We start from the raw sequence: 72,089 nt of genomic DNA, 5'->3' as shown, positions 1-72,089 counted from the left end.
TAGTCAGTAGGTTAAAGCCGTTTGAGTTATGACCAGTAGAACAATGTACCACCCGGAAGGGAGATGTTCTCTTCGACGAATTCACCCAAATGGGCGTCGCCGGATGCCTGCTCATGTTGGAGCAGGCGGTTTAAAATATGTTCGGCCATTGGCCTTGGCCTTGTGAATAATTAAGTTCGATACTCAGCCTTCTACTCAAATTAGAGCAGACGGTTGCCCAATTGTGCATTGCACAGATGGGACGTGATACAAAAGATAATGGAACTAAAGTACTTTTCATTAATATACTCTATTTTCAAAAAGTTTACAAGTCCTTAGAAGTAGTACTTTTTCAAGTTATCTACATACCAGGTTCTGGCTAGCTGCCTGCCGTCTGGAGTTTCCAGGCAGTAGGTGCCGCCTCTAACTTCTTCAAAAATTCGGTAAGGGCCCTCCTAATTAGGGGTTAGCTTCCCTTGCTCATTTGCCCTACCGGTTGCCTCCATTTTCCGTAACACAAAGTACCCTACCTTGAGGGGCCGTTTGTGTACTATTTTGTTGTAGGCCCTCATCATTCTCAGACGGTATATCTCATGACGCAAAGCGGCATTGCCCCTGCGCTCCAGGAGTGAATCCAATACTAGACGCATTTGCCTCTTCATCATAGAGCATGATTCGGAGTGTTGGCTCATAAAGTTCAACTGGCAGGACCGCTTCAGTGCCGTATGTCATGAGAAACGAGGTTTCACCGGTTGCCCCTTTTTCAGCTGTTCTGATGGCTCATAGGACATGAGGCAACTCATCCGCCCATAGACCGCCAGCCCTTTCAATTTTCTTTTTTATGCCGTCTGAGATGAGCTTGTTGAAGGCTTCAACTTGGCTAATTGCCTGGGGGCGGCCGGCTGACGCAAAGCAATGTGAGATCCCTTGATCTCCCAACCAACTCTTGAGGGTAGGCGTTTCAAACTGAGGGTCATTGTCAAAGACCATAGACATGGGAACCCCAAACTGGGTGATGATGTTTCTCCAGATGAAAGTGATGTCATCCTTTGTCTTAATGCCCTTGACCGCCTCTGCCTCAACCCATTTGGTGAAGTAATCTACAACCACCAGGATGTACCTCCGTCCGCATGTAGCAGGTGTACATGGACCCAAGATGTCCATGCCCCATTTTGCAAATGGAACCGGGCTGTAGATAGCCGTCAAGTCAGTGGCCGGACGATGTATGAGCCGGCCAAATCTTTGGCACTTGTCACACTTCTACACCATTTCCATGGCGTCTGCCTCAAGAGTGGGCCAAAAGTATCCTTGCCGTCTAGCCCTTTTTGCTAGAGTTATGCTGCCTATATGTGATGCACAAAAGCCCAAGTGCAGATCCTCTAGCACTTCTTTCCCCCAATCTGGGGTAACACACTTCTGCAATGGCTGGAGGTAACCCTTTCTGAAGAGCTCCCCCTTACAGATTTCAAAACTTGAGGCTCGCTTTTTTAACGCAGCCGCTTCTGAAGAGGCATCCGGCAAAGTGCCCTTTGCCAAATAATCCCGGATGGCAACCATCCAGGAAGAGCTTTGGTCAAGAATTCCAATGAGATCATGTTCAATGCTTCTTTTTCCATGACTTCCCAGAACACTGACCTAGGCGCATCACAAGTGGCGGATGATGCCAAGCTAACTTAGACAATGCATCCGCCTGATTGTTTTCTGACCTGGGCACCTAACTTAGATGAAATTCGTCAAGTGTCCCGACCTCATCTTTGACCGCCTGCGGATACTTGATCATAGCCAGATGGGTGGCTTCGTAGTTACCATGGTATTGACTGACGATCAACTGAGAATACAAGCAGGCGTCAACTTTCCTTGCCCTTGCCGCCTTACACATGCGTATACCGGCTAGCAGGTCCTCATACTTCGCCTCATTATTTGAGGCTTGAAACTTGAACCGTAGTGCATATTCATATTTGTCCCCTTTCGAAGACTTGCAAATTACATTTGCACCACAACCGTTCATATTAGAGCTCCCGTCTACATAAACCTTCCAAACCTGATCAACATTGTCCGGCTGGGCCGGCCTTGTCATTTCAACAATGAAGTCGACGAACGCCTGACCCTTCACTGCCTTTCTTGGTTCGAAGGTGATTTCTAGAATTTGCATTTCAATATCCCACTTGAGCATTCTGTCAGATGACTCCAAGGTTGTCATTTGCCACTTGAGGGGTTGGTCTGTGTAGACCACCACCGGATGCCAAGAAGTATGGTTTCAACTTCTTGATTGCCATGAACCAGGCGAGGCCAAAATTTTCAACCAAGGGGTACCGCAGCTCAGCATTTCGAAGAACATGGCTAATGAAATAGACCGGGAGCTGAATGTCATCTCTCTCAGCTAGGAGAACGACACTGAGGGCATAATCTGAGACGGACAAATACATATAGAGAACCTCCCCTGCTAGAGGGCTGACCAGCCGTGGCAATGAGTGGAGGTGCTCCTTCAATTTCTGGAATGCCGCCTCAGCATTTCCCCCCCCCCATTCGAATCTAGTCTTCTTCTTGATTGCCTGGAAGAAGTAGAGACACTTATCACCTGACCGGCTGAGGAATCTCCCCAATGCCGCCAGAAAACCGGTAAAATTTTGGACTTCTTTGACAGTGCCGGGTGACTTCATGTCAATTACTGCCTATACCTTTTACGGATTGGCCTCTATTCCCCTTTAATCAATCAAGAATCCGAGAAACTTCCCAGACTCAACACCAAAGACGCACTTTTTGGGATTAAGCATGACCTTATGCCACCTGAGGGTTGTTTAGGGTGAAAATACCCTAAGACACGTGGCCCAATAAAGGCTTGACACGTGTCAATCTTTCAGCGGTCTGCAAAGGCCCAATTCCTTTGCAGACACGTGTCCCTTATACCCTAATTGAGGTACAGTTCTCCCTTACTATAAATAGTAAGGGTAGACCTCATTTATGATATACATTAATTGCAACCACAAAAAAGCCCAAACCTACTGAAACGCTCTCGAACCGAGAAGCTTTTACTGTTCTTATTCCACTTCGAAAAGATACTAACTTAATCTTCGGAGGCGGAACTCCCACCCCCCATCCGGAGTCTCCGTTACTTGTGCAGGTACAGGCGTAAGAAGGAAGTCTGCTAGGTGCAGGTATAGGCGTAAGAAGGAAGTCTGCTAGGAAATTGTAACTCTCCCGAAGGACACATAGAAAACCCCCAAACATCTGGCGCCGTCTGTGGGGAGAGTACTTTCTAGATGACATCTGAGCCTATACTACCTGGTAAAGGCAATCTGCCTACTGGGGAGGTTGAGGTCCATTCGGACCAAGATACAGCCGATAACTATGACTTGGAAGCCTACACTGCTGCGGATGGCTCTTTGAGGACCAAGAACACCCGTTCCAAAGATAAGAGAGAACGGGAAGGGAACCAGGCGGCTCCTAGCAAGCCAACTAGGGGGCCGCTTGGGTTAACCTCTACCGCTGGAGACTCCCCAGTCTCCAGAGATGAGCTCATGAATATGATGATGAGCTTCAAAGGAGAGATCAAAGGCCTTCTGGACTACACAGCCGGCCCCCGTAAGGGTCAGGCGGAAGAAAGGCGTCACGGTAAAAAGACAGCCAAAACAGTAAAGGGTAGAGCATCTACCCCACATCCGAAGTCAGACATGCCAGCTAGGCTCTTTGATTTCTCAAAGATGCACACTCCTATAGATGGAGTCAGAAAGCCCGTCCGGCACATTCAGCCGGATGGAACCAAGAAAGTCTATTCTGATGCCCGGACGCTCATCCAAGATAAAAAGACTCAGCGATCCGAGTCGGCATCAACATCGACCTTTCGAGACAGCTTCAATGCCACCTCAGGAAGGCACTCGAGAACAAACAATGACAGCCGGACGAGCGAGGTTTCCGCTCGATCCGGCCCCCATATGATCCAACCAGCAGTGCATGGAACACCGTATACGCCCTTTGGATCCCCCTATGCACAGGCAGGTATTTTCGGGGGGCAGCATCAGTCGCCCGTCCAGCCTATGGACTGGCAGCTCCGGCTGCTCAACCTTGGGGAACAGCCAACGGCGTTCTCCAGAGAAATCACCGAGATGACCCAGCCGTCTAAAATCAAAAACGTGTTGGTAGGCGCCTACGACGGTACCACCAACCCGGAAGATCACCTTATGGCATACACTAACCTGATGTATTTGCAGGGTTTGGATGATGCCGCATGGTGCCGGTGCTTCCCGGCTACGTTGAAAGGGATTGCTCAACGTTGGTTTGGTAACCTCCCAGCCGGATGCATCAATAATTTCAGGACCTTGGCCTACTGGTTTACGTCCAACTTTTCTATGAACATCCCTGCCAAGAAAACAAGCCTTGATCTAGGGGCAATACAACAGGGAGACAAAGAGGGGCTCCGGTCATATGTCAGGCGGTTTAACCTGATGAGGATCCAAATCCATGGATTGTCTGATGACGTTGCCTATACTGATTTCTTCAAAGGCTTAAAAGATGGATCAACTTTTAAGTTTGACTTGGTTAGGAAGAGGGTCTCCACTCTTCACGAGGCACTCATGAAGGCGGAGGCCTACATTCAGGCAGTGGAATTGTGTGCTGTTAAACTTCCAACGGATTACAAAAGATCCGATAAAAAAGAGAATCGGCCTACCCAGTCGGCCAAAAAGGAAGACAAGAGAAAGGGGGTATGGGCGGCAGACTCATCCGGACAACCTTTCCAGAAAAGGAAGAGGTCGGATCCGTATGTGCCGAAGTACGAGTTCAACAAGGACTGTGCCTCCATTCTCAACGAAGTAAAGGACCGGTTGAATCTTGAAAAACCGTCTCCTATGAAGAGTCCTCTAAGCGCCCGGGATAAGAGCAAATATTGTCTTTTTCACGAGGAAATTGGCCACGACACTGAGGGTTGCTTTAGTCTCAGGCGGCTCTTCGACCAGCTCGCTGATGAGGGGGCTCTCAAATCTTATCTTTCCAAGTCAAGGGGTACTCCTAAACAAGCAAGAGGACCACCCCCAAAGAAGACGACTACTCAATCGGATACGGATGAGGAAACCATCCTGACCATAGCCGGTGGATTTGCGGGAGGTGGGCCTACCATCCGGGGCACAAAAGACAACATTCGGAAACTGGTCAACTCAGTGGATGAGGGCCAGTCGTCTGAATATTCATTTCCGGAAGTTAACATCTCCGAGAGAGATAGGGGTGAGGTCAGGCGGCCTCATGATGACCCCATAGTCATCGAGTGCAAAATCGCCAATCAAAGAGTTGGCCGGATCTTGATTGATACCGGGAGCTCATCCGACCTCATTAGCTACCGGTGCTTGGAGAAACTCAAGTATAAGCCCAGCAGCATGCTTCCGGCCTCATACCCTCTTGTAGGTTTTGGGGGAGGAGTAGTACATCCGGTGGGCATGATTGATCTACCCATCCGGTTCGGAGAGAAGGGTAAGGGCCGGCATATGGTTGTCAAGTTTCTTGTTGTAGAAGAGCTGACTGCCTACAATCTGATTATTGGCCGTCCAACCCTTAACCTCTCAAAGGCAGTCATCATCCCATCTCTAATGTTGATAAAGTTTGAAAGGGATGATGGCACAGTCGGTTCCTTGAGTGGGGACCAAAAGATGGCGAGAGAGTGTTACCTCTCGGACATCAAACCAACGCTTGACACAGGCGGTCAAGAGAAAGAAATTGTTGAACTTGACGACTGTGATCAAAGCTTACCGGCTACAAAGCCAGCCGGTAAAAAGAGGAAGGCGGACCAACTGGCGCCTGTGAAGGAGAAACAATAGCAATCACTGTCCGGGGAGAGGACAAACGTCCTTCGCCCTCAGCCGGCAGGAGAAATAATTGATGTTGTCCTTGAAGACTGTCGGCCAGACAGAACCGTCAAGGTTGGAACGGCTGCGTTTGAAAGTTTGGGATCAGGTTTGCTCCTTTTGCTGAAGGAGTTCAAAGATGTGTTTGCCTTTGAAGTAGAAGAGATGCCGGGTGTAAGTCCGGATCTTGCTGTACATAGACTCGCTGTGGATCCTAAGAAGAAGCCGGTCAGGCAAAAGAAACGGAACCATGGCGAGGAAAGGTCCCAGGCGGCAGCAACCGAGGTCAAGAAACTCTTGGATGCTGGATTCATCCGGCAATGTTACTACCCGGATTGGGTAGCCAATGTCGTCCTTGTGAAAAAGCCGAATGGAACCTGGCGGATGTGTGTAGATTACACGGACCTCAACAGGGCTTGTCCAAAGGATAGCTACCCGCTTCCAAAGATAGATCATTTGGTAGACTCTACAGCCGGCCATGCCCTGATGAGTTTCATGGACGCCTATTCCGGCTTCCATCAGATACCCTTGTGGAAGAAAGACCAAGAGAAGACGGCTTTCGTCACAGATCAAGGGCTATATTGCTACAAGGTGATGCCGTTTGGGTTGAAGAATGCGCCTGCTACTTTCCAGCGAATGATGAACTCGGTCTTTTATGATCAGATTGGAAGGAACGTGGAGGTGTACATTGATGACATGATTGTCAAATCAAAGCTGCAGGCGAATCATCTAGCCGACCTCCGAGAAACTCTCACCACCCTCAGACGGCATAAAGTCATGTTAAATCCAAAAAAATGCGTCTTTGGAGTTGAGTCCGGGAAGTTTCTCGGATTTTTGATTGATCAGAGGGGCATAGAGGCCAATCCGGACAAAGTACAGGCGGTGATTGACATGCAGTCGCCACGTACCGTCAGGGAAGCTCAAAAGCTTACCGGTTGCCTGGCGGCATTGGGGAGATTCCTCAGCCGGTCAGGTGACAAGTGCCTGTATTTCTTTCAAGCAATCAAAAAGAGGTCAAGGTTTGAATGGGGTGAAGAGGCTGAGGCGGCATTTCAACGGCTGAAGCAACACCTGCATTCTTTGCCAAGATTGGTGAGTCCCTTACCCCAGGAGGCTCTCTACATGTACTTGGCCGTCTCGGATCACTCCTTGAGCGCCGTCCTCCTTGCTGAGAGAGACGGTAATCAGCTCCCGGTATACTTTATAAGCCATGTACTCCGGAATGCTGAACTTCGTTATCCCATGATCGAAAAATTCGGTCTGGCTTTGTTCAAAGCAGTCAAGCGGCTGAAACCGTATTTTTTAGCACATCCGGTGACCGTTTACACTGATCAGCCGCTCAAAAGGCCTATGACCACTTTAGAGTCATCCGGAAGAATGATTAAATGGGCTGTGGAAATCCAAAGCTTAGAAATCACTTTCGAACCCAGGCGAGCAGTGAAGGGTCAGGCGTTTGCCGACTTCATTGTTGAAATGACAAGGCCAATACAGCCGGATAAAACTGATGAAGTTTGGAGGGTTTATGTAGACGGGAGCTCTACGCTGAATGGTTGCGGAGCGGGTGTAATTATTCACTCTCCGGAGGGGGACAAATACGAGTACGCTCTACGATTCAAGTTTCAAGCTTCGAATAATGAAGCTGAATACAAAGCCCTGCTAGCCGGTATACGCATGTGTAAGGCAGTCGGGGCAAGGAAAGTTGATGCCTGCTCAGATTCCCAACTCATCGTTAGCCAGTACAACGGTGACTACGAGGCCACCCATTCGGTGATGATTATGTATCTGCAGGCGGTCAAAGAGGAGGCTGGGGCATTTGATGAATTCAACCTAAGTCAAGTACCCAGATCCGAGAATAATCAGGCGGATGCACTATCCAAACTTGCATCCTCCGCCACATGTGATACGCCTAGATCAGTCTTCTGGGAAGTCATGGAAAAGAAAAGCATTGAACATGACCCCATTGGAGTTCTAGATCGAAGCTCCACATGGATGGACCCCATCCGTAATTACTTGGTAGACGGCACTCTACCGGAAACCTCATCCGAAGCAGCTGCTCTTAAAAGACGAGCATTAAGCTTCGCAATGCACAAGGGTGAACTGTTCCGGAAGGGTTACTTGCAGCCGCTATTCAAGTGTGTTACCCCAGAACGGGGCAAGGAACTACTGGAAGATCTCCACGCCGGCTTCTGTGGATCTCACATTGGCGGGAGGACCCTCGCCAAAAGAACCCGGCGGCAAGGATACTTTTGGCCTACACTAGAGGCGGATGCATTAGATCTGGTGAAAAGATGCGACAAGTGCCAGAGGTTCGGCCGGCTGATAAGGCAGCCGGCAACTGATATGACAGCTATTCACAGCCCAATTCCCTTTGCAAAATGGGGCATGGATATTTTGGGGCCATACACTCCTGCCCCAGGCGGCAGAAGATACATTTTGGTGGCTGTTGATTACTTCACCAAGTGGGTTGAGGCCGAGGCGGTAAAGGGCATCAAAACTAAGGATGTCATCTCCTTCATTTGGAGAAATGTCATCACCCGGTTCGGTGTACCAATGTCAATGGTCTTTGACAATGGCCCCCAGTTCGAAACGCCTGTCCTGAAGACTTGGTTGCAAGATCAAGGGATTTCCCACTACTTTGCATCCGTTGGCCGTCCGCAAGCAAACGGTCAAGTTGAAGCTTTCAACAAGCTCATCTCAGGCGGCATAAAGAAAAAGATCGAGAAGGCAGGCGGGCTTTGGGCAGAAGATTTAACTCACGTTCTTTGGTCCATCAGAACTACTGAGAAGGGGTCAACCGGTGAAACTCCATTCCTTATGGCATATGGCATAGAGGCGGTGCTTCCCATTGAATTATATGAGCCAACACTTCGAATCATGTTGTATGATGAAGAGGCAAATTGGGAAGCCATGCGCCTGTCTCTGGATACTCTTCCAGAAAGAAGGGGCAACGCCGCCTTGCGTCATGAAATCTACCGCCTTCGAATGACGAGGGCCTACAACAAAAAGGTGCTTAAACGCCCCCTCAAAGTTGGAGATTTTGTATTACGGAAGCTTGAAGCAACCGGTAGGGCATACGAACAAGGGAAACTGACCCCAAACTGGGAGGGACCCTACCGGATTTTTGAAGAAGTTAGAAACGGCACATACCGCCTGGAAACCCCAGACGGAATGCGGCTGCCTCGTACCTGGAATGTAGATAACTTGAAAAAGTACTACTTCTAAGGATTGAAATGTGAAAGCATATAATTTCCATTCATACAATTGTATTTGCACCTGTCTAGTGCAAGAACACAGACGGAAGAACACTTGTTAAAACCACTGCTCCAAAAAGAGCAGTCATTCGGTGACACCCATCCGGGTGAATCACTGAAGAGAACAGCTCCCTTCTGGGTGGAACATTGTTCTAGCGATCCCATAACTCAAACGGCGTTTGTCTAAAACGATTTGCAGCCGTTAGAAATGATCCTTTGCATCTGGGATTCATCCGGCAAGGACCCAAAAGAGGTCCATCCGGGTGAATCACTGGAGAGAACAACTCCCTTCTGGGTGGAACATTGTTCTAGCGATCCAATAACTCAACGGCATTTGTCAAACAATTTTGCAGCCGTTAGAGATGATCCTTTGCATCTAGCATTCATCCGGCAAGGACCCAAAAGAGGTCCATCCGGAAAAATGAAATTCCTAATGGGCCACTGTAACCACCTAAACGGTTTTACATCCCATCCTATATATAATTGTACCAGACGGGGCAAGGTTAGATCAGTCACTGACCCCCCATCCGGCTTCCATGAAACGACTGCCTGTCTACTGTTGGGGTAAACAGGTAGCCATTTCAGGGGCATATTATGGTATCTCTTCTTCATCCGGCATATATAGAACGGCTGAAATACTTGTAACATCCGGCATATATAGAACGGCTGAAATACTTGTAAAAATGCATATAAAAAAAAAAATTGCAAATAATAGATAGAAAAAACCGACTGTGTCGGTTAATAGATTAATTGAAATGTTAGCCGGACCCCTGTCCGGGAAAGATACATCGAAAATACACGGCACGCAGGCCGGTAAAAAAAGAAAGAAAATATCAATCTTGCTGTTGCTCTTGTTGCTGAGGCTGCTCCAACCCTTGAGCTTGCCCAACCTGAGTCTCAGCCGTCTGCTCCTGCAGCTGCTCCGGCTGGTTTCCCATTGGCACCCCATCCGGCTCTGACCCTAACCCCTTCTCAGCCCACTCGTCGAAAGGAGGAGGGGCAGGAGTGCCGAGTACTCGAGCTTCATAAACTTCAGAAGCATACAAGTAACGGAGGTTGAAATAGTCAAAATCAGAGTCCGGATGGATGAGGCCCCAAGCCAGCTTCATGCGCTCCTCGCAGTCGGCTTCATTCTCTGTAATCAGGCGGCTGAGTTCCTCGTTCAGCTCCTTTTTGTGGGCCGCCTGAATATTAGTGAGTTGGACAGTCAGCTCGCTGTTCTTCTGGCGGAGGTTGGCATTTTCCTTGTCAGCTCCTTCCAGAGCTCTGAGATCAGCCTGGAGGTCCTTGACCTTGAGCTCAAGTTCATCAACTTTCTTCTTGGCCTCATCCCCAGCCAGCACAGCCTCTTTCAGTAATTCCTCCTGTTGCAACTCTCTCTCTTTAGTTGCCAAATCATATTTAATACTGTGAAATTGACTAACGTCAATTAGGTCAAGGGCACGCTTCTGAGCGTCTCTTACCTCCTCTTGCTTTTTACGCAAGGGGACTCGGAGCCCGTCCACTCTCAGCATCACCTATGGTACCAACCGGAAAAGGAGTTAGAACTAATGATGATAATTACTACTCATCCGACAAAAGCAGAGCTTGAGACAAGCATAGGGCATTCGGGTTATTTACCTCAGCAAGAAGAGAGTTGATGCGATCCAGGTTAACCTGGTGTACAGCCGGCACCGCCTCCTTTTCAGAACGGGTCAGAGTCTTGACCATTCTCTTAGCGTATTGGTTGTAGTCGGGCCGGCTGGTAGAGTCATCTGCAAAGGAAGGGTTATCTGTCAGATACTGGGCATAGGCGCCGCCTATATTCATGCGGCTGCCAGAGGAGCCCCCAGACTGGCTTGCTTGAGTTTTGACTCTCATATGCCCAAGCGGCCAGGGGGGGTCAAAGGCAGAGGTTTTACCTTGTTCAGGCTGTGGGGTGCCATCCCCCCCAGCCGCATCTGAGCCAGATCCCATCCGGGTCTGGCCCGCCGAAGCACTCGGCGTTAGCTGCAGGGTCAGACGTCCTCTTTGCAGGACTAGCTGCCAAAGGTGGACCCGGCAGCCTTGGAGCTTTTGAAGCCGGCTGGGGTATCACACCAGCCGGTCTTTTGTGCATGCTTGCTAGTGATTTTGGCATGCCTTGGGTTCCACCCTGAAAATAGTCAAAACAAAGCAGCAATCAGTTAGAAACAAAGGCAGATCATGTCATCCGGTAAGAAATGGAAGAGGTTTTACTCCATTCTTGGCGGCCAGTGCCGCCTTCTTCTCTTCGATTTGCTTCTTTCTCAGCTCAATAGCTGAGAAGGCAGGTGTCTTTTCAGGAGGCACCATTCTTTTAGCTTTACCTGCAAAAAAGGGAAATTCGAGTTAGAGCGTGTACGCATAATCAGGCGTCAGAATACCGGATGGGTTAATGAACCTACTCTTTTTAAACATTGAACTTAGATTGCAAAGGGACAAGAAGGACTCGTCCCTGAACCATTCCGGGAGGGGTACCCAGAACTTTGGGATGATGATTTCACTACCGTCCTCCATCAGATGGGTCGTTTTGAGGAAGAAACCCGTCTCCATTATTTGGTCCCAGGCCTCAGACGGCACTTTCGGGAGCGCGCATTTTTTTGCCCAGCAATGCCGGGTGCTTATTATACCGCCGCAGCCGGTGATTTAGGGAAGTGGAAGGAGAAGAGACGACATAAAATTTGCTCTTCCAGTTGGTCCACTTTGATGGCTTCTCCAAAGTCATCATGTATTCTTGGTTGGTGGTAAGGGTGTACCAGGCATTCCACCCATCCGGAGCCCGGCTGAGGTAATGCATGTGTGCAAAAGCCTCCCAACTGGGGTTCACCTCCTGCAGCTCACATGCGGCAATGTACCCCAAAATATTGACCCAAGAGTTAGGAGTCAATTGCCATACGCCCAAGTCATACCCCAGCAATATGTCCTTGATGCAGGGGTGAAGGGGGAACCGGAGGCCTGCTTTGAATGCCGCCTCATAACAGCCGAAAAAATCATCGGCATGGTCCAAGTCGTCCGTCCATACGACGACTGCATTAACAGGCGGGACTCTTATTTCCCAGTCCTTCCCAACTGGTTTCCTTTTAAAAAGAAAGGCAGGAAGGGTTGCAGTAAGGGTGACCACGTCTCTTGCAGACATGGTCATGTCAGTCGGATCTCCCTTAGCCGGCCATTTGTAGGCCTCTTCAACAATAGGCTCAGCCTCCTGTGCAGGGGCTTCAGATTCGGACCCAGACCCTTCTCCAGCAGATTCATCGCCGGATCCTTCGGCATTAGAATCAGAGTCTTCTAATATGCTGTCACCCGGTGTGCTCGGACCACTCGGGGAATCTTGACGAGTCCCCAGGGTTTCTTCCAAAGGAATTTCACCAGACGGTCCTGCCGTCTGGTCCTCGTTTCTGGGATCAGCCGGATCTTCGGCTGCGTCGTCGGATTTGTAATCCGGGTCAACTGTCGTCCATCTTATCCGAGCCATTCTGTCCTGCACATGAACAAAGACGGTCGGATTCGAGGTAGGTGAAGGTTCGCCCAAATACCCCCAGACGGCAGTCCCAGTCCTAGACTCAGCCGTGCCTGGTGACCGCCTGACAGCAGTCGTAAACTGTGCCGAGTGTATAATTGAAGGGTCCATATCCTATCTATGCAACCGGAAAATTAACAAAAAGAATTGAAAAAGGGTGCAGACGGTACCTTTGGAGGTTGGAATTTGCTCAGATGGTGGCTTGAAACCTACACAGGCGGAAATCTCCGAATGTGTTTGAAGCTGATTAAGAAAAATAGATCAGACATGTTTAATTGGAAGCTCATTTAAAAGCCCCCCAAGCGGTGGAGTCCCGGATGAGGGATAGCAGAGATGGGCTGGAAATTGTTCAAACGACCCCCATACGGTTAAAAGCCGGATGGGGGCTATTTGTATGTTTGAGAAAAAGCCAAAGGCTGCTCAAACAACCCCCATACGGTTAGACGCCGGATGGGGGCAATTTAAACAACGTTTGAGAAAAAGCCAAGGCTGCTCAAACGACCCCCATACGGTTAAAAGCCGGATGGGGGCTATTTGTATGTTTGAGAAAAAGCTAAAGGCTGCTCAAACAACCCCCATACGGTTAGACGCCGGATGGGGGCAATTTAAACAACGTTTGAGAAAAAGCCGAGGCTGCTCAAACGACCCCCATACGGTTAAAAGCCGGATGGGGGCAATTTGAAACAGTTTTGAGCCAAGGCTGCTCAAACGACCCCCATACGGTTAAAAGCCGGATGGGGGCTATTTGTATGTTTGAGAAAAAGCTAAAGGCTGCTCAAACAACCCCCATACGGTTAGACGCCGGATGGGGGCAATTTAAACAACGTTTGAGAAAAAGCCAAGGCTGCTCAAACGACCCCCATACGGTTAAAAGCCAGATGGGGGCAATTTGAAACAGTTTGAGCCAAGGAAGCTCAAACGACCCCCATACGGGTAAAAGCCGGATGGGGGCTATTTGTATGTTTGAGAAAAAGCTAAAGGCTGCTCAAACAACCCCCATACGGTTAGACGCCGGATGGGGGCAATTTAAACAACGTTTGAGAAAAAGCCAAGGCTGCTCAAACGATCCCCATACGGTTAAAAGCCGGATGGGGGCAATTTGAAACAAAGTTTGAGCCAAGGAATCTCAAACGACCCCCATACGGGTAAAAGCCGGATGGGGGCTTTTTGTATGTTTGAGAAAAAGCTAAAGGCTGCTCAAACAACCCCCATACGGTTAGACGCCGGATGGGGGCAATTTAAACAACGTTTGAGAAAAAGCCAAGGCTGCTCAAACGACCCCCATACGGTTAAAAGCCGGATGGGGGCAATTTGAAACAAAGTGTGAGCCAGGGCTGCTCAAACGACCCCCATACGGTTAAATGCCGGATGGGGGCAATTTGAATGATGTTTGAGAAAAAGCCAAGGCTGCTCAAACTACCCCCATACGGTTAAATGCCGGATGGGGGCAATTTGAAAGATGTTTGAAAGCAAAGGTTGATCAAACCACCCCCATACGGCTAAAGGCCGGATGGGGTTACTTGTGACTAGTCTGAATAAAAACAAAGTTGGCTCAAAGGGGTCCCATGCGGCACAATGCCGGATGGGTGTATATTAAACATCCCAGACGGAAAAACGCCGGATGAGGGGGATTTTTGGACTTGTCCCAAGCCAGCCCCATGCGGCAAAATGACGGATGAGGGCATTTTACAACTAGGGAAATATTTCAAAAACCACACGGGAAATCCCGGATGAGGTAGGGGTAATTCAGAAATTTTTGGACAAAATATACCCAGGCGGCAAAATGCCGAGTGAGGTCCTTAATCTAGGGGCAAAGAGGGAGAATGCAGACGGTACCTTGCTAAATCCGTACTCAGCCGGAAGGCAGATGTCAAGTACTTGCGAAAACCGGATGCTCGAAAGTCTTGAAAGAAGCAGTCGGTATCAGAGCTTCTCAGGAAATTTTTGAAAATAAAAAGTGCGAAGGAAAGAGGTAGCCACCCTACTTATAGAAAGAGGCAGAAGGCGAACAGTCACCTTCTGCACGAAAATTTGAAATTCAAAAAAAAAAAAAAAAAAAAAAAAAAAAAGAAGAAGAGGGGGAAGCAGACGAACCGTCACTTACCCCATGCACCCTACGTCTGTCACAGATGACACGTGAGCTTGCCACATCTCACCTGTGAGGGGCAGATGTTTAGGGTGAAAATACCCTAAGACACGTGGCCCAATAAAGGCTTGACACGTGTCAATCTTTCAGCGGTCTGCAAAGGCCCAATTCCTTTGCAGACACGTGTCCCTTATACCCTAATTGAGGTACAGTTCTCCCTTACTATAAATAGTAAGGGTAGACCTCATTTATGATATACATTAATTGCAACCACAAAAAAAGCCCAAACCTACTGAAACGCTCTCGAACCGAGAAGCTTTTACTGTTCTTATTCCACTTCGAAAAGATACTAACTTAATCTTCGGAGGCGGAACTCCCACCCCCCATCCGGAGTCTCCGTTACTTGTGCAGGTACAGGCGTAAGAAGGAAGTCTGCTAGGTGCAGGTACAGGCGTAAGAAGGAAGTCTGCTAGGAAATTGTAACTCTCCCGAAGGACACATAGAAAACCCCCAAACAAGGGTGGTGAAGGTTTCTCGGAGATCAGCAAGGTGATCCGTCTGGAGCTTGGATTTGACTATCATGTCATCAATGTACGCCTCAACATTCCTCCCAATTTGATTAATAAAGATTGTATTAATCATCCGTTGGAAGGTAGCCGGCACATTCTTTTGCCCAAACGACATCACCGTGTAATAGAACAACCCTTGATCAGTGACAAATGTCGTCTTCTCTTGATCTTTTTTCCACAAGGGTATTTGATGGAAGCCTGAGTAGGCGTCCATGAAGCTCATCAAGGCATGGCCAGCTGTAGAGTCGACCAGACTGTCGATCTTTGGAAGTGGATAACTATCCTTCGAACATTCCTTGTTCAAATCTGTGTAATCAACACACATCCGCTAGGTACCATTCGGCTTTTTGACAAGAACAACGTTGGCTACCCAATCCGGGTAGTAGCATTGCCGAATAAACCCGGCATCTAGTAGCTTCTTGACCTCGGTGGCTGCCACCTGAGATCTTTCCTCGCCGTGGCTCCTTTTCTTTTGCCTAACCGGCTTCTTTTTGGGATCCACTGCGAGTTTGTGGACAGCAAGATCCAGGCTGACGCCTAGCATCTCTTCTACTTCAAAGGCAAAAATGTCTTTGAATTCCTTCAGTAGTTGGTGCAAGTCTGCACCCAACTTTGCAAAAGCAACCGTCCCCACTTTTACTGTTCGTTCCGGACGGCTATCATCTAGAACAATGTCAATATATTCACCAGCCGGCTGGGGACGGAGATCATTTGATCGTTCCCCGATCAGTAATTGCTATTGTTTCTCTTTTTTGACGGCCACAAGGTGGTCCGCCTTTCTCTTTTTGCCGGCTGCTTTAGGAGCAGGCGCGGCTTCCTTGAAGTCATCAAGGTCGAGGGTTCCTCGCCTTGGCCAGCTGCGGCTACAGTAGGCTTGACGTCTGAGAGATAACACTCCCTAGTCGTCTTCTGATCCCCGTTCAGGAAACCCAGTGATCTATCATCCCTCTCAAATTTGATCAGCATGAGGAATGGGATGATGACTGTCTTGGACTCATTGAGGGTTGGACGGCCCAAGATCATATTGTAGGCTGTCAATTCCTCAACCACCAAGAACTTAACGACCATGTGTCATCCTTCCCCCTTCTCTCCTAGCCGGATGGGTAGGTCAATCCTCCCCACCGGATGCACTACCCCTGCCCCAAAGCCGACTAATGGGTGAGAGGCCTTGTGTATGCTACTAAGCTTGTACTTGAGCTTCACTAAGCACTAATAGCTTATTAGGTCAGACGAGCTCCCGGTATCAATGAGGATCCGACCCACTCGTTGGCTGGCAACCTTGCATTCGATGACTATGGGGTCATCGTGAGGCTGCCTGACCTTGCCCCGGTCCTTTTCAGAGATGAGGACCTCAGGGAAGGTGTCTTTCGACGCCTAACCCTCATCCACTGAGTTGACCAGCTTCAGGATGTTGTCCTTGGTACCCCGGATGGTAGGACCCCCTCCCGCAAAGCCGCCTGCTATGGTAAAAATTTGCTCTTTATCAGTGTCAAAGCTCACAGTCGACTTCTTGGAGGGTTGTCCATTGTTTGTTTTGGGGTTACCCTTGGACTTCATTATATAGGACTTTAAGGCCCCCTCATCAACCAGACGATCCATTAGCCACCTGAGGCTATAGCAGCCATTGGTGTTATGGCCGATATCCTCATGGAATTTACAATACTTACTCTTGTCCCGACTGTTGATGGGACTCTTCATTGGTGCCGGTTTTTCAAGGGTCAACCGGTCTTTGATTTCCATGAGGATGGAGGAGCAGTCCTTGTTGGACTCGTACTTGGGGACGTACGACTTCAACTCCCTCTTTTTCTTTTGGGACGGCTGACCAGAACGCTCCGCCGCTCAGACTTCTTTTCTGTTCTTGCTCTCTTCTTTTTTGGCCAGCTGAGGAGACCAGCTCTCTTTCCTGTTTGATGGCGCAGAGCTCTGTCGCCTGTATGTAGGCTTCGACTTCCATCAATGCCTCTTGGAGGGTAGCAACCCTCTTTCTGACTAGGTCGAACTTAAAAGTCGACCCGTCCTTCAGACCCTTGAAAAAGTCTGTATAGGCCACTTCGTTAGACAGCCCTTGGATCTGAATTCTCATCAGATTGAACCGCCTAACGTAGGACCTTAGTCCCTCCTTGTCTCCCTGCTGAATAGCCCCTAAGTCGAGACTTGTCTTTTTGGCAGGGATGTTCATGGAGAAGTTGGACGCAAACAGGTATGCAAGCTTCTTGAAGTTGTTGATGCATCTGGCTGGCAGATTGTCAAACCACCGTTGGGCTATGCCCTTCAATGTTGCCGGGAAGCATCGGCACCAGGCGGCATCATCCAACCCCTGTAAGTACATGAGGTTGGTGTACGCCATTAGGTGGTCTTCCGGGTTGGTGGTACCGTCATATGTACTGACCAACACGTCCTTAACCTTCCGCTGAGCCGCCTCAGTTATCTCCTTAGAGAACGCCGATGGCTGTTCCCCATGGTTTAGCAGCCGGTGCTGCCAGTCCATGGGCTGGACCTGCTGTGCCGTCTGACCCCCAAATAGGGTCGGCTGCATGTATGGTGATCCATACGGCATGTATGGCTGTTGGGGCAAATACGGAGCCGGCTGGATAATCTGAGGGCCAGTACGTGCGGACATGCCGCGTGACTGATTCTCTCGGTTTGTCTCTGAGTACTTCATTGAAGTATTACGAAAACTGTCTGGGTAAGTCGACGTGGAGGCCGACTCAAACATTTGTTGACTTCTCTTCTCCTAGATGAACATTCGGGAGTCGGAGTAAGTCTTTTTTGACCCATCCGGCTGTACTTGCCGGATGACCTTCCTTTGCCCTGATTCAGGGAAACGAAGTCTGGATAAATCGATCAGGGGCCCATCCGCCCCCTTTGGTTTAGGGTGAGGAGTAGGCACCCGATCTTTGATATGTTTCTTCCCGGAGGGAGAAGGCTTCTTGGCCGACTGACCCTTGTTGGAGCAAGTTGACTTCTTTTATTATGTCCTTGATTTCCCCTTTAAAAATCGTCAAGAATTTCATGAGCTCGCCTCTGGTGACGGGGGTTGTACTCTCCGCCGCCTGGGGTTGTCCAGCCGGCTTGCCGGCTGGGCTGCTAGGACCAGCTTTGTCTTCACCCCGTTCCCTTGTTTCTTTAGAACGGGTGCGCCTAGTTCGAAATGACCCCTCTGGTGCCACATAGGTATTGACTTCAAAGTTGTCACCACTATCCCGGTCCGTGTGGACCTCAGGCTCGGCCATAGGCCGCTTGCCTTCACCAGGCGGTACAGAATCGGATGCCATCTCGGAAATACTCTCCCCACAGACGGCGCCAAATGTTTCGGGGTTTTTGGAGTCCCTCTGGAGAGTTACAATTCCAGGAATGCGCGCCGACTGTCTATACCTGCAAAACCTCGAAACTCCGGTTGGGTGGAGTTCCGCCTCCGACGATCAGGTTAGAACGTTTCCGGATGTATGAATGTGCGGAATGTAAAGGGTTTTCTCTCTGATTCAGAGAGAATTCTGCAATTAATATTGCTCGGGTTTTGTGTTTGTATTTATGAGTGTTTCTGAATGAATCATAAATGAGGATTTTCCTCTATTTATAGTAGAAGGGGATCAGTTCCCCTTTTAGGGTTACGATGCCACGTGTCAACATAGGATTGGATCCCATTGGGTTTCTTTGAGGCTGACACGTGTCAGCATGCAATTGGGCCACGTGGCATAGGGTAATTTTACCCTAAACAAGACCTGATTTCATTAATAACGGGTCTCTTTGTTTTTTTTTTTAAAAAAAAAAAAATACAAAGCCGCTAATGTTGCTAGCGGTTTTAACATAACACGTTAACAACTTCAGCGGTTTTAAGCCAAACCAAATACCAATCCTACACGGACAGTACCTTGGCAATTTGTTTTTAAATGGATGCATGATGAGAATTTGTTTTTGTTTCAACATTATTGAGTGAAATTGCTCTAATGTCGTATGACATTTTATTTATGAATAATTCTTTAGTTAAAAAAAAAAAATTGTGTGCAAATGTGCAATGTTAGTGTATCAGATATTCTGAAACGGAGGGAGTAGTATAAAGGTGAGCCGAGGTGGCACTGACAGTCATCTCATGTTATTTATATAAAAAAACGACTTTTTCACCATATACCCCTGAGTAATTATTTTATTCACCATATATCCATAAAAATTTTCAAATTCACAATATACCCATGATTTTAACAACAATGTCACCATATGCCCAAATGACTAACGGACATTAACTCCGTTAGTCATTAAGGCTTAATTTTGCCATGTAGCAGTAATTTATAGGGTGTTTTTATTTTTTTTAAATTTTATAATAATTATACATTTAATTATGTAAAAGTTAAAAAAAAAAAAACCTCACTCACACCACAACCGCCCCTATCCCAGCCCACCCCCACCTCCGGCTGGCCGGCGACTGGGCCCACTTCCCGGCTGGCTGGCACTCATCCCCCCCCCCCGCCGGCGACAACCCCGCCCAACCATCTCCCTTTCCCCCTCCCTGACGCACCTCACCTCGAATTCCCTCTCCCACCCCGCCTTGAACCCAAAAACTCCCTCTTCGCCTTTCCACCTTCGCCGGAACCTCTTCATCGGCATCCAAGAATCCCTCCTCGCGCCGGCGAACCCAAACCGCCACTCCTCTGCCATATCCACCCCCTGAACCACCACGCCAAAACCCCAAAATCGAAAATCCCTAAAATCGAAATTTAAGGTTTTAGAGTGTCGAGGTGGAGGTTTTTGGCTATGGTGGGCGGCAGCAACGTGGGGAGGGGGGATCTGGGCTGCCGGCGAAGTGGTTTCGAGGTGGTTGATTGATTTTCGGCTATGATGGAAAGGTGGGCATGGTGGTTTTGGGGAATGGGATGACACAGGCGCGGGGTTAAGGGGAGGGGTGGCGCTGGCGCATTGGGGAGGGGCGCCAACGACGGGGAGGTTGGGTTGGGTGGTGAGGAGGCTGGGTTGGGTACTTGGGTGGCGGTTGAGGGGAGGTGATTGGCTAAGGTGGTTGGGGTAAGGTGGTGTTTTAATTTTTTTTGAAGCTTTTTTTTTAAATAATTAATTAATTAATTTGAAAACCAATAAGATGATGCCATGTGGACAAATGAAATTAGATGTGTACGGTGAATTTGAAATTTTTTTTGTATATATAGTCAATAAAAAAATAATTCAGGTATATATATGAAAAATCCGAAAAAATAATACAAATGTGTTTAGAGATATAAATACAAAAAGCAAAAGCGGTAAAGTTAGGAAAACCTCGGCATAATTTTCAATGGCGAAACTAACATCCGAGCTGACAACAGACAAATTATCCTCGGATCCTCAATTTAACGCCGTTACACTCTTTAATTATTGCCGTGCTCACGTTCATGGCTTCCCTTCCTCTACTACACCCTCTCATTTCTCTGTTCGTCAGGTAATTCTCTGATTTCATTACAATCATTTATTTTTTTATTTTTTATGATTATGATTTGATACAAAGTATTTTCTAGGCTCGCTATTTATTTTGATTAATTTTTTTTTTTTTGAATAAAGATTGGTTCACAAATTTATTTTGATTAAATGATATAGGTAAATTCTTGCTTTATGAGAGTGCATGCAATAATTTGAACTGGGAAATTCTTTTTTATTTTTATTTTTATTGATTTGTCTTTAATTTTGATATCTGATTAGAGTAATTAATTCTTGTACAAGTTTTTCTAATCTTATTGTCACAAACTATTCTTTCAATTTGCTTTCTGGGTGTCAAAGTTAGAAAATTTTGGCATTAAATTCTTGTTCAAGTTTTTTTAATCCCTTTGTCAGAAGCTAATTTTTGTAATCAATTATGGTATTAGAAAAATACTATCTAGATCATGCTGACAATATGTTTGTTTAATGATACGATTAGAAAGAAAAAATTGATTGTTGTTTTTTGTTAAATATATACGCTTACGTGTTCTCAAAGTAGATAAGTAGCACAGAGAAAACTTTTCAATATCGTTTGCCAGCGAATGAATGGTATGTTTGATGCCGACGAATCCATAATCTTTCTCATTACCAAAATGAAGGAAGTAATATGTAGTGCTTCAAACAGTACCAAAATGACCTTCGAAGTTCGACAATGGATGGACTCTTTTGGAGTTGAACCTTCTAGCTCTTAACCCATAACACATCTTTGAACCATTTATACTGCAAATCAGCCATCTTTGCTACAAGTAGGAGTGTAGGCCAAACAAATTTGTTATCATGGTCACAGACAACAATAAGAGCATTACCATTAATCTGTTTCGATGAGCTAGCTTGATTTTGCACCTCATCTTCAAGAATTTAGCTAAGCCAAGATGATTTTTCATCACTATTGCCCCTTTTTTTAGCATGTTAATCTAAGAAGCACGATGAAGCAATTCCTTGTAGATATTATTTCACTTTCTTTTCCTTAGACAGTATGACACAGGTCTCACTTTCTTTTCCTTAGACAATGTGACACAAGTATATTTTACTTCATAGACTTTCAGCTTGAAACTTCCCTTCTTCAGCTCTTCGAAAGTTCTATCTCAGTGTCTACAGCCATACTAAAGAAACAAATACTATAGTTATGTATATGAAAGAAGATATTTGTAGCTCATTATGTAAGGAAATGCACAACACATGATTGATGAAATCTATGTTACATGGACTCAAGAACGGGTGTCGGACACGGACGCATGTCCAAGTGTCCGATCCGGCAAGTTCCAAAATTTTAGGACACGGGACTCTGTCAGATATTTGGACACGGGTACGGGGACCGTCAATACATCACTTAAACTAATATAAATAAATTATGTATTACAAATGTTTTAAATTTTTCATTATGTCTACCCCTATATTTTTTTTTTTATTATAATTCTTTCCTCGGTAAATTCTCCTAATAAATGACAATCTTCTTCTCTCCATCTTCTCTATATTAATGGTGGTTTTCGAACAAGATATGTTTTTCTTTCATGGTTCTTCTCTTTTTCCCTCTCCCTCTTAATGGAAGTGTCCGAGTGCATAGTGAAGGATCGGACACGTGTCCTGTGTCTTTGTCCATGAAGTGTTGTGTCGACACAGACCGTGTCCGTTATCTCACTTGCAAACATATCTAGGTGAGATAAAATATATGACAAGATTACCATGTTGTCTAACATTGTCACATGCTGACATTCTAAACATAATAAACAGTGGCCAAATTGAATTTGAGTTTGTTCAAGCTAAATTCGTTCTAGCTCTTACTGGCCCTACCTTAGTCATGATCATGCATCAAATTTTAAAATGTAAGAGCTAGATAACTGTTCAAGCAACCATGAAATACTATGCCATTGTCTTAAGGTGGCAGACTGGTAGCAACTCATCTTTTACATTATATATTCATATCCTAAGTTTCACACTTTCTATATATCAAATCATCTTTGAACAAGAAACACAAAGAACCTGATAATGCAGCAACCTAGAAAAATCAAACCCTATATTAAACTCAAAAATAAACAATCACCCTCATAAATCAATAGCTTATTGATTCGTAGTCGAATTACAAACAATCTTAAAAATCCGGAAGAACCTAGGAATATACTATTAGAAGCCTGAACAATATAAAAAGAGGGAGAATTGAGGAGATAAAAAAAGGGTGAGTGATGTTGTTGCAAAGTAAAAGAGATGAAGTCGTACAGAGGAGATAGATTTGGTTATGGTGGAGGAAGAGGAGGCCGAAGGAAGGTGGCTGAAGATGCTGATAACAACGGAGAAGGTGGTAAATGACGAGGCTCCATTGTTTGCGGAGAGAGAGAGAGAGAGGCGGAGCAAAAGCCGGAAAAGAAAAAAAGTAGAGGATAAGCAATTTATAAGCTGAATTAACATTGTTAACAAAGTTTTGGCACAATTCCATAGAAACAATAATTTTCAAGGAAATGCGACTCAACACATTGCCATGGAGAAGATTAGAAAAGTTGGAAGTTAGCCCCTTTTAGAAGGATTTGAGATTAAATGTTGTACTACCTGCGATTATTATTATCTGCAACTTTGGAGTATTATTTGTGAGATATAAAAAATTTCAAAGTTGAAAATAAAACGGAGGGAGTATGTATTTTCAAAATATAACTATTGTAGAACATAATAAGATATATGATTTACCAATAGGTACTTAAATCAGCACATGAAGGAGATTTTTTAGCTTAACCAAGATGTCAGGTTTAAGGGAACACAATTGGGATAGATTTTCCCAAATCGAGGCCTGACGTGGTTCGAATTTTGATTGGCCGAAGTCTAGTAGGCTTTGGATTACTGGATATGCTTGTATTAAAAAAACGTACGAATTATTGACAATATAAGGTGTGGCAATAGTCTACAAGAAGAGTAATTTTGGAAAAAGAAAATATGTTTTTCAAAGAAATTGATGTCGTGAGTGATTTTTTTATACACATTTCATATGAATTTATTCATGAATTTAGTGTTGTATTATATAAGGGGGGAAATAAAAGAGTCTTTTGAATGAATATATATGAATAAGAAATGGCTTATGATTCTGAAATTTGTTGTCATTTATTTTGAAAAAGATGTAAATACAAAATATACATATACTCTTTCATCAATAAACTTATAAATTTATGTTTTTATTGCTGCGTAGCGTGTTTATTTTACTCCATTGTTGCTGTCTAATTACCTATCATGCTGCTGATTTTGTTTGTGTGATTGCTTTGCTTCATAGTTTGGGCATGGTCAATCAAATCCTACATTCTTGTTGGAAGTTGACGTCAATGGTATCTTGAACCGGTATGTCTTGAGAAAAAGGCCCCATGGGAAACTGCTCCCATCTGCTCATGCGGTGGAGAGAGAATTTAAGGTTATTCTTTAGTCTTATATTGCTCTTTGCTGGTGATGCATAACTGTGGTGACTTTATGCATGTGAATCCCAATCTATTTTGATTGATTAAAACTATTCTGTCGTCTGAAATTTTTATTTTCACAGGTATTACATGCATTGGGTACTCATACCAAAGTACCAGTTCCTAAGGTCTTCTGCTTGTGCACTGATACAAGTGTGATTGGAACTTCTTTTTATGTAATGGAGTATTTGGAGGGTCGCATATTTTTAGATCCAACCCTTCCGGTACGTAGTTTATTCTTTTATTTCTATGATGTGGCATATCCATGTTGTATGTCACTCTATACTGATGATCATGTTCGTTTCTAATCTTAGCTTGCCATTAATAATAAAATTGCTTTTAGTAGGGTTTGGATCCGCATAGAAAGAATGCAATAAATCGTGAGTCAGCTCGAGCATTAGCTTCTTTGCATCAAATTGATGTTGACACCATTGGTTTAGGAAATTATGGGCTTCGTGAAAACTATTGCAAAAGGCAGGCAAGTGAATCTTTACTTTGTTTTGGCACATTATTTTGTTTACTCAACTGATTATCTTAAGAATAATCTGTGTTTCTGAGTTTTGTTGATGGATTTTCTTGCACTATGAAGTTATTAAATCTCATTCATAAGGAATCTTTTCAATGAGAACAGCTGTGCATGTATGGTAGATAGTGGCCTTGCTTTATCTGTATGCTTAAATGAACAAGGAGTATTGATGTAGACTGCAGTTGCCTTTCTGTGTCTAAAGAGAAAATCATGCATATGATTGAAGGTCCCTACCTTTGGTTCTGTGTCATTAGTTTGGCATCCTTCATATTCTTAAATTGTTACTACTTCCTCCACCTTCTGATAGCTGTCAGCATTGGCTCCTTTAGATGTCCAATTAAACTCTTCTTGTTTCTAATAACAATTGAACTAAAGCATAGCATATGTCAAAGTTCTTCATCATGTTATATTAAGAGTAATAACAAAAAGAAATCAGAGATTTTAGAATAAGCGATTTTTTCTCTCTCTACCCCCCCCCCCTAATTGCCTATACTTGACGGTTATTAGTGGATGGAGTAACAATATATTCAGTTTAACATTGCTTATTCTATCTGAAATTAATTGTAGGATTGCTGATACTTTTTATTTTAATTAGAGAAAAAATCTATTGAAACAAGAAAGCAAGAAATTTACCAAGAGGACAAGATGCCCTCACTAAAAAGCACAAAGATAATTACAAGATAAGCCAAAGCTTTTTTAGCTCCCCACTTGACTACGAGTACTTCTTAAAAGTCCCAGCTTCCCTAGCCCGTATACCTTGTACATTTCAAACACTATAACTTAAAAATTAAAAGGGGAATAAAAGATGGTATACATATATAGCTATTGAAGTAGCTTGTGCTGCAACAGGCTTGTCATGGTGTTTTTAGTCTTTTTACATTTCAGGATATTGGCTTTTGTTTGTTCATAGCCTGCATGCTTAGAGTACATTACCAAACTTTTTACCTTCCGACTTCTTATACAAATCTATCTATTTATTTTCAGATTCAATAGCTTTCTCCCCATTCCAAGTCTTTATATGTGATAGAAAAAATACAAAACTTTCTTCTTATTCTTTCTTATGGAAATGGTATTAACCAGATAGAAAGATGGGGAAAGCAATACATGGCATCAACTGCAGGAGGTAAGCCCGAGAGAAATCCTAAAATGGTAGAGCTTATCAGCTGGTTGCACAATAATTTACCTTTGGAAGATTCATCTGGATCTGCTTCTGGTCTAGTCCATGGTGACTTTCGGATTGATAATCTTATCTTCCATCCAAATGAGGTTCGGTGCAGAAAATTTCATTGTGCTCTGTATTAATACTGTTGATGATTTTTATCTATTTATTCATTTTTTTTTGGTGGAACAACTGGTGGTATTGATAAATTATCATCATACTTAGAAATTGCAGAGAATAGTCTCAAAGCATGATTTTATTTTTTGTTGTTGTCATCGTAGTGTATAGTCCCTCATACTTGTGTCTTTGGCTAAACACTAATCTTTTGAATGCTTCAGGATCGAGTGATTGGAATCCTGGACTGGGAATTGTCTACTCTTGGAAACCAAATGTGTGATGTTGCTTACAATTGCTTGGTAATAATTATTATGTTTTAATCGAGCTTACTAGCCATTTTCTCTGTTGCATTTTTGTTATATTTGTATACTCTGTTTAGTTTGTTATTAAATGTTTTGGGATCGTTTCTAATTAATTAGTGACAATTAATTTGCAGCATTACGTTGTGGATTATTCTATCGATAAGATAGGTCAGGACAAAGGATTGGAAGAAACTGGGATACCAGAGGGGATTCCTTCAATGGCTGAATATTTAGCAGAATACTGCTCTGCAGCTGTAAGATTTGCAGTTTGATGTTTCAATTGAATCATCATTTGGCATGCTTTAGTTTATTTGTTGTTTACTTTGAGTGTGTTGTTGGTTGAGTCCTGCAGTAGAAATGGTTCAGTGAGCCACGTAAATGCTTAGCACAGAAGCTATTTGAAAATTTTCCACCAATAATGCTATTTACAAAAAAATTACACTTTTATATTAACTTATTGTGTTCAAGTTAAAAGCTATCACAAATATGTTTGCTCTACATATTCTCGAACAACTTTGCATTTCTGCAGTCTGCTTCCTGTTATATTGTTATAGTATATTAAATGGAAATGCTCAGTCAGCTTATTGATTTGCTGTCTTCTTTACTATAGACTTAGAATAGATGAAGTGTTTTTAATTGTCATCTTGACTGTAGATTTAATATACAAAGTGATTTGTAGAAAATATTTCAGTGTGGTAATTATTTCGACACTGGACCTATATTATGGCATAGATCTTAGTCATATTTCCATTTCAATCTTTGGAAGCAGTATACATATTGGGTAAGAAAGGCACTAATGCTTAATTCTTTACTTTTCAAGTTCCCTTATCTAAATATACCTAAACTCTTAGAACTTGTTTGAACTCATTGGTCCTAATCCAAACACACCTGAACTTTCTAGAACTAAACTGAACTGAACCTAATTGTCATTAACTGATCTTATTGGGCATTAACTGAACTATTAAGCCTAAAACTTTCATTTTCAAGGTGAAAAGAACAAGGCTTTAATATATTGAATTGGTCACACATTCTATTAACAACTCTCATGGAGTTATTATAAATGGTGATGCAAGCTTTCTTGTTATAGTACTAATGTTGGGATAAAGTAAAGAAATCAAAGAGGTTATGCTACAATGTTCAGAAAAAAATGGCCTTTCAAAACTATCAATGGGAACACGTATTCGGAGATAAAAGGATAAGAAAGAGCTAGGTTATATCGAAAAGGAAATAACCCCTGTTCAATCAAAATTTGAAACTTTTGTCAGATCATAAAATTTCAGGTGAACTTCAAATAACTGTAATCTCTGAAATGTAGGGAAAGCCTTGGCCTGCTGCTCATTGGAAGTTCTACATTGCTTTTTCTTTGTTTCGTGCAGCAGCTATCTATGCTGGCATCTACAGCAGATGGATCATGGTAAAGATTCTGTCTGTCAAATTCTAAAAATTTCTTAGAATTACTGTGCATTTGTGCTGCTTATTGACTTTCTCCACCAACGTGAAGGGTAATGCTTCGGGAGGAGAGCGGGCAATCCATACTGGAGCCAAAGCTAATGTTCTCATAGGTTATGCATGGTCCTTTATTTCTAAAACTTCTGTACTTCCAGAGCGTCCCCCATCTGGTATGTCCTTGTAATTACTGCCCTGAGCTGCTTTATTTTTTTCTTTTGAAAGTACTACTGGTACCTATCTGCAAGCTCATGATACCTGATTGCCCCAAAGTGACATTTGTTCTGCAAAATATTAGTTAAGCCCTCGTGACAGTAGGAAGACATCTAAGATAGAGGCTGGTGAAGTGATCTATCATTCCTTTTATGCATCATATATTTTTGCTTCAGAAGCTCTCTTGGGGCCTGTATAACTGATACTGGGTTTTAAGGCATGGTTGCGATTATGAGAGCTATGTGGGTCACACATAGTGAAAGCATGCTGTCATGTAAAGAGTTGCAGACTTGCAATTAATACATCATGTTTTAATGGTGGTTATACAAGTCATCTCAATTTGTACTGGCACATACCAGACTTATACCATATAGCACCCCGACTTCCAATCAATATATTAATTTATTAAAATCACCAATACAATTACAAAATATACTTGAAAATCAATATATAAATAGATTTAGGATCATGTGAGACTGTGGCAGATCTAGGGGGTACAGAGGTACAGTTATACCCCCCATTCTAACTGTTAACAAAAGAGACGGTTTTTACAAATAACAGGTCTCTTAGGTACTTGCATTGCAACAAGTCTAACAATCTTGCGTGCAGCGTGCTGTCTGTATGATTAAAATAAAAAGAGACCAGTTTTATAAATAACTGGTCTCTTAGGTACTGTCAAACAAGCGTGCATTGTTGTCTGTAGATTGAAATAAAAAGAGACCGCTTTTTATGGATCCTTGGTCTCTTAGGTGTGCTCCTTTGATTTGATTTAAAAGCAACTTCTTTGTTTTTCTTAAAAAAAATTTATTTTCTTCCTATATGCTCATGGATGTGACAATAATTTTCTTTGCACTTTGTATTTTTTTTCACTCAAATTTATATCAATTCTTTAAAAATAAAAAATCTTTGGTATTTTTCATTGTCTATTTTCTTGTACTACACATCGTGCAATTAATATATTCGTGTGTTATATTATGGAAATATATCAAAGTAAGTGTATGTGATTAGTTATACTTAATTCAATTATATTACAAGTATATTTTACTGTATGTGTAGTTGATTAGCTTAAAATTATAATTTGCATGGCTGAAATCTTTATTTAAGTGTAACCTTTAATTTATATAATTGGTTATTTGTTTTGTTCAATTATAGACAAATTTAGTGGTGGAATACACGCAATGACGAATAAGAATAAGAGTAAGAGTGTGGAATTAATAATTAATTGAAAGTCTAGTATGGCAAATTTTGTGTTTTATAAATTTTTTTAACAAGCCTAATTCCGTACCCCCATACCTAAATTCCTGGATCTGCTACTGATGTGAGATGTGAGAAGGGTGAGAAGTAATTATAACCCTTAGATCTAGCAATGTGCGGCCCAGATTACACAAGAGTATAAATTATTTTATCACATCTCCTTTCTCCTCCCGACTTTCCTTTTCTCCTATTGATTTCCAGTGTTTTTCTTTTTCTCTCTTTTCCCTAACAACCTGATGTTGCTATGTATGGAGGCATGGAGCTCGAAAATGGCGCCTAGCCCATCCTTTCTCTCTCATCCAACAATCACAATTATAAGCATTATCGCACGACTGTCGATTACTTCAAAGGGTATTGCTTTGTTTTTTTTATTCACAACTCTCTGTCTTCCCCTTGTTTCATGGCTTTCCCTCTCTTGGTCTGAGCTTCCTCTTACCTCATCCTTCATATTTATATAAGAGCTTGTCAATTAAATCACAGGAGATTAATGATTTCAATTTTTCAATCAACTTGAAAATCATAGAGCTCAACCATCGTGATGAACATAACCAATAAATTTCAATCTCAATCAAACAAAAATTATGAAATTGAAAGAGAAGTTGGGGTTGCTGTTGAGGAGAGAGAAATGTAGTTGGTGATGGTTTTCGGCACTCGAACAAGGTTGTCACATAGGGGTGTGGTGGGTTTTTGTGGCCGAGCGGAAGCCATTTTTAAGTACTCCAGTTTAAACATGGAAGTTCATTGTCTTTAACTCAATATTGATGTATCCGTAACACACTTTTGATGTATCTTAAAGTATCTATATTACAATATTGATGTAAATGTATAATACCTTTTTTTTATGTAAATTGAGGTAAACATTACAGAAGTAATTTGTAAAAATAATCCTAACTTTCACGTATTCTCTTTAAATAATCCCAACTATCAATTATTTATAAATAATCCCAACTTTAGGAAGTTTACGCTTTTATTGGTTCCTAGTGACCGGAAATCTGTTAAATAGGTAAAAATAAAAAGTTAATTTTTTGTTTATTAGACACGTGTCAGCACGTGATTGGTCAAAAATAAAAATAAATTAAAAAAAATTGAAAAAGGAAAATTAAAAAAAAAAAAAAAAACCACTCAGCCACGCCACATCCCCACCCTCACCTCTGGCAGTCCTACCCTCCCCACCCCACCGGTAAGCAGGCCGGAGATGGTCGTACTTTGGCCGACTCCAACATCCCGGATAAGTCAACTCTCCATTTGGTGCTCCGTTTGAGGGGAGGAATGCAGATTTTCGTCAAGACCTTGACTAGAAAGACTATTACCTTGGAGGGTAAGGGCTCGGACACCAGCAAGCAGCAACAATGTCAAAGTGAAGATTCAGGTCAAGGAAGGCATTCCCCTTGACCAGCAGAGGTTGATTTTTGCGGAGAAGCAGCTGGAGCCTCCACCCTTGAGGATGGTAGGACTCTTGCGGATTACAATATCCAAAAGAAGTCCGCCCGTCACTTGGCCTGGTGCTCTGTTTGAGGGGAAGAATTCAGATTTTTGTGAAGACCTTGACCGGCATTTGAGGGGGGGGGGGGTTCGTGGTGGTGGGCTGTGGGATGACGGTTTCGGGGGGTGGGGATGGTGGCCGTGTCGTGGGGTTGGGGGTGCTGGAGGTGGCAGGGGCTGGCTGGTTTGGGTGTTAGGTGTTATTTATTTGATTAATTCTTATTTATTTTTTAATTTTTTTTACCAATCACGTGCTGACGTGTCTGATAACCTGCTATAACGGGTTGGGTGGCCGGTTGGGACCAATGAAAGCGAATATGCCCTAAAGTTTGGATTATTTTAAAATAATCTAAAGTTGGGATTATTTAAAATGAATACGTGAAAGTTGGGATTATTTTACCAATTTTTCCTATATTTAATTGGTATAGTATGAAACAAAGTAACAGCTCCACGAACTTGGTTAGATGAAATTAAATACCTGGAACAGCTGATCTTAGTTGTGAAATTAATGCTTCTGTTCAAAATGTAATGTCTTAAATCATTTTTATTTATTTCTTAAGAAAAAGCTTATGTAGGATCCATGGAAAAATCAAGAACAACTTGTTTGTGTTATAAAACAGCTAACCTTTTTTTGAGCTCTGGCACTAATGTATGTCTTGAGAAGTTGAGAGTAAGGGTGTATGCGATCTATGCATATGACATTACATTATTCTTAAATTAACATTTGCTTTAAATCTTCAGGCCCATTTTCATCAGATCATATTCAAAATTATGGAAATCAACATGAAATTCCAAATACCATAGAGGAAGGAGGCAAGTTTTCTATAAGTGGAAAGGTTATAGAACTAAGGAGCAAATTGATCAGATTTATGGAGGATCATATATACCCCATGGAGAACGAGTTCTATAAACTTGCTTTGTCTCCCTCTCGCTGGACTGTTCACCCCGCAGAAGAGAAATTAAAGGAGCTGGCAAAGAGAGATGGGTTATGGAATTTATGGATACCTGTATGTAATCTTGCTCTTCGCATGTTCTCATTTTCCTGCTTTGGCTCTACCTATTTCAAGGATGACCAATTTATTATGCTATCTAGGAACTTTTTGTTTTTTTTGGTAATAAATAAAACTTATTAATTATAATTGTGCAGAGTAGATCCAAGCTATGGGAAATCCCAACTAGATACATCACATACTTCCATAGGATCATAGGAGGACCAACATAATCTGCATTAGTATTCTCTAAGATCCACCTTCTAATAAGGTTTCTTGGAGGTATACACATGTTCACGCTTAGTTTAATTATCAAGAAAACGTAGAATTATCATAAAACCAAAAAGCTATTAAGGAAAGAGAAATGTTTAAAAAGGCTCATGGCGCACCAAGGTAATTGGATTTCCCTGCCGTTAGGGTGCGCATTACTTAATAAGAACTGAAAAAATGTCTGGAAAATAATGGTGTGAGCTTCATTAACATTGTCTCGCCTAGACCAAAACAGGCATGGCTTAGGTTGCCTTGTAACTCAGCTCACCTTTATATACTAAAAGAAAGAGCCAAAAAAGGAAAATGATGTGAACATGATATGACCTCAGATAGTTGGCATCCTCATTTAGTGATCTATATCAATCAATCAATCATTTGGTTATCTATATAAACCCCAAAAACAATAACTAATCAAGGGGTACTGTGCTCTATTGCTAACATAATGAGCCATCATCTTTCAACAAGAAGACATGGATAGGATATAAAAGCCCATTTTCCTCGAGTTGTTTTTTAATTAAGAAAGCTTGTGTTTTGTGCCAAGTGCCTAGTACTTGCGCTAAGCACAACTTCAGTACAGCAGCTACAACACTTGGTTGAGTTTGTCTTTTGGGCTCGCTGCTTAACCTCTCTAACTTAAAAAACTAACCAGAATCATTTCATTGGAAACCTTTCCAGTTCCGGAGTCTGCCAGATTAGTCTTTTAAACTGCACTTAAATAGTACTTTTTCAATTAATTTTTTGCCTGCCATAAAAATACGTAAACGATCATGTGTACTCATTTGCTCAACCAATCTTTGGTGTATAATCTGCTTCAAGGGTTCAATTGATAGATAAGCTCATCTTATGTAAGCTTTGTTAGCACAAATTACTAGTTTTCCCTGCCCACATCCTTTTAAGGCACAGATAGGCAGCTGTCAAATTGTTTTTTTTTTTTTTTTACTTTACCAACCTTGGTCACTTGATGTCCTTGCAGAGGAACTATGCATTTCTAATGAAGAAGTTTTCTCAGCACCCAACACATTACACTACTTGTGGTGTTGCAATGTAACCACTAATAAGAGAAATCGCGTCTTTTTATGCTAAGTGCAGATCCAATTGATACACAGCATTTTCTTCTTGCCATAAACAGATTTAGAATGGCAGCCTGATTCAATGCTGACTGGTTAATGAAAAGGCTACCCCCTGCTTCTATTAAAAATTATTTTTTGTTACCAGGGCTCTCTTTTAAGTGGTTACCTTGCAATACCACGATAAAGTTTTACAAGCAACTTCAATTAAGATGCACACTCCCTCAGTTCCTGCAAAAAATAAAAAAAATGGCTCCAAAGAGAGTTTAAATATCCAAAATAATCAATTCCTAAGACGATACTGCACAGCCTAGGTAATACGTTAATTATCCAACATTTGATCTCTTGAGGTGATCTTATCCCTAACTTCTTACATTGAAATACAAGTAATTTCTTGGATGATATTGGAGCCCTCAGATTTTTAAAGTGGATGGCTCCCTCTAATTTGTGATTATGTTAAGTAATATCTTGATGTCTAAATTAATCTGTTAGCATTTTTTGCATCTATTGATACATGAAAGGGCATGAGGATATCATTTTTTTACCCCCTTATTATTATTATTATTATTATTATTATTATTATTATTATTATTATTATTATTATTATTATTATTATTATTATTATTATTTATTTAATTTTTTCTATTTTGATAATTATCTTGAATCCATGCAGTTAGATAGTGCTATGCGTGCTAAGAAAATATTTGCCACTGAAAAAAGCCAAAAATCCCCTGGTGGTCAGTTACTTGGACCAGGACTCTCCAACCTTGAATATGGACATCTGTGTGAGATTATGGGCCGTTCTGTTTGGGCTCCTCAGATTTTCAATTGTGGGGCTCCTGATACTGGAAATATGGAGGTAATGTCAACATGAAATGCAGTGAGCTTTACTGTGACCCCTTTATGCTGTAAAAAACTCGTGAGCATGTATGAATGTATAAAATTATGTTTTTGACTTCTTTCCCTTTTAATGAGTAAAGATTTAATTGTTTTAAAATTACATTTATTCACGTGATTTGTTACTTTAATTTAATGCCTTAAGAGCATATCACATTTAACAAAAGTGCCTTCTTTAGACTTTGGATTTTCTCCTTTAACAAAAGCTGTATTGAGCAGGGAGGTGGTTGGGTTTGCTCCCCAAATATAGGTAAGAGTTTTGTTAGATTGGCTGGGTTGAACCCAGGGTATCATGATATATTGTTTTTCTCATCATTCGATGGAACATTGCTATTAAAAAATAAAGAAGTGAATCTCATACTTGAGTTTAATTTGTTCTTGATTTGGTTCACCATAAATTGGAATGCCAGAGTACCCTTTTGTAGTTTGTTCCTTTCATTTCCATCCAATGTTTAATTTGTTCCTGATTTGGTTCACCAAAAATTGGGCTGCCCGAGTACCCTGACGTAGTTTGTATATTAGCTAATATGAAAAATCCCAAAGTTACTTGATGCAGAGTTGGGATGCCAGTATATGAACCTATTGTTTTGTTGGTCCTGTCAAACTTAATGACACAGATGGCTCATCTGCTCTGTTTAAGCTAGCCAACTAGACTGGGCAGATGATAAAATTTATTTTCTGTTGGAGTGTATATAAGGAGTCATGATGATTGCTTTGTTCAATTTGAGGATGTTTATTATTGTACTTCATATTCTATTGGTACCGGCAAAATGGATTGCTAACTCCAATTTCAAAATGAGGCATGGAAAGGAGCCACTATGAAGAAGTTCCAGGAGTTACGAAAGAATCTTCGAGCTCATATTGGTCAGCCCCCTCCGGAGGGGGGGGGGGGGGGTGGACCTTGCCCGTGCCGAAGACAAGCTTATCTTTATTCTTAGTTCTGAATATTGATTGAAAATGTTTTACATCTAAATGCTTGATCTTTGCATGATAGAAGGCTGATCTTGGTATAACACATTCTATGTGTAGGTTTTACTACGCTATGGGACTGAAGATCAACTAAAAGAATGGCTTATACCTTTGCTTGAAGGCCAAATACGTTCTGGGTTTGCAATGACAGAACCACAAGTAGCATCCTCTGATGCGACAAACATTGAGTGTTCCATAAAAAGGTTGGTAAATAGCCCTGTTTGTCTTATAATTTTCTGTGAGGTTAGTTTCATCTATGCAAATAAGGCTCTTGCTTCAGGAAATCTTGTATAATAGTATATAGAATAATTTTTTGCTGAAACTTATTTACTCAAGCCGAGGTAAAATAATGACAATAAATCACCAATTACAGTTTACACTATACCTTTGATAGGTTGATAGCTTGGTACTTTCCCATGGTGTTTCGTAGTTTATAAATTTCTCAGCGATTTAATGCTTCAATAATTCTAAATTAAGCTCCAAATCCTCTTTAATTGGATTCCCCCCCCCCCCCCCCTCCTTCCTCCAATTAAAGGAGGCCATCATGTTATGTACTTCATAATGGCCTTTTGTAGCTGATTCTGAACCAGCTATTTACAAAATGGGGGTGTTTTGTATTGTTGTTTAAACCTATGTTACTCGGACATGGATTAAGTGTCTACTTGGATACGAGTGTCCAAGTATTGGACTCGGCCATTTTGTAGAAAAAATCTAGTTTTTAGTTAAAAATGAAGTATCCAAGTAGAGTGTCGTGTCAGACACGACACGATACGACACTCGATTTTTGAGGTAAATGAGGGTGTCGAAGTAACAGTGTTTAAAACTATAAAAAATACATTGTATAAAAAATAGTTTTGATATTAATTTTACAAAATTAAAATTACTTGTATAGAGAATGAAAATGTGTTTCATCAAAAGTAAAATTAAAAATAAAAATAAAATTAATATGGAATAGTGAAATTATAAGTCACCATGAATATCTAATTTTGAGGCCCTCTTAAATGAGAGGCCCTATGCTATTGGTCGCTTTGTACACCCTCATCAACGGCCTCGATTATATGTTTAAAGTTAGAGTTGGTTTAGGGTCATGGGATCTCAGGCTAGGTAACCCCTCTTGGTTGGTGTTGTAAGTACAAGAATAAAGCTTACTTTGTATTTGATTAAGGTGTATGTGCTTGTATTTGGCCTGTTGTAAATAAAGGAGTAGTCTAGTATGAATAGTATAAAAATATTTTAAGATAAAACAGATAATCTCACAAACAATGGAACAATATCGGTGTGTCGTAATGCAAATCACTGACTTGAAAACGAAATTCTGGTGTAACCAAGGTGCTCAATTGTATTCGCTGGCACGTTCTCTAAGTTTAACACACCACTTCCATACAAAGACACTTTTGGGTGGAAGGTTGGAGTTAAGTAACTTATGCCCAATAGAGAATGTGTTTAAGCTATTGTGATTGATGTATTTTTCAAGTGTAAAAATCAGAAAAAAGGCTTCTTCTATTTACTTGAGAAACATGAAAGAACATAGAAGAAGAATCCCAAGCATCAAGGGAGGTGAATAATCAAAATAATGGTGGTGATTAATCACCTTAAACATCCTCTTAAATTGGGGGGGGGGGGTTATAAGGCTACTCAAGAGAATAATGGTGGTGATTAATCACCTTAAACATCCTCTTAAACGGGGGGTTATAAGAATTACTCAAGAAATTAAGTGTGGGAAGTAATGCCTTGAATTCCCTTTCTTTATTCCAACAATCCCCCACTAAAGGAAGGGAAGAAAAATCAAAAGAAGAAGATAAGCAACATATTGGGCATAAGAGGAGATCAAAACTTAACACTTAAATATTATAATTGTTTGAAATCTAGTGTTTAGTGAGATGAGGTAATGAATTACAAGTATAAGGGTGGACAAACCTTGAAACTCTTAGACTCTTGATCAAAGAGTGGACTAGCTTTGAAACTCTAAGATTTAATCCAACACCCCCACATTACATACATCACTCCAAAATTTACTTGAACTCCGCGAAGAGATGTACTTATTTATAGCCAATTACATTCACCTTAGGTCTAGTGGAGGCTCTAGAAAACCGGCCAAAGTTTTCATAGAAGATGGCTAGTTTTCACAACTACATAGGTGAGTCCCCTAAAGTGCGTCTCAATAGCACAAGGACCCATTAAGAATTAAACAACTCAACCTCATAAACAAAAATACAAGCATTACAAATATTATCACCATAGGAACTAGGACAAATGTAATGTATCATATGGCTTAAGTCCTAATCCCCTCGATGACTCATCAACTTGTTTTCTTGCTAATCCTTTCGTCAAAGGATCCGCCAAGTTTTTTCGGACCTCACATAGTCCGATGCAATTACTCCATTCTTGAGAAATTGTCTCAATACTTTTGTCTCATACGAATGTCTCTTTTTTCCATTGTAGTTACTATTATTGGCCAATCCAATTGTTGCTTGAGAATCACAATGTATGGACACCGGTGATGAACTCTTCCCCCACAATGGTATGTCGGCTAGGAGGTTCCTAAGCCATTGCGCTTCATGACCTGCCAACTCAAGAGCAATAAGTTCAGATTCCAGAGCTAAACATGGTTGTTTTGAAGACTTCCATGAAATAGCACCTCCACCTAAAACAAAACATACCCACTAGTAGAAGAAAGTTCATCATAATAACCTTCCAAAACATTTGGAAAACGATTAAAATGTAAACATACATAGTACCTTTGAGATACCTCTATAACCGACAAAGTGCAATCCAATGACTTTGATTTGGATTGTTAGTATATCTACTAAGTTTACTTATCGTATAGGCAATGTCGGGTCGTGTGCAATTCATTAGGAACATCACACTACCAATTACCCTTGCATAGAGATCTTGAGATACACTTTGACCCTTGTTCTTTTCAAGCTTTAAGTTAGGATCATATCGTGTATTGCTAGGCATAACATCAAAAGAATCAAACTTCTTAAGAATTTTGTCCACATAGTGAGATTGGCTCATGGAAAACCCGTTCTTAGTCTTTCTTAAACAAATTCCAAGAATTACATCAGCTTATTCCATATCCTTCATTTCAAATTTAGTAGAAAGCAAAGCCTTAGCATCATTCACAACACTAAGGCTAGTACCAACAATGAGCATATCATCAACATATAAACAAATTATTACACATGATGATACAAAATCCTTAGAATACAAACAAGAATCCGAGAAATTAGCCACATAGCCACAACTCCTCAGGGTACTATCAAACTTTTCAAACCATTGTTTGAGGGCTAGGGGCTTGTTTAAGACCATAAAAGACTTTCTAAGCTTACACACTTTGTGTTCTTGTCCTTTCACCATAAACCCTTGTGGCTGAGTCATATAAATTTCTTTATAAGGTCTCCATTAAGAAAGACCGTTTTAACATCCATTTGGTGAACCACTAAGTCGTGAATTACTGCAAGGGCTACCAAGGTTCTAATGGTGGCAATCTTAGTCACGGGAGAATAAATATGAAAAAAATTTATACCTTCTTTTTGGGTGAACCCTCTAATGACAAGTCTAGCTTTGAACTTCTCTATAGTCCCATCCGGTCTAAGTTTTTCCTTGAAAATCCACTTACAACTTATGGGTTTAGAATTCTTACGCAAGTCACAAAGATCCCAAGTGTGGTTGGATATAATAGAATTAAGTTCACTTTTAATGGCCTTTTTCCAAAAACTAGTATCTATGGACCGTATTGCATCTTCATAAGTCTTAGGGTCTTTTTCAAAAAGAAACAAAGACACAACTTGCTCACTCAAAGAATTCACATCAAAGTTTCTACCACAAAAGATGTCGATAAATCTGGTCCAAAGGAAGACTCTATTCTAGGTCTCTTACTTCTCCTAGTTCTACTTCTTCCACTTTAGTAGACGAGGAAAGGAGACTAGAAATAGGCATAGAGTCAACAAATGGCACACCAACACTTGTCTTACTAATTTGCATGTCAACATTAGAAGACAAACTTGGACATAGGAAAAATATGCTAAAAAAATACCACATCTCTAGCTTCACAAATTGATTTATCTCTTAATAACATAAATCTATAGGCTGCACTATTTTGAGCATATCCAATGAACACACAATCAAAATTTTTAGACCCGATAGTGGATTTTGTAAAATCCGAAAAAGCCACTTTAGTCAAACACCCCCATACTTTTAAAATTATTAAATTTGGATTGTATCCCTTCCAAAGTTCATAGGGGTTTTTATCCAACTTCTTATGGGTCACTCTATTGCTGCAAAGCTGGCAACCACCAGTGTCGACACAACGCGACCCGAGTGCAGGGGTCGAACGCTTGGGAGAAAAATTGAACTCGTCGGTCATACACCCTAGATCTAAAATAGAAGGGCGGAAATTTCAAAAATAGAGTCTAAACCTTGGGGCTTTTGTTCGAAAGTGAAAGGCGAGTAGGCCGACACTAAGAGGTTGCCGGTTTTCATTCTCGGCGATGGGAGGCTGGTTCTTCCACTTCTTCGACATGTTTCTGTACAATTTCTTTTTTTTTTTTTATTTATTTATTTATTTTAATTAAAAAACAAGGGGTGGGGTCGGTAGGGATTATACTCGGTATTTATGTGGGTGGGGGTAGGTGGAGGACCTCACATGACTCCTTTACTGATTTTTCTTTTTTTTTTTTTTTTTTTTTTTTTGTATTCTCCTTTTCTTTTATATCTTTATTTAAATCTGAATAGTTAATACGAAATACTTTCTATTTCTACATTAACTTTTCTTACTTTGTTTTTTTTTATTGCCGTGTCCCCGAGTCCAAAATTTGAATTTGGACTCTTTTAAAACGTGTCCACGGATCCTTAATTTTATAATTTTCCGAGTTTGAGTCCGACACCTGTAACCGAGTCTGAGCATCTTAGCTCTATTGAGTACATAATAAGCTGAAAGAACCGCTTCTCCCCACTTCGGAACTAAGAAGCATGGCATTCATAATCTCTTTCAAAGACTTATTTTTCCTTTCGGCAATACCATTTGATTGGGGTGTGTAAGGTGCACTTAACTCATGTATGATACCATTAGTTTCACAAAAATCTTTTAAAGAACTTTTACCATACTCTCCACCTCTATTGGTTCTAACTCTTCTGATTTTTAACTTTGGCTTTGTACTTTAAAAATGTACTTTTGGCTTCATCTTTTGATTAAAGCAAATAAACTTTGGTATAACGTGAAAAATCATCCACAAAAGTAATATAATAGTTTTTACCACCCCTACTAGTGCAATTTTTAAAATCCGTTAAATCTGAATGAATCAATTCAAGTAGTTTGGTACTTCTTGAGACCATTTGTTAAAATGGTTTCTTAGTATGCTTGGCCTCAACACAAATTTGGCATTTGTCAAGTTTATCATCCACTAAAAAACTAATCAAATTCATATCCTTTTAACTTTTTCAAATAAGAAGAATTTAGGTGGCCTAAACGGTTGTGCTAAACATCGAAAGATTCAACAATGTAAGAAAAAGAAGTACTTCCATTCTCATTTAAAACATTCATCACAAGCAAGCCATTATTGAGATAACCTTTCCCAACAAAGTATCCATTTTTAGACATTACAATCTTGTCGGCCTTAGAGACAGGTTTTAGGCCGTCTTTGTTGAGAAGGGCTCCCGAAACAAGATTTCTCCTAAGAGAAGGTATATACAACACATTATTCAAAAATAAAGTTTTTCCGGAGATAAGTTTAAGATGGACCTTTCCTTTACCAAGGACGCCAGCGATGCTACTATTTCCCATGTAGACATGATCGCTGTCAGTGAAATCTTCAAACTCGGTCATCAAGGCCTTATTTGCACAAAAGTGTCTTGATGCTCTGGTATCCAAAATCCACTACACTTTGTTCTCTACCAAGTTGGCCTTCACCACCACCGCCGCAATGATTTCTTCAACAATATTAGCTTGGGAAGTGTTGCCATCTTTCTTGGCTCTATGCCTTCGGTTGCATTGGTATGCTTTGTGTCCAACGATCCCACACACATAGCAAGCACCTTTCGTCTTTTGGATTTTGTTGTTTGGAGTGAAATTTCTTTTGGACTTTTTGTATCCTTCTTAGTATTTTCCCTGTTTTTAGATACATTCAAAGAAGACTCAACAAGATTAGCTTAAGAAGAATTAAGAGATAAATTTTCAAACTTATCCGTAAGGCAATTAGTCTCTCGGTTCTCATGTAACTAATGAGTTCTCGGAGGATCATGTCCTTTTTTGTGCTTCAAAGAATTGCGGTGTCATTCCAAGAGGGAGGGAATTTCTCTGAGAGGACATGAGAGGACATGAGCTTGAAGAGTCTCACACATCTTCATGCCTTCACCAAGGATCCCGGTCACCAAGTTCTCATAGTCATGGACTTAGTCATGATAGGCTTTTCATCATCCATTTTGAAGTTGATCCACTTGCCGACCACATACTTCTTTTTCCCGGCATATCCGCTCCATATTTTTTCTCCAAAAAATCCCAAATAACCTTGCTTGACTTGAAATTGACAAACAAGTCAAACAAAGTGTTGTTCATGTGGTTGAGGAGATGACCACGAACTATCTTGTTGTCCTTTTCTTTCTTCTTCAAGGCTTCTGTTGTGGCCGTTGGAATTGGGGCCGTTTCGGTGATTGCATCTTCTTCCGCCTTTTTGAGAATCTCCATGACATCTTCATTCAAAACATAATCTATTTCCACTTCTTCAGAAACAATTAGTAACTTTTGTGACCATCTCTTATAGTTGTTACCATCTAAAGGTTCCAACTTAGAGAGGTCAGGAGGAGGCTTCACAATACTATTAGCAATAGACATAATTTCGTTTTCAAATTGTTGTAAATAAAGGAGTAGTCTAGTACATATAGTATAAAAAAATTTAAGTAAGATAAAAAAGATAATCTCACAAACAATGGAACAATATCGGTGTGTCGTGATGCAAATCAATTACTTGAAAACGAAATTCCGGCGCAACCTAGGTGCTCAATTGTATTCTCCGGCATATTCCCTAAGGTTAACACACCACTTCCACACAAAGGCACTTTTGGGTGGAAGGTTGGAGTTAAGTAACTTATGCCCAATAAAGAATGTGTTTAAGCTAATGTGTTTGATGTATTTTTCAAGTGTAAAAATCAGAAAAAAGGCTTCTTCTATTTATTGAGAAACATGAAAGAACATAGAAGAAGAATCCCAAGCATCAAGGGAGGTAATAATCAGAATAATGGTGGTGATTAATCACCTTAAACATCCTCTTAAATAGCGGGGTTATAAGAGTTACTCAAGAGAATAATGGTGGTGATTAATCACCTTAAACATCCTCTTATATGGAGGGTTATAAGAATTACTCAAGAAATTAAGCGTGGGAAGTAACGGCTTGAATTCCCTTTTTTTATTCCAACATGACCAATACCTTCTACCTGCAGTGGCTAATCTTGCCTCTTTAGTAGTTTATGGGTGCTGTGCCTTTTTCCAAGAGATTTTTTTTTTTTTTTTTTTTTTAACCATAATTTTAAAATTACAAGATTGCTGGAACTCGTTTTAAAACTGATAATTCCTATATTAGGATTTCTAGGGTGTTAAATCACTTTCTAAATTGTTATCCACTCAAAATCTTAAACCATTGTAACATGTTTGCCTTCCAAATGAAGGGTTTATTCTTTTCATTACCAATTAAGTAGTTGGTAGTTCAGATGCTAGAACACTAGCTGGAATGCCTCATCAAATTTTAAATGCCCAACAGCTTAGCATATCAAACTGCCCATCTTCTAGGAAGAGTTGAGGAAAGATACTCTTCCTGTGCACAGTATTTAGTTGCAAAGTACTTTTTAAATCTCAATTGTCTTTCTACAAGTAACATTGTAAACAATCACTCTTAATCGGCTTGGATATTGCCAAGGTAACACTTGATACACATGTACTCCTTGCAAAGGAAGGGAATGGGACTTGATATTCAGCAATTTATTACTTCCTGTATCATGTGGTAGATGTCTTTCAGATATATTTGCTTGTTTATCCTTATTTATGATATGATGTATCCCTCTTTTTTTATTTATTTATTTTTATTTTATTTTTTGCTAAAACGATAATCATGACATGATGTAAATGTTTGTGTAGAGATGGTGATTCTTATGTCATAAATGGAACCAAGTGGTGGACGAGTGGGGCAATGGATCCAAGGTGCAAACTTCTCATCGTTATGGTTAGTTCCTTTTCTGAGGTGTAGGTGGAATGATAACCTTGATAACCTTTGGTTATGTTAGAATCACTGTGCATTCATTAATATGATGGTATGGGATGTAGGGTAAAACAGATTTTGATGCCCCAAAGCACAAGCAACAGTCCATGATCCTTGTTGACACTAAAACACCTGGAGTACATATCAAAAGACCACTGATGGTGTTCGGCTTCGATGATGCCCCTCATGGTCATGCTGAAGTATCCTTTCAAGATGTGCGTGTGCCAGCCAAGAATATTCTACTTGGAGAAGGACGTGGATTTGAAATCGCACAGGTTTGATTGTTCTTTTTTATTTGCATGTGTTATTTATATATATTTTTTAAATTGTTCGCTAAAACGCAGTAGAATGGTGAAGCATTCTGTTCCATGAGATTGTAACATTTATATTCTTGCAGGGTAGGTTAGGACCTGGAAGACTCCATCATTGCATGAGGCTTATTGGTGCTGCTGAGCGTGGTATGCAGATGATGGCTGAAAGAGCCCTTCAACGTAGAGTGTTTGGTAAACTAATTGCTCAACAAGGCTCATTCCTTTCAGATATTGCTAAGGTAACACTTGCTCTTCTAAATTGCACTTTTCATGTAACCTTGTGGGGAATTGTTAAATCATCTTTATTAATCTACTGAAATGTTTGCAGTGTCGTGTAGAGCTAGAGAAAACTAGACTTCTGGTTCTGGAAGCTGCTGACCAACTTGATCGGCTTGGAAACAAAAAGGCACGTGGGACCATAGCAATGGCTAAGGTACGTTGCTGTTGTTACTCTTGTTTTAATTATGTTTGTATTCCCCATGTTGTCCATCTAGCCTTGGTGAAAAAGGGTTATTATCACAGGAAATCTTGCATACATGACACACCTTTTATATCTTCCTATTATTAGGTAGGGTTGTGCAAAATCAGGCTTGGTTAATTGACTGTGGTTTTGGTTAATTGCTAATTCTGGGTAACCATTCTTCTGAATTCTGACTCTAAGTCGTATCTGTTAAAATGGCTAACTGGTGAACCGGTTACCTGGAAAATTCGGTAGGTTCAGTTTGGATAATGGTTTTTCCAATAAGCAAGGACAATATGTTAAAAAGTAGGTCTTCCCATTTAAAAGGGTCTTTAATCAAACACTAGAAAACTTAAAATCATTAAGTTGAATTGAAGAAAAATCAATAGAAGTAAAACCCAAGCATCATCAAAGAGCTACAGCAAGGAGCAGCAGCTAACATAGCAATGCAACAAGTTTTAACCTTCAGTTGTCATAATCAATCAATCAAAGCCTTATTCCCATAATTGGGGTCGGCTACATGAAACAAAAGTGATTATCTGTATAGTCATCCACAAAAATCTTCCTTCTCCATCCCTTACGATCAAATACCTCATTCTCATGCAAATATCCTTGATGGTCATAGCTTTCACTAGTACATAAACGAATAACACAAAAATTAAAGAAACAATACTTCTTAAAAAAAAATGTTGCGGATGGGACTAAGGGAGGATTCAATTACTATACTGTGACAAAAGTCAAATTAATCCAAAATTAATGAAAAACAAAATTAAAACAAACTAAAGCTCTACCAAGTTACCAGATTAATTGTGTGGTGTCAGAAAGCTATCTTTAATAGCCAACAATGGAGTTCAAAAGTTAGGATTATTTCTCTCTAACATTTGTAGAGTTGTAGATCTGTAAATAATGGGATAAATTAAATGGAGTAATGTAATGAAGGAGAGGGAAATTTGGGAATTCTTCGCCTATTAGCCTTGGTTATTAAAGACTACTTCCTCTGTATTTTTTTTTTTTTTTTTTTTTTTTTTTTTTTCCTTTTTCTAACTTGCAACGTTTCTTGTTTTCACGTGTGTCAATGTATAACTTCAATCGTTTGCATCTTTAAATTTACATATTTATAAAATATAAAAATCTGATTTTAATAATGTAGACATTGAAACGAATCTAAAAAGATCCCACATGACTATTTTTCATTAAGTATTCACAAAATTCAATCTAACTTGAGTACGTGAATAGTAAAAAGTATTGAAAGGTTGAGAGTAAATAAAAATGGAGGAAAGAATATCATAAGGTTAATACAGTAAATGCACACATTTAATGACTATTATATACTCCTGTTAAAGTTAATTGGTATCTAATAACAATCCAATAAGCATTTGTTCTTTTTAATTTCCGTACTTAAATATCTAATTTCTATAAAACCTAATCTCCTATAAGTTTTGTGTAAATAGTAATTGTATTAGTAGTGTAGTAGAGAACTGTGGTTTTGTTTGTAGTTAGTGTTATAATATACATTGTACTATCTTGGGATTTTTCAAGTCTAAATTTTCATATTGAGTTTGGGTATTCGATATCCGAGCTGAAAATTTTGGTACCTAAAATTGTATTAAAACCTTATTTGTTTGTGCTTGGGTATGGGAATCATTATTAGTGTTATTTGTTATCTGATAATCAGATTTTTATTTATTTTTTTCTTAGAATCTGTTAATCAGATAATGAGCTGCTACTCACTCTATGCTCACCCTTGCCTATAAAATCTAATAAAGTTATGCTGTCATTTTTATGATACACCTCAGGTAGCTGCTCCAACCATGGCGCTGCAGGTGCTTGACATGGCCATGCAGGTGCATGGTGCCCTGGGATTGTCCAATGACACTGTTTTGGCACATCTGTGGGCAACGGCAAGGACCCTGAGGATTGCTGATGGTCCAGATGAGGTTCACTTGGGTACTATTGCCAAATTGGAGCTGCGAAAATCCAAGATGTAAAGCTTCTAAAATATGCAAAAACAAAAGTTTTATTACTTGCAACCCAGCCTCTGTTGATCCCGACAATGCCACCACAGAAAAGACGGATATGTCCCTCAAATATAACTATTGCTCAAAATAAATGTTGTAAACCTATGTAAAAGATCACATTTTAACTGCTTTACAAAAAAATAATACAGAACATTTTATAAATGTTGTAATGTTGTAAATTTTTTTTTTAACAAATCTATTAAGGAAAAGTAAATTGTCCGTGTCCGAGGCTTGTATTGTATTCAATCAACCTTGATAGCTATAGCTTGCTCACTTCGAGCAAATGGAAACTCTCATGGATTTCACGATACTTTGCGAAAACAAACATAAGCTTTGCTACTGTATATAAAAATCAGAACAGTATGAAATATTTGTGCTGAGGAATTACCAGCAATTCAGGGTTCTTTACCTCTTTTCATTCATCTTGCTTGCCCTTACAAAACAGCCTTTTGTCCCTTTAAATAAAGACTATGATCTTTACATTATAAGAAATCAGTACAAATTATTTTCCTAGGAAAAGACAGTAAAATTGCAGAAAAAGACAGCTTGTAGTAGCCTCAAACACACAAAATTAAAGTTGAAAAACATCTGTTCTTGCAGCACCTTAGTGCACAACACACCATTATAAGTTGAGCATGAGTAGAGCCATTTTGGAGCAACAATAGCATACACACACTTTGGTATTAATCGAATCATGAAAGTGCTTACAGTTACCTATTGTTTGTTATGAGTGGTAGCCTGGTAGGTATTAGGTATACACTCCCTTTCCTAAGGGTAACCATTACCCCTCATTTGTTACCGTTCTCAATCCTAAGGTAACAACAACCTTATCCTTTCTCATTTGCTTTCGTTCTTTTTCCATATTTATATCAAATAACTAATAATGGTAACACTTAATACTACCCTTTCACTTAATATTACTTAACAATGGTAGTCACCTTATTTGAGAATGGGCTAGACACGATTGAAAAGATTGGAAGGCCTTAGAGGCAGCACCAGTGAAACAAACACGCCTGCTCTGTCTTTTATATCATGATTCTTTTTATTTTTTTGTTTGAAATTTTTTTATATCATGATTCTCATATAGCATTTTTATTTTTGGTGACTTTCAATCACACAATGACCCGAATATATTTAGATACTAATTATAAAAAAAAAAAAAAGAAGTTAGAATTAGCAAATTAATTAAACAAGAAATATACCAAGTAAATTTTTATTTTTTTTATTTTTTTATTTTTTGGGACATTGGCTAGGAATTGAACATTAATTATACAAACTACGAGACACACGCTATGCGTATACAATATAGGAAATTATTGTTTTACTCATAATATTGTTATTGTAGATTTTTTCAAAATTAACCTTACATAAAATTTTAAATTAAAGGTTTATCCCTAGCCTTAAAAATATGGTAGTTGTATTTTTTTTTTATTTTATTTTTTTATTTTTTTATTTTTTTTTTGTATAATAGATTCAAGAATATAGAGTGAACATCTATTGTAATAATACGTATATAGGTAGATGTACGATATTTTTTTTTCTTTTTAATTTTTTTTCTTTGTAACATAGATGAACGTGGTATATGATAATTATGTGGATAATAATATTCCTTTTATTTGATAAAAATAAATGTATGGTTATCTTAAACAAAGTTAAATGTGGTTCTTTTTATAGAAACAAAATTAAAACAAAAAATGTAAACGTGGGCAGTTTATGGGTAGGTTTCTTTATTTTTTTATTTTTTTAAATGAAAAGTAGATAATTTTGGTTTGTAGGTAGTTTAATTTGTTTGTTTGTTATTATTATTATTATTATTATTATTATTATTATTATTATTATTATTATTATTATTATTATTATTATTATTATTATTATTATTATTATTATTATGTTTTTTATAATCTTCTAAACACCATAATTTTATCCTTTTCAAGGGTTATAAGATTCACATTCTAAATATGGGTGGATGTGAGCTTTTTTTTTTTGTTTAAAAAATTATTTATATTTTATTATTAGTATATAGTAATGAAGTAGTTTTTTTTAAAAGAAAAATTTATGTATAAAAATTTATTGACTTACATTTAACGTTGAATAGTATGATTAACATGAATTTTTCTAATGTAAACCATAAAAGAAATTATTCATTTGTGAGCAGCTATGAACTCTTTTTTTTTTGGAAAAAAATCATTTTGAAAAAAAAATAGTGAATAAGTAAATTTGTAAATTGAGAAGGACATTTTGAAAAAATGCAAATCAACCAAGATGTCCTTTCTCTTTATATATTGTATTATACTATAGATATTATAAATGGATAGGATGTAGTTCGGGTTTTAAACAAAATTTCTACTTTTATTTTTAAAAAAAATTCGGAGATTTTAATTATATGTAAACTTTACTTCTAAATTTAGGTCCTAAAATGAAGAAGAAAACTAAAACAACAGTTTGGAGATGATAATTAAAGTCAATGTAAGTATATCAAGTTTGACAATACATAAAAAAAGGTTTTTATATCTTGTCATACACTCATATAGTTGAATTTAATTTGTTTGCTAACTTTAGAGTAACACCAAAACTTAGATGTAAATAGAGAATAATTTTAGATAAACATCACATCACATCAACAAAATTACTGTAATAGTTGAACAATGAATGGATTCATATATCGTGAACAACTATTCTTACATTAGTGTAACCTTGTCGAATTCAATTACAACTATCAACTTTGTTCAATTTTCAACCACCCATTTTTATCTTCATCTTCTGTTTTAAGTATAAATAACTCTTAAACTTGACTACTTTGTATTTTACTACTTTAATTCTCTCCAAAACTGTTCTTAAATATTTCAAAACTAACCCTAACCACACACAAGTCTTAAAAATGATACCAAATAAGAATGCAAAGAAGGAAAAGATTGCTCAATATTTTGCATTTTTCTTGTTGTTGATCGGAACGGTAGCGGCGCTGGTGGTTGGTATGCAAAGCTACCACCACCACCACGAGACCGATACCGATGAACCTTCTAACAATAATGATGAGCTAGCCACATCAAATAAAGCCATCCAATCTCTTTGTAATCCAACACATTACAAAAAAACATGTATTGGAACCCTTAATTCTGCTGCTAGCAACACAAGTGACCCAATAAATCTATTAAAGTTAGCTTTCAATGCAACAAAGAAAGAACTTTTGGATACCTTCAACAAGTTTTCCAATTTACATGTACCAAAAGACGATCCAAGAGCGGTCCAAGGGCTTGAAATTTGCAAAGAATTAGTCGAAAACTCGGTGAATGATTTAGAGAGATCAATGAATTCTGTGAATGGTATTGAATTGAAAGAATTAGACCAATTAATGGAGAATCTTAAGGTATGGATTAGTGGGGCTTTAACGTACCAAGAAACTTGTTTTGATGCATTTGAGAATTCAACTAGTAATGTAGGACAAATGATGAAGAATTTATTAAAAACTTCAAAGGAGCTTATTAGTGATACTTTGAGCATTGTTTCTAAGCTAAGCTCATTGAAAAGTTCCTTTGATGTTAAGCGTGGGTTTCATCACCGTCGTTTGATGGATGACTCGAAACCTAAGGTTGCATCTGAATCGCAAAAACTCCCTGCTTGGATTAATGATCAAAGACGTCGTATCATGAAACTTCCAACGACGAAAATTCGTTCTAATGTAACTGTGGCTATGGATGGGAGTGGACAATATAAGACTATTATGGAAGCGATAAATCGAGTTCCTAATGATAATGTGGAGGCTTTTGTGATATATATTAAGGAAGGGATTTATAAGGAGCATGTTATTGTTGATAAGAGTAAGACTAATGTCATATTTATTGGTGATGGACCTAGCAAAACCAAGATCACTGGAAATAAGAACTTTGTTGATGGTTATCAAACGTTCAAAACTTCCACTGTTGGTAAGAATTTCTTACATTCTAATACAATAAAGACACTTAACTTCAAAATGCTTTAATAATCTAATTTTTGTATACAATGTTCTTTATAAAACCACACACGTTTCAAGTTTCTAAAAAATATAATTCTGTGCTTTATTAGTCTTACAGAAATTTACAAGCTATAAAGTAGTATTATATAAGAAAATTAAAATATTAGCTTAGGTTAGTACCCATATACGAACTCATATGCATTTATCCTTAAATTGTTGACACACTTTGACCGGCATAATATGAAAATTTAATTGATTTTATTTTACTTTAGGATAATTAGTATTCCATAATCAACTTTTGTAAATATATTTTTAGTGAGTAGTAGAGGTTTTTATTTTTTAAATAATCACATAAATATTTAGAGTAATTAGATTTAATTTTCCAATATATATTATGTATACTATAATAAAATGATTTTGTTCTTATAAACGTTAAGTAATTCTTTAAGATTTATACAAAGTATGCTACCAAAATGATTTTTCCTTTTTAATTAAAATAAATTTTATTGTCAAATGATAAAAGTTGGAGAAAAAAAATTGATATTGATAATATTATACTACCTCTGTTTCTTATTATGCGCAACAAAGAAATATTTTATGTCTCACAAATAATACCCGTTTGTTGCACATAATAAGAAGTGGAGGTAGTAATAATCTTGGAATTAATAACAATATACTAAAAGACACACCAACAATGACATGTGTCATCTTCTGGTGTGTCCTTAGTTTGTTTTTTTTTTTTTTTTTTTTTTTTTTTTTTTTTTTTGGTTTGCTGAATAAAATTCAATTAAAGAAACAAATCTCATACAAAAATAATTCCCTAATCTTATAAAAAAAAATTGACATATGTTTAACACAAATATTTATATAGCTATAAAAAATAACATAATTTTAATCATTCTACATCATTGTATATCTAACCTATCTTTTGTAATCCTTTATTATAATCAAAATTTGTCAACTATATATTTAGATTGTTTATAAAAAAAACTAATTATAATCGTAGTTTAATAATAGTTATTGAAAATTACCGTGCAGGGCACGGGAACTAACCTAGTATAATATATTACAATACCTTATTTTTAAACTATGTTATCTATGTCAGTATTTTTGTAACTAAAAGTTTCCTAGTATATAAAATATATGTACAAAAAAAATTGAGTATAATTAGATTAAATATGTTGTCAAAAGGGAAATAATTATTATTGTAGGTTATAAAATGAATGTCATAATAAAAATGGCAAATTGAAAAAAAAAAGGAAAGTAAAAAAAAGGCGGGAAAATTTTTAACCAATAAATGACAAGTGTCATTTCAGATTTCGCCTTTAATATATAGTTATTGATGGTTAATATAGTTTTCAAACGTGTGTTTATGGGCATATTCTAAGAAAAACAAGGACAAAAAAAGAATACGACGTATGTAATATTGATTAATCTTTTTCTTTTGTTTTTTTAACAAATTGGTTTATAAAGTCCTTAAATAAGATCTTGATGTTATTTTCTGTAAAAAAATATATATATAATTGAATGCAGATATCATAGGAGATGGTTTCATGGCCAAGGACATAGGCTTTGAGAACTCAGCGGGACCAACAAAGCATCAAGCAGTTGCAATACGTGTAGTATCCGATTTCTCTACCTTCTACAACTGTCGTTTTGATGGATACCAAGACACTCTTTACGCGGTAAGATCACGCCAATTTTACCGCCATTGCACCATTACTGGAACAATAGATTTCATCTTTGGAGATGCAATGGCTATTTTTCAAAATTGCAAAGTGGCTATTAGAAAACCATTAGAAAATCAACAATGTATTGTAACAGCCCAAGGCCGACTACAATCCGATGGGCCGGGTGCATTTATCCTTCAAAATTGCACCATTACCGCGGACCCTGATTATTACCCAGTTAAGGATAAAAATAGGGCCTTCTTGGGACGGCCATGGAAGGATTATTCTCGAACTATTATCATGCAATCTTTCATCGACGAAGCCATTCATTATGAAGGTTGGGCTCCATGGTCTGGTGATTTTGGGCTTGATACTTTGTTTTACGTCGAATTCCAAAATAGAGGGCCTGGTGCTGCTAAAGAAAAGAGAGTAAAATGGAATGGTATCAAGCAGTTAAGTTCAGCCCAAGTTGAAGATTTCACTATTAGTAAATTTTATGTAAATGCTAGCTCTTGGCTTAATACCACCGGAGTGCCACACTACTCCACCATGCTTAATATTTAAGGGTTTTTTTTTTTTTTTTTTTTTTTTTTTTTTTTTTTTTTTTTTTTTTTTTTAATTTAGGAGTGACAATTTCTGTACAAAGTTATACTTCGAGTTGTTAGTCAAATGATTTCAGATTTTTTATTTTTTTTTGGAATGTTTGTATTTTCCCTGATTTGATGTTTTTCTAAAGCCGAAGAAAAAAGTGTACTTTGATATAAATAAAGATTGTACAAATATTCTCTCAAAAATTTCGAAAAAAGCAATTGTTTTACTTAGGAAAGTAAGAGAAGAGAAAATGAAGGATAGATCATCTTTTGTTTGGATACCTAATACAAGGAGAGAAGGGGAGGGCATTGGAAGGAGTCATTTTCCTTCCCCTTTTAATAAAGAAAATCTCTCCATTGTTGGAGAGATTTGGAAGGATAATGAAAGTTCACCTTCTCCCTCACCTCACCTCCCCTCCCTTTCCCTTCCCTCTTTTTCCTTCCTCTCCCTTTCCCTTTAATTTTGTTATCCAAATATAGTGTAAAAGTGTATTCTACCTTCCACTATATGTTTGGATAACTATAGTGAAGAGAAAAGGATAAGAAGGAAAAAGAGGGAGGGGAAAGGGAGGTGAGTGAGGGAGAAGGTCACCTTCCATTTTGCATCCAAATATCTCCAAAAATGGAGGGATTTGCTTGGTTTATTAATAGGGAAAGGAAAACGGATCCTTTTAATTCCCTCCCCTTCCCTCCTTCCATTAGATATCCAAACAAAGGATAATGCAACCCTCCTTTTCTCTTCTCTTCCTTTCCCTCTATTTCTTTCTATCTAAACATAGTGTTCGTGAACTTAAGTACAACAAAAAGTCTTCCATGCACTCCAAAAAAATTTTCTAAATGAAAGATTAGTAAGTATAGTTAGGGCATGTGATTAAGTGGATGAGAGAGAAAGTGGGGACCGAATAGTTGGTTAATAAAGTAGCCAAATTTTCTACCAAATTTTTAAAAGGGTACAATATCCCTCCCAAATTTAGAAATTTGAAATTTCAACCAAATTTAAACTTTAGCTCCATCATTTGTACATCAAAGCTCCACCTTGTAAATACAGGAGCACTTTTGAAAAGAAAATTCTACACAAACATCATACTCCAGAAGAAACAACAACATCATCATCATCCAAAATTTACACTTCAGCATCAACATTTGTTCTCTGTTGTCCAACATCGTCTACAACCACCACCAAACCCACAACAAACTGCACAACCACACCCACCACCAAACCCAAAACCACAAACCCAAACCCACGACCCAATAAGAAGAGAATAGAAAGAGGAGAGAAAGGAAGAATGCAGTTAAGTCGAGTTTGCCGGTAGGATATGAGGTTGTACAAGATGGAGGAGTGATAGATAGATGTGGTGGTAGTTGTCGAAGGTTGGTCGTGGTGGCTATTGATTCTTAACGGCAGCTTAGAGGGGGATAATGTGGGTGGGTGGTGGTGGTTGTGGTTGTGGGGTTGGGTTTAGGATGGAGAGGAGAGAGAGGATGGGGGTGGTGATTGGTGAAGAAATGGTGAGGAGTGAGAAAATAAGGTAGTTAAGGGCAAGGGTGTTTTTCAAGCGAGTCGAGCCCAAAACTTTGCTTAACTCGGCTCATGTTCATTTACATTTATTCGAACTCGAGCCGAGCTCGAACTTTGACGAGTCGTGCTGTGACGGAGATGAGTTTTGACCAAGCATTGACCGAGCCCTTATCGAACGGTTCACGAACAACTTCATCTACCATAGTTGTCTTCAATATTATTATTATTATTATTATTTTTTTGATATGTTTGTTTTTGGAATTAATATTTGAAAAATGATAAACATAGTCCTAAGGGCTATGAGTAAGGAGACAAAAGTGATATATTTGATAAAATCAAGCATTTATTACATTAATTTGCACGTGATTTTGTCTTGAATTCACGAATTATTTCCATATTAGGAATTATAATAATGTCTTAAACATAGCCCTAAGGGCGATGTATAACATTCCCCTTAATATTTGAAAAATGATAAACATAGCCCTTAGGGCTATGAATAAGGAGCCAAAAGTGGTATTTGATAAAATCAAGCATTTATTACATTGATTTTAAAAGAAGACCATTTACTTAATATTATGTAATTATCCGAACAAATATAGTTATGTATACAACATAATATATTATTTATATATTAAAAATATTAATCGACCCAGTTCACAAGCTAAGCTTTTCGAGCTGAGCTTCAACGAGCCGAGCTTGGATCGAATTTTAACTGAGCCGAGCTCGAACTAGTAAAACATAAAACAAAATAGAATAAACTCACACATATACCAAATGTTATGCTTATTTCTTTTAGTTTTTCATGAGGTTAATGACTACTTTATACGATTAAGAATTAAAAGTAGTATTCGCAGTAAAACTTTGGCCAATACCCAACCCAATTAAAATCAAAATTTAGTAAATTGGTGAGTGATTGTCAGTGGATGAGATAAAGTCGATGGTCGGAATAGATATTTACTGACATCCTTATTCCTAATCTCATTTACCACAACAACAAAAGGAAAAAAAAAAAAACAGGAAATTATATACTCTTACACACAACCCTAAAACTTCAAACCTAAAAAAAATTGAGATTGAAGATCAAATATCATTTCATCATGTCTGCATTGATCAGATTGGTGAGTAAATTTACTATTGCATCTATATTGGAATCTAATATTGGATCCACCATGTACTCTTTTGCTACTTAATAATTGTTACTGATTATTGAATAATGATTATATTAAGACTCTTTTGCTACTTAATAATTGTTACTTATTATTGAATAATGATTATATTAAGAATAATTCTAAATAGTAATTCTATTCTGACCACTATTGTATAGACAATTTGGCACATAGACCACATATTGCAGTGGCGAATCTAGCATTTTATATAAATGAGTTCAAATTAAATCAAAATTAAATAAATTATATTTTAATTATTTATAAATTAAAAAATTACATGAACTAAGTACATATTATATTGCATTATTGACATATAATTATTGGTATTGATAGATTAATCATAATTTTATATCATATTTCTCATATTAAATAAGTCAATGTTAAATAACTTATTATTATTTCTTCATCTTTCAAATATTTGTAATAAGAGTTTTCTTACAAAAATAAGTGGGGTCAATTGACCCCATTACCTAGAACATAGATCCGCCCTACATATTTCAATCTAGTTCAAACTTATGTCAAAACGTTCAAATTGCTAGACGGAAAAGAATGCAACCCTAACATCATTCGGTTTTCACTATTCATAATTTTATTGGCAAGCCACAAATTCGTAGACAGCAAATAAAAAAACCATATTCAAGGTAATCTAAATATAAATTTATAAATCTCTGGCTTATTTTTATGTACGAAGGACCTTAGCTTCAATTTCTACATAATATATTTTATTTTTTTTGTTTACGGTAAAAACAAGCAAGTAAAATTTCTGAATATTATTAATTTCTGCATAGAATTGAGCATCATTGGCACCCATAAAACCATAAAGTTTCTTCAATTCTTCTTTAAGTCATCGATTACTACTTTTTACTTCTATAGGTCTTGATCGTTGGCCATCTTGATATACTGTTGACTTGTACTTGCTTGCTCAAGAGCTCTTCCAAATTAGAGATTGTTACTTTCTGATATTCAACATGCTGCCATAATTCCTCAATAACCTTACTATCTTCATCCATCTTTTTTGACTCTTCCTATTCTTGAAGGTAGCAAGCAAACAAAAAGCTTTATATTGCATATTAATAGGCAATAATACCAACACCCAGATATTATTATGATAAAAATTTGTACATGGTCAAGTTGTGAAAGGAAGGTTAAAACATTTGTAAGAATCCACACACAGACACACAAAACAAAGGAAAAATACAACTCAAACATATTTCCTAGGGTGGGAGGTACCGGTCAATCATGTAGATGACTTGCATGTTTATAAATGTTCAAATTTAGATTCATTAAAAATTAAAAATTCTTGAATCAAGCTAGCCACTCCATTATGCAATTTTTATTTAACATTTGAAACCTCGAGTTTTGTTTGTGTAGACACCTGATTGTGTCTAAACAAACCCAGTGATGAATATCTTTCATGTATTTGATTATCGAGTTAGGTGAAGAATTGAAGACTTTTGTGAATTTCCCTTAAGCCTTGACCATTTCTAACCTTTCCTAAAAATTTTTTAAGCCAAAATCATTCATTTCGTGTCTTTAAAAAATCATTCATTTCGTGTTCACTTAATAAAATCGTCTAAACTAGTTTATTTTGGTCCTTAATATGGGTATACTAATTGAATAGTTGGAGGGCTTGAAAAGAGCTTTCCAACGATGTATTATAAGCTCAAATCCGACCTATAACGCAGAAGTTATGGTCAATATACTAAACCAAGCCCAAACCGGACTTAGGTCCATCTTACCTACGACCCAATGATCATGTGGTGAGTCCATTAAACTGAATCCCAATCCTAAACAAATTAGGATTTATTAGGAGCTTTTAGGGGTCTCTAGAAGGTTCTAATCTATCCTTTTTGAAAGAAGATCAAGAGTTTGAAATTGAATAAAATTCCTGTTTATGATAATCCTTGTTCCATTCAAATTGAAAGACCGTTAGATATTACTTTTGTGTCTCATAAATTTATACAAATCTTGGATTATTGGATAGCCCTTGAAATTATCTTTCTAATGATATATTATAATCCCAATTCCGAGCTATAACGAAAAAGATATGAATGAAATACCAAACTCTATCCAAAATTGACACCGTCCTACTATTTTGGCTTTTAATTTACAAAAGATTTTAATCTGATTCTAATTGGGTTGGAAAGTAGACTTCAAGAGCTTTCCAATGACATATTATTTATCTTATTCCGATTTCTGGATCAAAAAGGAATGATAAAAACAAAAACCGCGAAAACTGCTGTCCATCGAAGGAGTTTTAATCTTATTCGAATTTGGATGTTTTCGAATCCTTCGACTCTCTTTTTTCCCTATAAATAGAGGTCATATCACCTCGTTTTCAATCATCAACAAGCTTAATCACCAACAATCATCATTTAATCCCTCTCTAAGCTAAAAACTTTTCTTTCTCTCTTTCTTAGCCTAGCCTAAACACATCCCAACAACTTTTTGATAACAAACACCATACTTCTTTCACGAGCCTCGAATACTCCTAGCCAATCTCAAAGTTGCCTTCGACCTCGACGTGAAAGGCTGACAGTTCTGAGGGTTTGATCCCAAATCTATATTTCAATTCTTATTTGATTTATTTGTTTGATTTATTTCTTCCTTGAAGTTACTAACGTGTGTATTGTTTTGATAGAAAGAGGTACGAGGCATCAAAGTGAGTAGATCTATTATTTGTATTATTCTTTTGATATAGAAATCATGTTTAGAATATTATTTTGATTCCTAGTATCATGTTAGGATGCATTTTTGATTTCTAGTATCATGTTTAGGCAAAAGCTTTGATCTTTTTTATTTAGTGACATGCTTGGGTTTGTTATTAATCTATTTAATATTATGACTAGGATTTTGCTAATATTATTTTGGAGATATTGCTTTATTATGATGATGATGATTTGTTGTGTTAATAATAATTATACGTTGCTTGATTATTTATTATTTGTTGTATTGCATGATCACGCCTTTTCTTGCAGGTTTAAAGGGAATTTGTCCTTGAAATGCGCTGAATAAGATAATTAATAATTTGATTTTTATGCTTAATATGATTTTAATCTCAGTGATCACCATTAATAGATTTATTTGTGCATTAATAATCAACCAACATAGAATAAACAAGTTTAGGATTAACTTGTTGTATGTATGTTGATCGGAAAGCGCACATGAATGTCATAAGAATTAAATAGAGGCCTATTTAGGGCGGGTTCAATCTCTTTTCGGTTGGATTCGTACCATCATCCTCGAATATCCAGTCATGGTTCTGGACCACTATGGAGTTAGCGATCTCCGTGATCGTGAATGGGGTGTAACCTTCACACCCGTGAACGGTTTACAAGTTCCTACTTTTTTTTCTTACAAAAAAACTTTTCGAATTCCCGAAACTTGTTGGCAACTCTTTTGCTCTAGCTTCTTTCCCTTTGGTGCCACCATGCTTAAATGCATGATCACAGTGGGGCTCAAAGTTGATGTTTGAAATATTCCCTACAGTTTTTTGGCAACTCCACTTGGGAGATTTCTAATTTTAATTTGGCAATTGACTTAGAATGAGTGGACGAGACTTGAAACGTTCTAGATATTCATGTGCGTAATTTTGATTGTGGCATAAGCATAAAAAGGTCCGCATTGGAAAGACCATCCGTAATGTGTCAAAAACAATAGAATTCTACATGTAGGAAAATTGGGAAATATCTTTCACAACTAGAATTGAAAAAATACTACAAAGAATCGGAAAATTCTGAGAACACACAAAGCTGCCGCGAAGTGTACTATCGCGAGACGACAGTGTCCATCGCCGTGCGATGGCTTCATCGCCACGCGATGGGGTCATTGCTGTGCGATGGACCCTGTTTTCTTCACCCTCGCGCCGAGTTCTTCCAACATTGAGCCAGAAATCCGCCTTCTTGTTTTAACCGATTCTAGTACTATTTGGCCGATTCTACTTCCTGATTGAGTTTTTCCTTCTTTTCTGAACCCCATATGTGTTCTACATATGGCTTTAGCCCTTGGGAATTCACGCTCCATCTACCCAGTCGAACGCTCCGTGCAATGACGGGTACATCCGAGTCTGTGAATTCACCAAACCATGGAAGCAAGTTTAACTTCCGGGGTCCCATCCATACGCGCCAACCCTTCCAAAGGTAAGGCTTCCGTGCGATGCATTCGGACTCATAACCATGGACCCTCTTTGACTACCATAATCCTTAAAATTTAGAGAACTAGAGCCATGGTTATGTTGTAAACTCATTGCATTATGTTGTGACTATTTGACTACTTGTGCATACCTTATTTGTGGTTAAACTAACCGGTTGTGTTGACTTGTTTTTGTAAATAAAGCCTTAAAAAACTAATTAATGACTAAAAAGTAAGTTGATTAATTAATTGATTAATTAATTTGAACTTATAAATATGTCTAAAATCGAGTCATAGCTCTTTCTTTTTTATCTTGAGTCAACCTGGATTTTTTATTCCCATATCCTGCACAAGCGTCAACTTTTTTTGGTCATAGCCGGAGTTTTAGAAAGGGTTACGTGTCGTGCCACACATGAATCTGTAGCCCAGAGTTTTATCTTTCATTTGGAGTTGGTTTCGTCTCAATCAGAGTCACAGATAAAAAGTTAAGATCAAAATACTAAATCCTATCCGGTTTAGGAGTTCTTTTAGCGTCTAACCTTTTTTTTTTTTTTTATTTCTTTTCGTGTCAAGTCTAATTTTCATAATTAACCGGTTTAATGAATAAACAAGGTCTTCTTTGATCTTATATGAGTCTAACCACATGTCTAGTCACATGGTCATGACACGAGTTTTGAACATATCACTTTCACTCACAAGTCTTGGGTCAATGCCTAAATCGTCTTTTCCATCATTTGAGTTGAGGGTCCATCCTATTCCCCAATTTTTTCCATATCTTTCCACATTCAAATACTTTCCATATACTCATATACCTTCCTACATATCTTCCTACCTGATCTCCCCATACATACCATTCACCACATACATTATGATCTTTCGCCATCTATACATGTTGAATTGAGTCCAAGTCAAGTAGTTGACAATGAGTGACCATGGTTTCCCTTTCCACAGCGTTTGGTTGAAATTAGAAGGGCGTTTGATCAAGGATAATACCTTCGTTCAAGTACTACTCTTTGATAGACCGATTCGACAAAGAAGAAAGTTAAGAATAATGGCCAGTTAAGAAGAAGTTGACCAACATAAACAGACTGTCAATGGACTCGCCGAAATACTTAAGGGGCTCACCACTCAGGTTAACGACCCTAGCAAGAAAGTACCAGTCGAGACCATCAAACGCATAGAAGAAAGCTTGAGTCAAATGTCTAATGACTACAAGTACCATGGGATTAGCTCCAAAGGGGTCTCAGTGGATAAGGAACTTCTTCCGCAAAAGTTCTCTGCCAATGACATCCCTAAGTTCAAGCTAACTGACAACCCTTACTTTCATTTAAGAGCTTTTGAAACAATCATGGACATCAAGGGAATTTATAGGAGATTTTTCCCTTCATTCTTCCCGCTTTCTCTTGAAATAGTATGCCAACAATGGTTTTTCTCCATGAGCGCCGAGAAGATTGCCACTTGGGAATCTATTACACATTCTTTCATTGATAGATACAAATGTAATATTCAAGTAGAAACTAATAATAGAGAACTTGAAATACTTAAACAGAATGAAAATAAAGGATTTACTACTTTCTATAATAAGTGGAGGGAAACTTCCGCTAAAATGATCGAAGTTCCAAGCGAGAAAGAATCTGTAAGGATGTTCATCAAGAACTTCCAAGACAAGTATCAAAATCATTTGAAATATCAATGTAATTTAAACACTTTCAAAGCTGTTTATAACATGGGCATTGAAATTGAGGATGACCTTATGAAATCAAAAGCTGCTAACAACGGTAATAACAGTGGTTGGAAAGGAAGAAAGAACGACACTCCTTCTTCCGAAAACACCCACTCTAGTAACAATATTAGTACCTTTAACCTCAATAATGTCTTAGCCATGGATAAACAAGGGCCAAGTAAACAAATAAGGAAAGAGTTCACCCCTATTGGGATGAGCTATGGTACTGCCTTTGATCGTCTTCATGCCAAGGGACTTATCACTCCCATTGAACCCATTCAAGATCCCGCACTTGAAAATAGGTTGCCTAGTTGGAAGCTAGATGCACACTGCAAATACCATCAAGGTAGGGGTCATACTACAGAGAGTTGTTGGAAGCTAAAAGAGGCCATCCAAAATTTGATCAATAATAACAAGCTTCCCGTTCCTCCAGCTGGCAAGAAGACCGAGTGATGATAAGCACAAAGCACGAGGCGCGCTTCAAGGACAAGATTTCATGATTTCTTTCCTTATTTTTTGATTTCCCTTCTCCAATAAGTCTAGCATAGGCACCCTCCATCATTTCTTAGTTTTACTTTCATGAGTTTGTTTTCACCCCTTTCCATGTTAATAAAATGAGCATTTATTTCTTTGTATATGATCATCGCATTTATTAAAAAAAAAAATCCACGCCAAACTAAGCACAAGGTATACCAATGATTTGAAGCACCCCTTACAACCACATCATATCATCATTACCCCTTTTGAATATGCAATCCTTTCTTGATAAACCACTTTGAGCCTCTTCTAACGATAAACCTCCATTTTTTCAACCCACATCTACCTAACCTTGGGATGGGATGGTGTGCAACATATGCAATTTTCAAGCCAAATACAAAAGCTTGAGTGATTTTTACCAAAATTTCAAAAGTTAAAAAAAAGAAAATAGTAATACAAGTGTGCAAAAGGGCAAGTGTTCCAATGTCTTTGATATGAACACGTCTCAGATTGCGTCTCTTATCGAGTGCTCGTTACCATGCCTGAGAAACATAAATTCCAAGTGAATGATAGACCGCATGATCGGGATTTCCCACACTTATACAAAAGAAAATTCAAAAACAAATTTCAAGTGCAAAAATAAAGAAAAATGAGTTTTAAAGTGAGAAGCCTCAAGCATACATATACCAAGATTTAAATGCAAGGTGCACACCTTGGGGGCTTGTTTTGGGTCTTGAGCCTTATCCTTTCTTATTCAATCTTTAGCCTAACCCCGTTACAACCCTAGAAAGACCTCTTTGAAGTGTACACACACTTGTGCGAGGTTTGACTAGAGCTACGTTCGACCTGATTCCTAACGGATACGTAGGCAACCTCACATTGAGGTGCGACCGTGATAAAAATGCATTCATTCACATTCACATTCATCACATATTCATGCATAATCATGTCAAGGGATCCCCATGCTCATCCCTATCCATTTAGAGCTAGACTTGGGGGCTTGATCCCTACTTCATTAGCCTACCCAGCCTAAGAGTCACCATCATTTGGATCTTCTTAAAATATTTTTCCACACCCTTAGCCTTTGCAGCTTAACCTTAGTGTCACTTTCATGCACATTACAAATACATAGCTAAAGAATCCTTCCCTTAGGAACCCTTTGTCATGAAATATTGATACAACCTTGAAGTATGCCTTGTCTTCTTAGAATCACTCATTCTCATTATCATCATTGCATCACAAAGTATGAAGTACTTAGCCTCCGCGCCTAAGTTATCCAAATACTTTCATTATCAAATCATTAATTAAGATAGTCTAGGATGCTATAATCCTTGCACTACGAGATGCAACATCAACGCATACGCTTGATTAAGCTCATTCAACATGCACCATCTCTTGGTTCATTCTTTCATCTCTTTTTCCATTTGGGAAAGTTCAAAACCTTCATCTTTCACCAACACTCTACCTCTTCCTTTTCACGTCTTTCTTTTTCGAGAGAAAGTCGGTACCCTCACAAAAATGAAGGAAATTTTTTGCTTTTTCGCATTTTTGAGTCACACGAACACAGTTGAGTCATTTCATATCATCACATCGAGTTCAGTATACACATTAAGTCGCACCACATCGAGTTGAGTATACACATTAAGTCGCACCACATCGAGTTGAGTCTGCACATGTGTCAAAACGCATTTAGTCGGGTTGATTTAAACACATTAAGTCACACAATGAGTTGAGTAACACCAAACCTTGGGTCAACCTCAAGATAAACATAAGCAAAGTCCTACATAGTCAATAAACACAGGAACAACTACGGTGTCGGAGGACAAGGAACGTCGAATGTATCATAAAACTTTGCACTTCGCGGGGCCAACCCCTGACCCGCATTAGCACCACTATTCGTCGGAATGGTAATGGTAGGACCAGCCCACTGAGTACCTCCGCCAGCAAAAGAAGCAGGTTGCTGCTGCTGCAACGATGATCCAACCTCATACGTCCCACCAGCAAACTAAGACGACACCCCAGCTGCAAAAGTGCTCGGGGACTCATATGGAAAAAGCACCGGAGTACCATGTCTAGATCAGTAAACTAGGCTGGAAGAGCGTCGATTTGCAACAAGTTTGAAGTGATTTGGTTGAGAAACGACCAAGAGCGAAGACTTTGAAGTTTTCGGCAAAAACGAATATAATATGAGCAGCCCTGGAAAAAGGAAGAAGAAGGGGTTCAAATCTGGAAAATGCAAAAATATCGTCGCGCGATGAAAATATCGCAATGCGATACTACCATCGCGGTGCGATAAAGCCTCAAGTTGCGCGATACACCTTCTATAGCTAGCGTTAGAATCTATGGGTCCCATAAATGGATTATGCGGACTACATGTAATATTTGGGCTCCTTGATGTGCCATTTATCCTGTAAGCAATTGATTTGATTAGTAGTCGGCCTGATTACAATCTTGATTGATGATCGGCCTGATGACGATCATATTTTGATTACACATTGAGTGAGCACCTTTTAGTGATTAGCTCGATTGCAGTCACATTTGATTGATGATCGGCCTGATGACGATCACATTATTGATTGAAAATTGATTGAGCACATTTAAGAATTGAATAAGAACAGTGATTGATTATGATCACAATGAATTCCTGGGATGGAAGATTTCTACGGAAATCAATTTGAAGCTCGGAAAATCTTGAGATAAGGTTTTTATGGTGGGTTTTCCAAAGCTAGAATGATCTACTGCTTCCAAGAGTGAAGACGAGATTATTTGAGAAGATGACTCGAGATGGGACAGCCTTCGATAGCTTTCGCTATGATTGGGGAGGTTATCATTTGATTTGAGAAGGGCGGTTCAAGATGAAGCAGTCGTTGATAGCTTTCGCTATGATTAGGGAGGTTATCATTTGATTTGAGAAGGGCGATTCAAGATGAAGTGGTCTTCAGTAGCTTTTGCTATGATTGGGGAGGTTATCATTTGATTTGAGAAGGGCGGTTCAAGATGAAGCGGTCTTCGGTAGCGTTCGCTATGATTAGGGAGGTTATCATTTGATTTGAGAAGGGCGGTTCAAGATGAAGCGGTCTTCGGCAACATTCACTGTGATTGTGGAGGTTGTCACTTTGATTTGAGAGGAGCGGTTCGTGATGAAGCGGTCTTCGACAGCGTTCGCTATGATTGTGAAGGTTGTCACCTTGATTTGAGAAGACGGTTCGTGATGTAGCAGTCTTCGACGGCTTTCGCTAAGATTGTGGAGGTTTTCAAACCAGATGAATTTGATTCGACATGATGTAACCCGAATGCGTGTACCCGACGGTGCAAGATACGCGTTTCTAACTCCTTTATTTGTAGAACTAGCGCTAGTTTGCAGGTATCGACGTTAAATAGAATGATTTAGGATCGCATAACGTTTTGAATCATTCTCCATCCCTATTTATCTAATTTGAATTTTGTTTTCAAAACTTACGTTTCTCCAAACTCAATCAAAGTGGGGGCTTCTGTAGACACCTGATTGTGTCTCCCCATAAACCAAACCCAGTGATGAGTACCTTTCATGTTTTTGATTATCGAGTTAGGTGAAGAGTTGAAGAGTCTCGTGAATTTCCCTTAAGCCTTGACCATTTCTAAACTTTCCAAAAAATGTTTTAAGCCAAAATTCATTTCGTGTCTTTAAACCCAAAATCATTCATTTCGTGCCTTTGAAAATCATTTATTTCGTGTACAATTTATAAAATCGTCTAAACCAGTTTATTTTTGTCCATAATCTAGGTCCAATAATAGTGTAGTTGGATGGGGCTTGAAAATAGCTTTCCAACGATGTATTATAAACCCAAATCAGACTTATAACGAAGAAGTTATGGCCAAAATACTAAACCAAGCCCAAACCGGACTTAGGTCCATCTTACCTACGACCCAATGATCATGTAGAGGGTCCATTAACCTTAATCCCAATCATAAACCAATTAGGATTTATTAGGAGCTTTTAGAGGTCTCTAGAGGGTTCTAATCTATCCTTTTCGAAATATAAAGATCAAAAGTTTGAAATTGAATAAAACTCCACTTTTTGATAATCCTTGTTCCATTCAAATTGAAAGACATTCAGATATTATTTTCGTGTCAAATAATTTTTATACAAATCTTGAATTATTGGATGGCTCTTGAAATTATCTTTCTAATGATATATTATAATCCCAATTCCGAGCTATAACGAAAAAGATATGAATGAAATACCAAACTCTATCAAAAATTAACACCGTCCTACTATTTCGACCATATCTTTTAATTTATAAAATAGTTTAATTTGATTCTAATTGGGTTGAAAAGTAGACTTCAAGATCTTTCCAACGACATATTATCTATCTTATTTTAATTTCTGGATCATAAGTTATGATAAAAACAAAAGCCGCAAAAACTGCTTCGAAGGAGTTTTATTCCTATTCGAATTCGGAAGTTTTTTAATCCTTCAACTCTCTTTTTTCACTATAAATAGAGGTCATATCACCCCGTTTTCAATCATCAACAAGCTTAATCACCAACAATCATCATTTAATCCCTCTCTAAGCTAAAAGCTTTTCTTTCTCTCTTTCTTAGTCTAGCCTAAACACATCCCAACAACTTTTTGATAACAAACACCATACTTCCTTCACGAGCCTCGAATACTCCTATCCAATCTCAAAGTTTCTTTCGACCTCGACGTGAAAGGATAATAGTTCTGAGGGTTTGATCCCAAATCTATATTTCAATTCTTATTTGATTTATTTGTTTGATTTATTTCTTCCTTGAAGTTACTAACGTGTGTATTGTTTTGATAGAAAGAGGTACGAGGCATCAAAGTGAGTAGATCTATTATTTGTATTATTCTTTTGATATAGAAATCATGTTTAGAATATTATTTTGATTCCTAGTATCATGTTAGGATGCATTTATGATTTCTAGTGTCATGTTTAGGCTAAAGTTTTGATCTTTTTTTTATTTAGTGACATACTTGAGTTTGTTATTAACCTGTTTAGTATTATGCCTAGGATCTTGCTAATATTATTTTGGAGATATTGCTTTATTATGATGATGATGATGATTTGTTGTGTTAATAATAATTATACGTTGGTTGGTTATTTATTATTTGTTGTATTGCTTGATCACGCCTTTTCTTCCAGGTTTAAAGGGAAATTGTCCTTGAAATCACGCTTAATAAGATAATTAATAATTTGACTTTTAGGCTTAATATGATTTTAATCTCAGTGATCACTAATAATAGATTTATTTGTGCATTAATAATCAACCAACATAGAATAAACAAGTTTAGGATTAACTTGTTGTATGCATGTTGATCGGAAAGCGCACATGAATATCATAAGAATTAAATAGAGGCCTATTTAGGGTGGGTTCAAGGTTGGGTTCGTACTATCATCCCCGAATATCCAGTCATGGTTCCAGACCACTATGGAGTTAGCGATCTCCGTCATCGTGAATGGGGTGTAACCTTCACACCCGTGAACGGTTTACAAGTTCCTACTTATTTTTCGTACAAATTTTTTTTTTGAATTCCTGAAACTTGTTAGCGACTCTTTTGCTCTAAATTCTTTCCCTTTGGACACCACCATGCTTAAATGCATGATCACAGTGGGTCGTAGTTCTGCATTATCCTCCTCAAGCTTGGAAACCCGATTCTTCCATTTCAATACCGTCTTTTCTGCTTGTGCGAGCTTGGCTAGCAACTGTTCATTCTCCTTATTTGATGCTTCAATTTGCTGCCTTCAATCCTCAAATACAAAGCATAATTCTATGTAAAGTAAGACACTAATACTTCTCTATTTTCTTCTTAAGCAAAATCAATTGACAAAAAAGTAAGGGGAGGTAATTCAACAAGTTTACTTCAGAAAACGACCACTTAATCTGAAACTTCCCCCCTTCAAAATTCTTTCATTTATGATATGTTTACTGCCTATAATCTTGCAAGTATAAATCGGGAAATAATACCAACACCACATTTTATTATGATAAAAATTTGTACAAGCTTAAGTTGCCAAAAAAGGTCAAAACACTCGCAAGATGACCCTACACCCACACACGTAGGTTATGCCTCAATTTTTACCCATTTTGTCCGTGCCAACTTTCACATGTCCGTGCAAGTATGGTTCTGAATCGTTTCTTGTTTTCTCCGTCCTTTTTTTCTTTGGGGATCATATAAATATCCCCTTAGCTCCCAATGTAGAGGGGGATCTTCTTAGTTTAGTTTTAGCTTAGGTTAGGGTCTTTAGAGAGAAAAACTCTCATTTTTGTAGAGAGAGAGACTGAGAAAAATGTGTTAAGCTTGGAATATGAAGAATTGAAGGAAGGAAACTTGAAGATTTGAATACTTTTTGCAATATCAATGAGAATATTTTACTTTCTCTCTCTTATTTTATTGCTTTAATTACTTATTTTTGTATCTTTTCTAGTTTTATTACTTGTTTATGTTAAACTAGTGTTTGATTTCATGCTCTTAGTTGTTAATACTTTTAGTTTTGCAATTGATTATGATTTGTGAGTAATTGGGATGGTTGAAACCATTGATGAATTCACAAATACTTGTTTGCATATGTTGATTTAGCTAATGTGGGATGTTATTTAGTTGAGCTTAAGTGGTTTCACTATTAGTTCTTGTGGGTCGTCATTGCTAGAATTATTTATCTAAGCTTTCTCAATGAAGGATCGACAGATGAACTTGAGTTAGCTCCCTTATGCTTAATTGAATTAATATATATGCCATGAGAATAGGAATTTCTAGTCAAGGGAATGTTTATGTCGTCATGATTATGCTTTAACCCTTTCTTTATGCTTTGTAACCACGAGAGTAGGTTGTATTCATGATTCAAGTAATTCCTCTAACTTGAGAGAGTATGTAGTTGGGTGCCTTAGATGACTTTCCCTAATTTATCCTTAAATGGCTATGTCTTGTATGTTAAATTGTTTGTGAATGACTTGATTGATGGATACATTCCCAAGATCCTTTTTATTATTGTTTGTAGTTTTTCATTATAACTCATAACCTAAAAAAAGACTTGACTTAGCTTATCACAAATCGATATTTGTTAGTGCTCCCTTTAGTCCTTGTGGGATCGAACCTTGCTTGCCCTTTTTACCAATTAGAGAGATCAAGTTAGGTTTTTATCTTTGGTAGGCTCGACGACGGCCTATCAGTGGATTTTCATGGGTTCTTGTACTCGTCTCACTATAGAAGCCGCCAAATTATTTCGGCAATATTTTCTTTACAGGCCTTGATGGGCGGCTCGTGGGCCTTAAATTTGGGCCTTGTGTGGACTTGTAAAATAAACTTTGAGCCCTGGGGATGGATTCTGTGACGGAGCCTTTGAAGCACAAGTAAGATACAAAACAATGAATATTTTAGAGTATTTTGGGGAGAGAGAGAGAGAGAGATAAAGAGTAAGTTGATGGTCATCTTAGGAGTAAGAATGACTTCCTCTTTACCTTTTCCCTAAGAAGGGTATATATATTTAATGGTACATGGATGGCTAATAATGAGCCTTAATAGTGTTTTTGGGCTCATTTAAACATTTTGAGGCTGTTGATACCCTTTAAACTAATAAGGGTAAAATTATCGTAGGGTAAAATAGATATGGCCATTTTAGTACCCAAACAAAAGTAATCAACCTTTCAAGCTAAATTAACTAACTAACATAGAAGATTAAAGTAAAATTTGGTTTTTCAACGGATAATTACCTATTACATATTCAACAAAAATGGTTACTTAACTATCAGAATATGTGTCACATATATTTAGTTTCAGTTGTATTTTCTAAATTATAAAAATTCTAGCATAGTCGTCGACTACGGACGACTACGGACGACAATCTACGACTATGCTAGGAGATTAAATCTGAACCGTTGATATTTATTTATCAAATCCTAGCCATCTAATCTAACTCCTATGCTACATAGTCATCAAAAGCTTGTTTGGTTACTAGAAAATTCTTTTTACACGCATGAAATTCTTTTTTACTAAAATCGAAAAAATCTTAAATCATCTTTCACATTAAAATTGAACTTGATCTTCAACCTATGTCATTTTCATCCTTAAACATTTCATCTTCAACCAATAATTTATTTTGATGAATTTGTCTGTCTAACTGTAGTATACAATCATTTAAATTATTCAATTCAGTTGTTGAAAAAATTATTTGTATTAATCAATTATATTATTGTGATTCACATATTAGGTATTATATTCACTTTGTTAATTTTATACATATTTCTTTCAAATAAGCATGTAAGGAGTATTATGTTTTATAATTTTGTTTTTAATCATTGAATTATTTATATATTTTATTTTATCCGCCATTATTGAATGTTGAACTCTCAAATGTAAACAATATTCCATTGTTGAAGGTTGAAGCTCTTAAGGGTAATAAAATTATATTAAGAAGGTGATGACATGATTTTAGGTAAAATATTAAAATAGATTTATTTGTTTAATTCAAAAAAAAATTAAATCAAACTGTTTTTTTTTTTTTGGAAGCCAAAAAAAACCGAAATTAAGCGTTATTTAAAAAGAAGCGTTACTTAAAAATGGGTAAGTAAAATTCAATACTGCATGCTAACATTTTCCCTCAAAAAAGTAAAATTCAATACTCCCGTAAAAAAAAATAAAATAATAATTCAATACTTATCTTTTCTTTTCCTAAATTTAATTGATTTACTTCACAAAAATTATCTTTTCCTAAATAACTCACTCCTAGCCCAATTAAAAAACCCTACAACTTAAAAATTGATGACATAATATTAAGTCAAACCAATTCTCATTAAATTCAATTCCTAAGAGAATTTTATCTACTCATTGATTTCAAATATGTATTTAGTTCAATATTTAATTGGGTGTTAAAGGGAGGAAATATATAAAAATAATTAAATAACTTATTTTTTCCAAACTTTAATTGATTTACTTCAAAAAAAAAAAATTTTAATTGTTTCAATCAAAGTGATAATAATACACTTTTTATTTTTATTTTTTTTCCAAACATAAAAAATTTTGCTACTTTGTCACGGAGTATTAAAGACTACGTGCATAAGGGAATTAGGGAAGATATATATTTCATTTTTTTTTTGATTTTGAACATGAATGTATGTATTATTTTTTTGAGAAACAAGCAAGCATAGCCTTTTACTTCGTATTAATCACTTCAAAAATTCCATGTCAGAACGAATAGCCTCATGTAAAACCTGTGAGCACTCTCAAATACAAACATTCCCTCTGTCTATAAGTGCACTATTACTCATGAACATGTATGTCAATGCAAACTTTTTGACCAATAATATCTTTAATTATCTATAAGTAAGTTTAAATGGGTCATGTGTTGTACAACGATTCGTTTTAAGTAAATTAGGGGCTATAAAATGTTCGTGTTAAATAAGCTAGAAATAGGTTGAAACGCGTTGATTTGAAACATTGGCTTGAAATGAGTTTTCTCCTTTATTATAGTAAATGACAAGAGGCTAATTAAAAAATGAGCCTATGATCAATATTATTTTGTGTATCCTAACACATTGGGAATGCCTAACCATTATTTATTTGGTATCAAACATAATAAGGTCTACGATGATTCAATAAACTGTTTAATGTTTTTAATTTGTTATTCATAATGGTCGAGAAACACCACTTGATCAACATAAATGTTTTGACAATAGTATGTATAAACAATTACTTTAAAAAAAAATTTAACTCATAGTATTGAACTATAATTATATTCAATTTATGGAGTACATAGATGAACAATGGTTCTTTCCAATCTTTTTTTCTCCTTTAATAATAATAAATTATAGGAGTGTAAAAATTGAGTATATGATCAATCTAATGTATATAATACCCTCTTATCTAAATAAAAGATGTATATAATTAGTACCCTAACATATTGGGACTACCTTTTAGTTATTTGAGATGGCCTATAGGCTATAGGCCTATTATGTTAGCCTTATTTTCATTTATTTTAGGCCTAATAAGTTGATTGATTAGGTTCATATAAGTTCAATTCATGAAAGATAGATTTTGATAATAAGGGGTACCCAATTTCAAATTACAACTAAATTATGTTTTGAAAAGCTCTAATAAAGTTGAGTATATGATCAACTAGTTTAAAGACGATATGCTTGACATAAAATGCATTAGGCAAGCCGTAGTAAATCTATTGTATACTATATAAAGAGAAAGGGCATCTTGGTTGATAAATTTGCCTTTTTCCAAAATGTCCTTCTCAATTTATCAAATTACTATTCACTAATTTTTATTTTTTTCTTATAAAATGTTTATAACTGTTCAAAAAAAAAAAAAATAAATAAAATAACCAACCTAACTACCCACAAACCAGCTTTACCTTTTTTTTTATTATTGAAAAGATCCACGTTTAACTTAGTTAAAATATTTCCTAAAAAAAAAAAAAACTTTGTTAAAAGATAACCATGCATATCTATACTCTATACTTCTTGCTATATAATAGAAAATCTAAAGTGCCATGTGTCATGTTTTGACATTTTTCTGTGTGAATGGTGTTTCGGGGTTTCTTGTGTCCTTCGGGAGAGTTATGTCACCAAGACTGATTTCCCACCGGCTGTACCTACAAAACAACGGAAGCTCTGGGTGTTCAGAGTTCCGCCTCCGACGATCAAGCTAGAAAGTGTTCGGAGTGATGTAAAAAGTGCAGAAAGTAAAAGTAGATCTTCTCGGATTTCGAGATCAGGTGATTTTTCTGTTTTTGAGAGAACTGATTGTGTGTAATAAATGAACGTGTCCCCAAAATGGGGTAAAAATCTCCCTATTTATAGGGTCATTGGAAAATGTGCCCCTATCTAGGTCATTTTGACCTAGATTTAGTGGCATGCGCCGCTTTGCGGCTTTCTCGGGAATTGGGCCCTGAAGGCCGCCTTTTTCCCACTGATTAGGAAGGCCACGTGTCAGCGGGTGATTGGTCTTGTTTGGACCTCTCTTAGGATGACACGTGTAAGCTTCTTATTGGACCATGTGGCCCGGGTA

General features: G+C 38.2%; 2 protein-coding genes across 2 annotated transcripts; both read left to right on the top strand.

Moving 5' to 3' along the window:
• The first annotated feature begins 19,715 nt into the window (after positions 1–19,715).
• LOC110734976 (probable acyl-CoA dehydrogenase IBR3) lies at positions 19,716–46,217 on the top strand. The gene is made up of 17 exons (XM_021915098.1): positions 19,716–20,655; positions 23,941–24,075; positions 24,202–24,342; positions 24,465–24,596; positions 25,725–25,910; positions 26,142–26,219; positions 26,357–26,476; positions 27,538–27,636; positions 27,724–27,841; positions 31,359–31,624; positions 33,617–33,802; positions 34,870–35,012; positions 42,938–43,022; positions 43,124–43,333; positions 43,456–43,608; positions 43,698–43,802; positions 45,626–46,217. The coding sequence occupies exons 1-17, from the start codon at positions 20,512–20,514 to the stop codon at positions 45,815–45,817; spliced, it is 2,493 nt and encodes an 830-aa protein (XP_021770790.1). The 5' UTR covers positions 19,716–20,511; the 3' UTR covers positions 45,818–46,217.
• Positions 46,218–48,725: 2,508 nt separating this feature from the next.
• On the top strand, positions 48,726–52,406 carry LOC110734816 (pectinesterase-like). The gene is made up of 2 exons (XM_021914962.1): positions 48,726–49,770; positions 51,333–52,406. Exons 1-2 carry the CDS (start codon positions 48,726–48,728, stop codon positions 52,031–52,033), a joined length of 1,746 nt encoding a protein of 581 aa, XP_021770654.1. The 3' UTR covers positions 52,034–52,406.
• Positions 52,407–72,089: the final 19,683 nt, after the last annotated feature.

Source organism: Chenopodium quinoa, unplaced genomic scaffold (genome assembly GCF_001683475.1).
Source record: "Chenopodium quinoa cultivar QQ74 unplaced genomic scaffold, ASM168347v1, whole genome shotgun sequence".
Classification (NCBI taxonomy): domain Eukaryota; kingdom Viridiplantae; phylum Streptophyta; class Magnoliopsida; order Caryophyllales; family Amaranthaceae; genus Chenopodium; species Chenopodium quinoa.
Note: the sequence above shows the minus strand (reverse complement) of the source record. Positions and strands in the feature narration are given on the sequence as shown.

Bases quoted from the DNA above. Each gene is read 5' to 3' on its own strand.
- LOC110734976 (XM_021915098.1), top strand. From the start codon at position 20,512: ATGGCGAAACTAACATCCGAGCTGACAACAGACAAATTATCCTCGGAT. The intron at 24,597-25,724 runs GCAAGTGAATCT...GGTATTAACCAG, and splicing joins AAAACTATTGCAAAAGGCAG to ATAGAAAGATGGGGAAAGCA. The intron at 43,334-43,455 runs GTTTGATTGTTC...ATATTCTTGCAG, and splicing joins GTGGATTTGAAATCGCACAG to GGTAGGTTAGGACCTGGAAG.
- LOC110734816 (XM_021914962.1), top strand. From the start codon at position 48,726: ATGATACCAAATAAGAATGCAAAGAAGGAAAAGATTGCTCAATATTTT. The intron at 49,771-51,332 runs GTAAGAATTTCT...AATTGAATGCAG, and splicing joins GTTCAAAACTTCCACTGTTG to ATATCATAGGAGATGGTTTC.